Here is a 67,347-nt window from a genome sequence, read left to right on the forward strand (position 1 = left end):
CATCCGCCCATCACCACCATGCCCACTAACCACATCCCTCAGTGCTACACCCACGTGGTTTTTGAGCACCTCCAGGGACAATGACTCCACCACCTCCCTGGGCATCCTGTGCCACTGCCTCTCCACTCTTTCTGAGAACAAATTTTTCCTAATATCCAACCTGAATCTTCTCTGGTGCAACATAAGGCCATTACCTCTCAATGTAAATGCAATCAGCATTTGAAACCACCACTTCCTTCCTTCAGTGGGCAGTGTGGAGAATGTTGACACTTATTGTGATCAAATAGAGTCACAGAAGATGGCTAGTGACAGGGAGGTTTTGCTGTCAGATCCCTCCAACAGCACATGAGATACCCAGAGCCTGTTATGTACCTCAAAAAGAAATTAATGGGAACCCCCAATGGACATAAATGGGAACCCCTGAAGATGCCTGGGTTGGGGTGTCAGCAACATCTGAAATGGAAGGATGCTGCTTTCTTTGAGCTGATGGAAACATAGCAGGACTGATATCTTTTTAATAATTTTTCCCATGTGGGAATTATAGCTCTAATGTGGTACAGCTAACTTGAAGGACAGGGCTTTACTTAAAAGATACAAGACTATAACTCAGAAATTATGTCTTCACTGATGGTTGGTTCTGAATGAATGATTTGGTGGTAAGTAATTAAAAAAAAAAAAAGAAAGAAGGAAAGGAAAAAAGAAGTAAATCTCTAAGGTAACTAAGGTTTAAGAAACATTAAAACACAGAGCACGCTAAACTGAAATATAAAATTTTTTTAACCAAGTGCCATCTGCATGAGAACATGCAGCGGAGGCATTTTGGTGGCTTTCTGCATGACTGGGAACTTAAAACGATGGCTCTGATTTGCAACATTACAGAGCCACAGCTTTTGCTTTGCTGGACCCTGAGAGTTATGGTCCCTGCCAATGTTAACTGAGGGAGGTTTCACCACAGCTGTAAGACCTACATTCTTTTCTTCCACCATAATGTCAGTTACAGGGTTTTGATTTTTCAGATTCCTTACATCTCCTACTTCATAATGTAATCTAGATCCATAACACATCCAATTGTACAGCCAGCAAAAAAGAACACTGACACTTTAGTGCCTGTGACAAAAATAAGGTGATTGAACACCTTGGGATAAATGCCTGTCAGGGACATCCCAAACCACATTTCTCAGGGTATTGCTTTCTTTATTTTGTGCTCTTAGATCTAGCTGAAAGAAAACAGCCTTTGTTTCTTAAGACTTTGTTTCCTTCCACTATTTCTTTCCCCTACTAAGCCACAGATTGTAATCCTGTTTGTCATCACAAGCTGTGTGGGAATTATGATATGATTCTGTTCTCACTGATGGCCAAACTTGTTTTGACGTAGGAACACAGGCAACCACATTGTGTAATCTCTTTCCTCAGTTTATACGATACTGAGTTGACCCTAAGGTATCAAATGGGATAGAGTAAAGCACTCAGTTCTCAAATACAGAGAAGAAAGAAAACACAATGTTCTAGACATAAGAAATATAATCTTAAATCGGTCTTCTTCTGTCAGAGACTTTCAGAAAGTGTCAGCATCCATTACTTACTGAAAAACCCTTTATTCACCAGGTTCATGGTGTTTGAATGTTTTCTGCTCTCCAGACTTGGGGAAAGTTAGAGATTGCAAATCAAAATTTGGTCCCGGGCTTCTTCCTGCATAAAGATGTGTACACTGTCCTGTGGAAGGAGATGGTCCTAGGTGGAATGGGAGATTTCCAGCGTGGATCATTGAGAGGTTTATAGTGAGGAACAGAAAATGAAAGACTTCATGCTAGCAACAGAGATATTGGGGGGAGAGATATAGGCAGCACTTTCTCAGCTTCTTTTCCTTTCTGATCTCTGGAGGTCATCTTGTTATTGGATAAATGCCATCAGTCAGAGCTTGAAATTGGAGATCAGAAATTGGGAAGAAAGAAACAGAACATGTGGAAAGTAAGGGAGCAGGAAAATTAGGTAGAATCAGTGCTGAGAGCTACCTCATGGCAGAGTTGGCAAGGGAAGTTCTCAAGGAGGAAAAAAGAAAGCATTGGAAATACTTCTGTGGAAGGAAGCCTTTGAGGCAAAGAGAAAAGAGGCACATATATGAGCTACAGAGTACATTCCAACCAAATTCGTGGATGAGGACTTTGAGAATAGCATGCCTTTCTTCCTCTCAGGACAGCCACACCAGTCAACATAAATCACACTCACACATTTGACAACAGCCTCCTGACTAGGACAGCAGGCAGAGGTCCTGTGTGGACAGGCAGTGGATGTCTTGTGACTGTGTCCTCTCCTGCCAGCCTTTCACCTCTACACCCCCTCTGGCCACACCTCCCCAGGTTTTTCTGTGTCCCCTTTTCCTTGCACCCTCTCCCCATCATCCTCTTGTCTACCTCTGCAGATTTGGAAGATGGGGAGGTGCTTTTCTCTATCTTACAGACAGTGAGTACTGAAATGCTTTCCTGGACAGCAGAAGGTGTGTTCTTAGTTAGAGACCTTCCTCCTCCTCAGCAGGATAGCCTGATGCTTCCCAATTAGTCTATATTCTGGGGAGACTGAAGGCATAAATTTGAATTCTTCCAGCCCAAGATAACAGTCAGATAGAAACCTCCTGGGCCAGAGTTCAGCTGAGATCTCTCATCTGCTTTCTAAGCAACCCCTTCTACCTGACAAAAAAATGCAGACTGTAGTATAGTTTTGGCTTTTGGGAAGGCTGGTAGGGCATGAAAACATGAAAGGAACTGATCCTGATGATAGTGATAAGGACAACCAAGTAACAAAGGCATGCTTGGTGTTTAGCTCATGTTCCCTGAGACAACAGCCTGACGACGGAAAAGAACAAAAGAAAAGTGATGGATGAGTGTAGGACTCATAAGAGGAAACAAAACATAGCTGGAAACAAAACATAGCTGCAAACAAAGAAATGAAGTAATAGCAAGCCTATAAAGCATGCAGTGCCTTCCTGAAGAACCTACACAGCACACTGTTCACATAGATGAAAAAGGCTTCTTGGTGTATATAGGCGTATTTGTAAACGAGGTGCAGTTTGCAATCAGTGAAAGGGTAAGGACTAAATGAGCTTGACTAAAAGAAACATTAATTGGGCCAACCTATCTTTGAGTACACAAAGAACTTCAAAGATTTATTTAAACAATATCTCTATATTTCAAAGGGTAAATAGTCATAGGTGCAAGCATTTCCCTGTTTTCAGATTTTGCAACACAAAATAAAAGTCTTTTAGCATTAACATTAACATTAACATTTAAGCCTTTAATAAAAGCCTTTTAATGAACAACAAGCATAGAAACTCAATGATTGGAACTATCTTTGTCCTTCTTGCATTCAGTTTGAATGAAATAGAAATAACAAAGAGTATCCAGGCCAGTAACCAGGCTTTGGCTCCATGTTTTTCAGTGCAAATGAATAAAGATGCTTTGGTTTCCTTCTACAGACAACTTAGAAACCCCATCAGATTTCTATACCATAAGAAAAAGCTATTAATAATAAGTAAATATAGTCATAAAACAAATATATTTATATATTTAATAAGATTTTTTTGTTTGTTTCATTATATTCTTTCTCTGCAAAGTTTAACTACGGTTTTATTCAAAAGTGAAATAAGATTAAAATGACAGAACTACTGCTTGCCCCAAACAGAGATAATCACATAGCACTTCTATACTGTCATGGGCACTTCATGACAGTTCTTCTGTGCTCCCACCTGCCAACATCACATAACATTCAGCAATGAAAAACAAATGAAACAAACAATCCAATAACAACAACAAGTAGAAAATGAATTCTGAGTGGTATGTGGCCCTTTGAATAGGTACAAAGGTCTATGGCGAGAGAGTAACGAAGGGATTTGCCTGGTACAGAGATGTGCTCTTACAGCTAGCTGAAACTTCTGGAAAACACCAGAATGCCACTGTCGGCTCTTACTGATCCACATACAAACCCATGTGTAACCATGCACATGCCTCTGCACATGTGCCTTTTAGCTATCTGCATAAAATATAGGTGCAAAGCTGGACAAAAGTAACTCTGGCTCCTCCAGACTGTGTAGGGTGATGCTATTGAAACCACCTGATCTACTCCATGCCACTGAATAATACCCACAGATTTAATTTATAGTTACTTTTAGGGGGGGAAGAATTCTAGCATGATGATTTAGAGGCTTCCCAGCACGTTTCCTTCCCTTCCTCATGCCAAATAAATCACTTCACATGCAAAAGACTCCACTGGTAGGATGCAGAACAGCAGAGCAAAATTATCTTCCCAAGTGAGAAGTGTGATTAACACTTGTTAGAAAACCTTTCAGGACCATTTGCAGAAATAGCTTAGGTTGTGTTGTTTGTGTTAGCGCTCCAAACCATTCCCAGCCTGAGACCAGATCTCTGTGTTTGCTCTAGCGTGAGGGGAAGTGTTAATGTTTACTGAGCCAGAATGCTGTTGCTTAAGGAGCTTAATTAAGTTTATCATTCCTGGCTTACGGTGCCTCAGGACTCAGAATGCACTGAGCCAGCAGAAGAAGGCAGATAAGCACAGTCACGTTTTCTGAGTAATGACTGTGAAAAGAGAAAGTATTTGTCAGACAACTTTTGCTGTTAATGTTTTTCTTACCAAATTCTTACTGTAACAGAAGAACATAAAAGTTCTAATAATTGACTTGTGCACTGAAAGGCATATATTGCATCTGAGTTAAAGACAGGAAACTGCTGTTCTTCATGCAATTAAGAATCACTTGATATTCATGTTGTCTTCCACTTACAAATCAATGCTCCTAGGATATGATAACTTAGCTGGAACTGTTCATCCTGAAATTAACACTTCCACAATCCAGCTTGATAATCAAAGGTTAGTAATCAAAATCACCCCATGGTTTTCCTTTCAGCTCCTTCATGCCTTTGGTCAGAACATGAGGGCACAGCCAAGCAGGCCAAGGCACCAGACCAGTCCTCTGTGGGCTCAGAGAAGGGCTCCTGGCATCAGAGAAAGCACAACTCCTCACTCTGATTTCCCCAGTCAGACAGATACTCATGTGATCCTTTTTAATACTCTCTGATATATCTGCCTTATCTCTGTCTGATCCTTTCAAACATCTCTATGCTTTGGTCTCTACGGCACCCTGTGGCAGTGAATTTCTCAGTTTAATTGTATCTTGTATGGAAAAGAATCTTCTGTTAATTTTAAACCTGTCTTGTGGCAACTTTATATGATGTTCCTAGAGATCAAATCATGAGAAATAGTTGTTTATTCTCTTTATCACTAACAATTTACAGATACCTAGTAGAATTATAGAATTCTGTACTTCACTTTTCCTTCTAAATTGGAGAGTGCTGTAATGTTTACTCCCCTCATCTAGATGCTGTTTCAGTACTCTTAACATAAATGATGCCTTCCTATGACTTTTCTAATTGTGCTGCATCCACTTTCATGACAATGGAACAATCTTACATGCGGTGCTCAACACAGTTTCACCATAAGCTCACAAGGTTGATGGTATAATGATGGCTTTTGTTTAATTTTGGTTTCTGTACTTTAATAAGTGGTTGACACCTTAAACAATGCCCCATCCTTTGGTGAAGTGTCACTTACACCTATACAAGCCATGCATACTTCCTCAAATCTAAATAATTTCCCTCTACTTTATTCTTTTATGATTCCTACAGTTTCATTTTGATTGGCTTCTTCATTTGCAAGCAGCTTCCTTCTTGAACTCAGATGTGCTGTAGTTATTTTCTCCAAGTGGTTGTGTGTTGGTGCCTTTTCCATCTTTGCAGACATGCTGGATGTAACACCATAGGCTCTCCATTGCAGTTTTTCCTTCAGTCATACGTGGTAATAGCTCCTGCAAACTGCTCAGGTCTACACCTGGAGCGGCTTTGTCTCTTGTGGAACATCTGACTGGTTGGGCCAAGAAGACTCGCTTATCCCTGGAGAAGCTCAAGGCTAGGTTGGATGGGTCCCTGGGCAGCCTGAGCTGGTGGAGGCAGCCCTGCCCATGGCAAGGTGTGGACTTGGGTGGGCTTTGAGATCCTTCCAAGCTAAGCCATTCTCTGATTCTATGATTTGAATCCATTCTCATATGCCCAGTTTTATTTGCAATGTAGGCACTGATATTTGTTGACTCCTATCTGGATTTTGTCATTTTCTCTCACATATGCAGAGTGTTTTTGGTGTTATCCTTTAGATCATGAGTCACTCTAGCTTGTGTGCTCTCCAGCACCTGTCATCTTTTCCTCAATTCTTCCTTTAAAATCACTCCTATGCTCTTTTTTTTAACCTCACGTGCTAGGAGATTCATCCTGCTCCACATTTAAAGCGGTGTTTTTCATCCATTCTGTGTTTGCCTTTACTTTGTTTGCAGGAATATTGTATTATGAAAACAAAGACTCTTAAACTCAATACTGGAAACGTTCAGCGAAAAGAAATCTTAAGTGATAAAGTGATGAAGTGGGGGTTGGACTCGATGATCTCTGGAGGTCCCTTCCAACCCCTACAATTCTGTGATTCTGTGATGAATATGAATGTGTGCAATGTCTTCATGGGAAGATCAGTCATAGAAGTCCAACTCAGGAAGAGAACAGAGATGTGCGCTGTCTGTCCACCTCACAGATGCAGTAAGATTTCAGTCAGGAGGAAGTGCAAAAACTGTTTGTGCATAATTTATGAAAAAATAGAGACATGGTTTTAAGCAAACAAACAAAAAAATCAGGTATTTCTCAGGCTGTGGACCTATTGCCAAAATAAGGAAGCATGCACATGCGTGCACAGAACTGAATCTTTTTAAGTAAACAATTTACTGAAATTTCTGTTCCTGGCTCCACTGTTCAGTGAGTTGCACTGTTAAGTAGAGATAATTTCTCATGTTTGTGCAATGAAGCCATCCCTCTCACTGTCAAAGGGTGTGCATATGAAGCACAGAAGCAAAGGATCATGAGGGACACAGGAACAAACCATGCATCTTCCTCCTCCTGGGCCTCTGTGTAGAAAGCTCACGCCACCATTACTTTCAGCTCTGACAGCCATACAGGTTTATATTGCTACTTGTGAGAATCTCATGTCTATACAAAGCCTATGACAGCAACAAGGCTGGTCCTCCTCTGCTCCGTCTCCATCATCAACCACTACTCAAGCCCACCACAAGCACCTAGAGATGCAATGGAGGCTCTAGCCATTTTCAACACCATAGAATCATAGAATCACAGAATGGCTTAGATTGGGAGGGACCTCAAAGACAACTCAATTCCAACCCCTGCCACGAGCAGGGCTGTCCCCCACCAGCTCAGGCTGCCCAAGGCCCCACCCAGTGTGGACTTGAGTGCCTCCAGGGATGGGGCACCCACAGCTCTCTGGGCACCTGTGCCAGCACCTCACTGCCCTCTGAGAAAAGAATTTCCTCCTAATACCTAACCTAAATTTCCCTTCTTTTGATTTAAAACCATTCCCTCCTGTCCTATCACTGTTAGACTGCATAAGAAGTCCATCCTCCTTCTTACTTATAAGCTCCCTTCAAGTAATAAGAACTCAGTGAGGTCTCCCTGGAGCAACCTCTTCTCCATTCTAGTGCTGAGGTAAATCAGAGCAGCTGTTTTGGCAGAATGTTCCTAGAGTTCCCCCTTTCACCGCACTGCACCACAAGCACCTGCTGTGAGAAGGAGGATGAATCCTGGTCAAGCCAATAGTCCCCAGGATTATTGCCTCCCCCAAAATATATTTGGAATTCTCCAGAAGATTAAAGTTGTTAATATTCTGTTAGTATTTATGAATTGATGAATGATAGCAAGGAATCCAAGACTGTGTGGAACTCCCTGTATGTGCATCCAGAACTCCCTAGGTATTTTATATATAAATGTTGATTACAATTATACTGCTAGAACATCTTTATCTGCCAAAAAGTCTGCCTTGCACCTGCTCTCTCTTCCATGGGAAGAGAGCAGTGAGTGAGAACAGAGACAGCAGAAGGAAGGGAAAAAGAAATAACAACTAACGCTTCAGAAAATTCTCTCGATCAGTTTTCTTCAACTAAATTATTTCTTGGCCTCAGTGTGGGGAAAAAAAGGCATGACTCTTCCCTGCTTCTCTACCCATGGATACAAACACTGATGTGAAAGGCATCTCAGCTCCTCAGCTCTCTGAAGAAGTTCAGGAGGAGGATGTGACCTCAGAAGCTGCTATTTTCTCTGTACAGATTGGGAAGCGCCAACCATGAGCTCTTTCCCTCCTGCTCAGAGGAATGCATTTATTGGTGGTGGGGTGGCAGCTGGAAGTTGACATGACTCCTCTGGAGCTCAGAAGTATATCACTGCAGGTTTCAGAGGAAGCCAGGGCAGGCTTAAATACTGCATTTCCTTTTGAGGTCATAAAATCCCTTATAAATGGTCAACATGGTGTCAATCAGCACAAGATTTTTTTTTCCGATAAAAGCAGAAAAAGCACCAGGAAATGAAGCCTCTACCTACACTGCAGTAATTACATAGTCATAGTTGTCAGTCGTGGCTAATATAGGTTAAAAAACCAAAGAAAACAACTGTTTCAATTATGAGCTTGACAACATGTATGTAAGAGTTGCTTTAACCCAGTTCACTTAATATTTGTGTAAATTAGGCCAGCATTTCCTACTCATGTCATCTGAATCCTCTCTTAGGGAATCACTGAATACACAAAACAGATGTCAAATATACGTGCTTAAATGTATTTAAACTATGTCAGACAAACAGCTGTTTAATTGGTAAGCATTTCAAACCATATTTTATTTCAGAGTATTTTCCTGATGTCAATGTCATATACAATATGAGCGATTTCTTGTAGCGCTGACATAACGAATGCCCAAGGTAATCATTTCAATGAGGAGATCCACATTTTGGCTGGAAAATATTCTGACAATCCTTTGCACATTATTTTTTTCTCCTTAATAAGAGCATCATTTAAAATATCTATATATACTAGTCAGAAACTTAGGTACTCAGAGATATCTGACAAGGTTTGTATTTTTAATGCATAGGTTTTTAACTAGGTCATATTTATTCAGGTAGAAGTGCACTTAAAATGTATTATGTATATGTGCATATATGGGTATGTGTGTGTATATATACTCTTCCAGCTTAAGTAAAGTAACTGGTGAGACTTTAGGATGTCTAGTACAGATGCAATGTATTTCAACACGAAAAAAGATGGATACAAGCTGTTATTTGGGGTAAATTACTAGGTTAAGAAGACAGCAAGTAAAAGTAATGGAAAAAATTTAGACTTCTTTTGCTTATGCTGCAGGAAGGGTTGGAGGCCAGAGAGACATTTGGCTGACTAACAGAATGATAATTGTTGGGAGCCTTCTGCTCCACTGATCAAAGCCACCCCAGTAACTTGGCAAGAGGGATCTGCAGAATTCTTACAGAGTACTCATGAAAAAAGTCCAACAGGAGAAAATTTAAAAGGTGAGACAAGAAAATTTACAATAACGTGATATCACACTGATTTGCAATTCTGTATTTTGTATTATGAATGCTGGAATGTACAAGAATGAAATGTGTGATAACAGAACGTGACTGCATTTCAGAGAGGAAAGAAATCAATAAAGCGTTGAGCAGAGGAAGCTGATAAAAACATAGAGCATGCAGCTTTAAAAATTCTTCCAGAATGATTTTCAAATTCTTTAAAGACGACAACTTTATGCCTACCAGACAATATTTGCTATCATCTACTTTGCAGTAATCTGAATGTATGTGTTCCTATCAACAACAAGCATTGCACCTCATAGTTTATCACTGAATATCAAGTATATTGAATATTGTGATGTGTTTTGTCTTGAATACGTTAATATCTTGGATATTAAGTCAGGGCATATAAACACATGCTCAGAAGCTTTCAAGAGAATTTGAAAAGGAGATCTTACAAAAAATCTCCAGATAGGATGAAATACAGACACGTGTTCTCACTCCTAAGCAATTACGTGCCAAAAAAAAATTATTAAGAACGTGACAGGGAGCACCAAAAAGTTAGAAAAAGGTCAGAATCATGGATGCCTGCACAACTTAAATTCAGTTCATATGTGTAGTGTATGTGCACCATGGCAGTTTCAACGGCATCAACATGCTCTGTCCCCTTCCTCTCAGTGCCCAGAGGAGGCACTGACTGAGGCACCCCCAGAGGAGGTGATGACAATTTGTTGAATTACTGTTCAATGTATTGTTTTCTCTCTCTGCAGTCTGCAACTCAGACATTTTTCTTGCACAGCAAAAGCTTACAGGCAGGATTTCAGAGTGCTGCCCTGATGAATTTCCCTATGAGTCTTCTGCATGCTAGTAATTCTAGTGGCTGTATGAACTAATGAACAGGCTTCCCAGAGCTTTTAGGGACTGTGCAGTGTATTCCTAGCATTCCCATTTTATACACAGGCAACTAAGGACACACGCTTCTGTTGGGAAGGCTCTTTAAGCCTCTCTGGCCATTTTGAGATAGCTATGATCTCATTTTTACATAGCTTCGCATAGCACTCTATTTCAGGCATGATTCTTATTCAGTCCAGCAGCAGTCTTGAGCCTCACACCCATTGTGTCCAAGCTATTTAGGACACAAAAATTACAAGAAGAAATTTGCACTTACAAACCCTGAGGGACCTGCACTGAAACATTTCTGCAAATCACATTGCAGACTCACATCTCAGACACAAAAATACATCATTAGGATTTATATTGCCTAGTGTGAGGCTTCTAAAAGATATTTTCAAGCTCATCTAGTCACTTCCAATCTAATCATTTTTTTTAGAATCAGTAGAGAGACAGAGTTTGTGCCAGAGAGCTCATCAGCTTGCCTGCCCTGTACATTTTAAGCACCCTAGACATCTCCTCTCAGGATGAAATACATTTAACACTGAAGGCAGCCTAAATAAATCATCATCTTAGGCTTGGATGACCAGATCTCAAACACTGAACTTAGATGAGACATGATTAACAAGTGAACCGCTAACAACTTTTCCTCATTGAAAGTTCAGGATTTTTGAATAATTGACTTTGCATCAGATAATGCTATACAAGCACCTAGATGGGAGCACACTGGGTACAAAAAGCAGTTGGTAGATAGTAATTGTTAGTGGTATCTGCTTGCAGTCTCCCTAGAAGGTGAGCAGACCTTGCCCACAGGTTTCACAAGCTTTGCCATGGTAGGGATCTCTTCCGTCCCTTCCTTCCTTCTTTTTTTCCTATTTGTACCCATGTGGGACTTGGATCCAGCCTCCTGCTCAAGCATGACCTATCCCCAGGCTACTCTCTTCAACTGGAATTGATTCCTCCAAGATGCCTTCCCAGCACTTCAGCTACTTGGTCAGCCAACTGCAATGTCCCTCATTAACTCAAGTCTATTAAGCCTATTGCTCCAGGGTCTGGTTCTCCATCTGCAAGGTGGGTCTGAGGTTGGTGTGACATCTTTTTTTCTTGCCAACAGGAATGAATTAGTCGTGGTGTCGTCGTGTAGTATTGTGTAGTCATAGTCCTAGCTTCCAGTCTCAGTTCCCTTTATCTTCTTTCCCATCTTTATTCTTCCACTGAGTTAACTAAAACTCTCTGCTGTCTCCTCCTTACATAATTTTTAATGCTAGTTCTCAATAACTGCCAAATCCCAGCCTTGTCCTCACCTCTCAGTTACTGTCTGTCACCAAAGCACTTGCCCAGTTCTCTCCTCTCTCCTCCTCCTCTTCCTGCAACCGTCATCTTTCTGCAGCCCGTGTTTGGGTTATGTAAAGGAAGAGAGCAAAAGAAAAGAAGCTCTGAATCTGGATAACTCATCCCAAAATGTACCCAGTCTTCAGCAACACACAGCTGAGGCTGCAAGGAGAGTCCTGGTTCTGGGTGGGAGGGGACCCATCCAGATGTAATTCCTCATATGAATTTATTAATTAAATTCTTCAAAGTATTCTCAGTGGGCAATTAGAACTATCATTCTGTAGACTTGCAAATTGGCCAAATTTCCATAGATTTTCAGACAAAATTCAGAATGCAATGGCAACCCTCATAGTCAGAAGGAATAATTGTTTACTTACACCTCCAAAAAAGGCACTAAACGTTTTGAATGTTGGAAGATAGCGTTTCTACCATTTCTCCCTCATTCTTGGGAATGCCTCAATGCTTTGAGCTGTCTTATTTTGATTGCAGTTTTCCCTCAGACTAAGCCTGAACAAACCTAGTGTGTAAAAACATGGTCCAAATAGGACTTGAAAAGCTAGAAGGAAAGGAAAATGTGATTTTCAAGGGATCTGACAGACAGTCTTAAAAGTGATACCAGTATTTATTCTTCACTACCTCTGCTGTTTATGCATATCATAACTGGAATGGGCAGGCTACTGCCAGCCCACGCAGAGTGCCCTATGTTCCCTGTGCTCAGTTATGACTGTAAGCAAGCAATTAAAAAATATGGAATTCTGCCGTAATAGGATTTGCAGTCTCCTGAGACCACTTGCCAGAAGCCACCCATCCTGGTGGGAAGAGCCAGGGGTCTAGGTCACGACTCATGTCCAGGCACCTGTGTGAAGACTCTGTCACCCACAGAGCAGCACAGCACACTGCATGTGCTCCTCGGGGCTGGCACTGCTATCTTTGGGACTCATGTTGCCTGTCTCAGTTGCTTGTTTCTCCAAGGCATGGCTGTTTCATTCATTCCTCCCTGCTGGAGGTTAAATGCTGACTTATCTCCATCCAAAATTTAGTGGCATGCATCCTGTTTGAGGGCTGATGCTGTGCTGATGCCTTAGACATACAGAGGAAAGTGAAAAACAACCTCTCTGTTTTCATGAATATCTCTATAGCCAGGGAGGCAACAAATCTGAAGAAATACTGAATTGAACGGTGCACTGTGAGAGGAGAGGTGACACAGCTAGGGACTGTATTACCAGCCAGAGGAGTCAAATCAGGACATGCAATGATTATCTAATTTCTTCTTCTTTTCTGTCAATAGCTGTTGAGCTAGATTGACTGCATTTCATTTGGCTGCCTCTCATTTCTCTTTAGAGGTGATAGGACAATCCTCTTGCTGCCACACTGCAGCACAGAGAGCTCCAACTGCAGCAAGCACTGTGGCATTGTGCTGCATTGTTCTGAGCGTGCCAGACACTTCTGCAGAGCCCCAGCATGTGCGATGTATCAGTGTTTCATTAACTCCCATTATATTAAAAGAGATGGCAAGAGTGGTGCTCAGCATTGAGGCCTTCATTTCTTATCTGCATGGAATGTGAAGTGCTCAGAACTCGACAGCAAATGATATTCATCCTCTAAAAAAGTTCCCTGCACTCACTAGCCGAACTCATTACACATTCTTAGCCCCTTAGTGTGTCACTTTCCCATACGTTATCCTTTGCCATTTGCTAAGGATGGGAGTTGAGTGCTGTGGAGCAGGGAAAGGAGGGAACCAACCTGCTGTGTGGGTCACACCTTGCCACATGTGCATGGGGGGCCTCCAGTAGGTGCACATATGCTACAAACATAAACATGTTCCCTTCTGCCCAGCAGATACCACTGACCACCCCAACATTCTCACATGTGCACACTCCCACAGGCAAACCTTCCAGTCCAGCCACACAGAGGAAGGGGAAGAACCATTTTCTCTATGAAATGCAATAAAGGCACCTAATTCTATTGCATCCCAGTCCAAATCCAGAGAGATGGGAAGAAGAGGGGTGGATGTCTCCGCTTGAAACAGGAGCCTCCAACTAACAATGGTGAGAACAGAGAGACTGGTAAAACCTTCAGTTCTTTATAAACTAATGCTTTACTTTCACGTTACAGTAGAAAAAAATTTATCAGCTAATAGACCAAATGTAAATAAATGGCATATACATGTATGCTATATATCTGCATGCAAACAATAAGTATACATTTCATTTTCAAAATCCAGTTCTGAAGTTTTGTCAGAGTGGGAAATACCAAGAAGCCAGGTTATCAAACACTCAGGATCAAGTGTTGTCTGCTCATCACAGCTTCCTCGACCCAGCCTCAGTAAGCGGGGGTTTGATTTCTCCTTTCTCACTCAACGAATTTCTAAGCAGATTTTCTCTATGTATGAACTCAAGCAATGCATGTCCACAATTTACTAATAAATGAGAGCTCTCTCTGCCTTCAGAAAGGTTGACACAAAGCCAGCTGAGTGTTCTCTGTCCAGATATTCCCATTCCAAGTGTGATTAGCACTGTCTTGTCAAATGTAGCTCTAAGCCATTTGTGAACACCTTCTTTGTTTGTAGTAGCACGCTCAAACCTGCACAGGCCTCTGTGTTTGCTCTTCTATCTATCCCATTAACAGCACATCACATCTCAAGATGTCGTACTGTAGAGAACCACAAAAGCGCTTTTAATCAATTTAAAGCAAACCAAGATAATTACTTTTGCTCTGGATACACAGTCCTTGGTATACCAACCACAAGATACATACTCTGAGAAAGCTAAACTGTATATTTAATTCTTCTCCTGTAAATTCAGAATTACCATGCAAGACTTCTTTATACCATATTTGAAATTGTAATCAGCTGTAATTATACCATGATACCTATAATAATTAAACTGCAGCTAAACACAGTTGAACCCTATGAGTTTTCCTGCTTCAAAAGCACTAATTAAAAAATATCCAGGATCTTGAGAGGTATTTTCAAGCACATGAGAATTTATTAGGTGCCTGGCTATTTTTATTACTGTGTAAGAGAGTAAATAAAATCATACAACATCATTTCTTCCTGTTTGATTCCACTATAATATTTACAGTACAATGTATCATTTCTCGACTCCCAGGTTTGCTTTACTACAGTCAATTTAGTTATGCATGTGCAATCAAGAAAAACCATCCCTTCAGCACTCATACTTCTTTTAAAAGTTTAAATACAATAAAGTAAGAAGTAAGACACAGGAATGAGAACACTGCTTTAATTGGGAGAAGCAAGAATGCATGGGGGAACTTCCTGTAGCAGACTGAATGTTGAATTCACAACTATGCTTTCTGATGCTACACAATATAAATATGTCAAGGCCCATATTTCAAGGTCAGTTGGAATTTGGCAAAACGTTATGTTCTCTTTTTTTGTGGTGTCAGTGATAGCAAGTTATTCTTAGCAAATTCAAACGTTTGAATTTCTGTCAATAAACAGGACTGCATTACTAACCTGTAAGGCCAAGGAGTCACATAGAGTGAAAATATGCAGGGAGAAACAGCTGTTAGCCATTATTTTCTCCTTATCCTCTCAACACCTCTGTGTCAGTTTGTTTTTAATGGGTAAATCACACTTTCTTCATGGGACATTTTCTCATTTGGGACAGATATTTAAGAGAATTCTGCAACAATTAACAGCCATTGGCCAAAGTTATTTTCTCGTAGTTTATCTTTCTGTACACATTGATACTCACTTTTATGCTTTATCAAACAAATAATGCTGATGTGAAATTGCTAGTCCTTTGTTGGTACTAATACGATGATGCTTCTGCACTTTTCTTTAACAGTGGACTCAGCCTCTATTTTTCTCCTCTTATACAGCATGTGTTATATTTCCCAAGAGAGAAATACCAACTACATAAATGACCCTCACATAATTTAGGCAAGAGAAGAATCTGCCATCAGACAGCTTTTAAACATCTGTTCTACACTTTACCACATTTGACAAGGTTTCACAGAAGCTGTTTGGAAACTGAAGAAAAATAGATACAGTGTCGGTTATGATCAAACTCTCCTTCCTGTGCTAGCTGCTTTGTTGTCATCTCAATTTCTGCAAATGGTAAATTGAATATTTACCAGCAATCTGAGCCTTTTGCTCACTTTGGTTTTAATCATTCCAGTTCTAGGCCACAGTGAAAATGAGATCATAGAATGGTTTGGGTTGGAAGGGACCTTTAAGATCATCTAGTTCCAACCCCCTGCTAACCTCCCTCCAGATCAGGTTGTTCACAGCCCCATCCAGTCTGGCCTTAAACGCTTCCAAGGAGAGGGCATCTACAACCTCGCTGGGCAACCTGTTCCAGTGTCTCACCACTCTCACAGTAAAGAATTTCTTCCTAATATCTAGTCTAAATCTACCCTCTTCCAGTTTAAAACCATTCCTCCTCATCTTGTCACCATCTGCCCTTATAAAATGCCCCTTCCCAGCTTTCCTGTAGTCCCCCTTCAAGGACTGGAAGGCCATTATAAGGTCTCCTCAGTGCCTTCTCATATCCAAGCTGAAGAGCCTGAGCTCTCTCAGCCTGTCCTCATAGGGGAGGTGCTCCAGCCCTTTGTTCATCTTCATGGCTCCCCTCTGGACTGGCTCCAACAGCTCCACGTTCTTCTTGTGTTGAGGGCCCGCATGGATAGTCACAAAGTGCAGCAAAATAATCCCATAAATTTTACTCTTTTTAACATTTGGTTTAATCCTAACATCCCACTAAGTTGAACTTTTCACTGTGAATTGCATTTTCCCTTAATTACATCTAAAGTCGAAATCATTACCATGGATCTTCCATGGGCCAGTAAATGAACTGGGTCTGGAGCTCTCCTTCCAAATCTAGTGAAGATTAATCCACCCACTCTGCCCACCTCCTCAGGGCTGTTACTGCTTACTCTTATATACGACCCCTACTGCTGCTCACATGCATCAATGATTGCAGTTTTGTAAAGAAAGGAAAAAAAGAGAAAATAAAAATAGAAAGGAGCTCTCTCTGTGCTGAGGCATGCAGTATGAGTCTGGCATAAAACCGTGCGCACAGAGCAGCTGATGCCGGCAGTTGGATAAAGCACCAGCAGTGTATGAAAAAGAGTAAAACAAGGCACTTTTTCTCGGTAAGAGTACCCTGTCAAAAAGCCGCTGTGCTAGTGAAACCGTATCTCAAGAGGCGGAAAACGTTACAGGAGTGTATCAGCGAGACTCCGTCAGGGATGTATCAGGGAAATAAAGACTCCTGCCAGTGTCACCGTCTCCACCACCTCGGCGCTTTATTCCCCTCTCCGTGCCCGAGCTCCGTACGCAGGCGTCGCCCGGGGACCTGCGGACTCGTCGCGACATCAGAAGTCCGCTCCCGCGGGGTCGGCTGCCGGCCCTGCCCCGTGCCCCCCGCCCCGCCCGGTGCCACCACCCCACTTCCAGCCACTTGTCCGCCGCAGCGCGCTTCGCACCGAGCTGCCGCATCTCCCCCCTAAGGCCATTTGGGCCATACACGCGTCCGCGTCGCCCGTGTCGACACAGCGCGCATTCCCGCGGAGCCTTTTTGTTGACGGCTCTGGCAAATGAGCCGGGGGAGGTGGGCTCCGCCGCCGCCGGCACTGCGGGGTATAAAAGCCGCCGGGCCAGGGGTGCGATGAGATATGGTTGCGGTGTACTATGGAGGTTGGAGCTCTGCGCTGCGGCTGCCCGCTTTCAGTGCCGCTGCCCCCGTGGGGCTGCCCCTGCGTTCCGCACGATTCCGCACCCTTCGCTTCTTCCTCCTCCTCTTCCTCACCCCACCGCTCAGTGCCCTTCTGGAGGCCGTGGGCGCCCGGCCCCGCCGCGGTGAGTGGGGCGGTAGGGCTGCGGGCTGTGCGCCGTCCGCCGTCCGCGGGGTGACCTCTGCTTTCTCGTCCCCAGGCGCGCAGTCCCCGCGGGCTGGCCGAGGCCTCTGGAAAGCCGGCTCAATACGCGCACCCTGTGAGGTAAGTGGGAAAGGGGACTTGGGCAGCTCACCCATGGACTTTTTATTTACTAATTGTGGTGGCAGCAGGATTGGCTGAAGCAGCTCGGGGCTCGCTGCCGTGCCCAGGGTTAAAGCAGGGAGCAGAGGACGGTCCTTGCGGTGTCTTCCTGCAAGTGCAGTACAGCTATGGGAGCAAGAAGCAGGAGCAGGGTCTGAGTGCTGCCAGCTCACGTAACCACTGCTAGAATTAATGGTGAAGGCAGCGATGCTATCTGCGTTGTCAGGTCTGAGAGAGAAATGAAACAGCTCTTACTGAATCTGCAGGAAAATCTGTATTCAGCTACTTCCAAGGTGCTGAATCTTACTGCACAAGGTGTTCTAGGTAAGATGCAGCTTTCTCCCTAACCTAGGCTCTGCTCTGACAAACGCAGGTCAAACAATGTAAGCCATTGCACTGGCTCGGTGCCCTGATGCTGTGCCTGTGCATGAGTGAATGCTGCAGGGAGCACTGGGAATGAGATATTACAGAGCAAGTATGCTTTGTGCTGTAAAGGAGGCAGTGTTCTATTAAACCACTGCCTAGAAAGCATTTTCGTACTTGGTAAAAAAACCCTCATTCTAATTCTGTTCCTTAGTGCAATTCTGTTACGAGCAGTCTGTAGTAAGCACTTAATTTGCATTGTGCTAGTCTCTTAGCTCCTGGGATTTCTATTGTTTCCTGCAGCTTCTTCCAAATGGTAAGCAAGAGGATGTTAGTTGAAAAGGAGCAGAAACAGTTGTGATGTTGTTGCAATATATATAATGTATACTAGCTGATAGCTCTTGCTACACCATATTGTCAGCAATTTTCATCCTGATTCCTACATACAACACTTCTGTAAGAAGTTAGTGGAGATTCTGTTTACAAAGATGAAACTTTGGTGGAGCATCAAAGCGTGATCCTCTGAGGCTGTCATTGTTCCTTTCACCTTGAGACTTGTCTCAGACCATAGCAACATCACCCAAAATGTACCCATCTCTAATAAAACCACTGATTTACACCAGGTACTTTGAGAATGCTATCTCACACCCACTGTATTCTCGAAGAACTGTTTCATTTAGAGCAGTGTTATTTGGGTTAGGTCCAAAAGAATACTGATAATGGGGTACCAGATTGATAAGCTTCAGGCATGGATCCTGGAGTTTAGAGCAGTATTGCTGCAATGGCACAGCATGTGAAGCACTATTTTTTCTCTCTTCTGGTGGAAATAAGAATCCGGAGAATATGTTTCTACTTATATGTGGAGTTTAGTTCAGTCACTGGCCATGTGAGAGGAATGCTGTAGGAAGTTTGTCTAAGCAGAATATCACTGTTCCTTAACTGTCAGCCTTCAAGTAGCATGTATAATAACAATAAGGAAACTTACTCTGTGCTTGTTTCAGACTGTTTTGGCCCAAATCAAGGTGCTATGATTACTTGTATCAGGAAGCTGAGGCACTTCTGAAAAACTTTCCTGTTCAAGCTACGATTTCTTTTTATGAAGACTCAGACAGTGAGGAGGATGAAGGTGAACTGGAGCAACATGCAAGAACAGAATCACATTGCTGATGGCAAGAAAGGCCAATCGAGACTACTTCTATTAAACTTAATATAAAAAAATGTATTACAGTATTTTTAAAGATAATTTATATGTATATAAGTTATTCTTAATAAAATTGGAATGTTTTGTAATTTTATCTGAGCCTTTGTTCTAGTTCTGTCTCACTTCCGGACAGGGAAAGTATTGATGAGTAATGTTTTTATTTATTTAGTCTGAGGTCCTTTATTTTGCAGACTGTAAACACCAGTTCTAGGAGCAGCCCCCTTTCTTGGGCTTACATGGCAAGGCAGCAGGGGGCCGCAGGAGTGCGCTGTGAGCAGAGCCCCGTGTCAGAGCACAGGTGCGCTGCTCTGAAGGGGACCCGCCACAACTCAGCCCTGTGCGACGCTGCGAAAGGGAAGCGGAATGTGCGAGAACAGCCCTGCACCCCGAGGGAAGCCCGCATGGAATCAAGCGGGGAAGGCCGGCACTCCGTGGGAGGCACCCGCCCCTGTGACGGGCCGCGCCCGCCCATCGGGCCGCGCCTGCGCGCTGTGTCGGAGCGCTCCGCCCGCCCGCCGGGTGCAGGCCGGGCCGGCAGGATGCTGAACGTGCCGCCGCAGGCCTTCCCCGCGCCCGGCTCCCAACAGCGGGCGGCCGCGGGCGGCCGCATCAAGGTAGGGCCCGCGCAGCCCCCTCGGGGTCGGGGCTCTCTCTCAGCCGGCCCTGGGGCCGTCACGGCGCGCCACTGCGAGGCTGGCGGCGATCCGCGGCCGGCCGGGTTCGGGGCCGGGCCGAGGCTGCGTAGTTACCTCATTACCGCTCTTCTCTTAGCGGGGCTCATAGCACTTCTTGTGCGGCCTTTCCGTATCGTCTCGATTTTCTTCAGTCTTTTACGATAAATGAATCTTTTGGCTGGCTTGCAAAATAGGAAGCCTCCTTAAACAGCTTTACTGCTGGGTAGGGCTCCCAAAAGATCACGAAGAGTATGGGTTATTTCTTGTTTTGCCCCAGTCTTCCTTGGGAGCTTAGAAAAGCATTTTGAACGGTTCTTTCTCCCTTTAGAGTTGAATAATGTTTATACATCTTGTTATTTTCCAGGTTCCTTTAAAACCAGGAAGGAGTCTTATGGATTGGATTCGATTAACTAAAAGTGGAAAGGACCTGACTGGTTTAAAAGGGAGGCTGATCGAAGTGAGCGAAGATGAGCTTGCTAAGCACAACAAGAAGGAAGATTGCTGGATATGTATAAGAGGTTGGTTACTGCCTTGTTGCTTTTGCATTTGTTGCCTAGTCTGTGTTCCGCACTTGAAACATAACAAAACAACAAACTACCTCCCCCAGAAATCCTCACCCCAGAACAGTGTATTGTGTTGTCTATGTTTAGACCAGGTGTAATGTTGATGTAGTAGGACACAACTTTGTCCAAGTTGGCAGTTTTATGTAACAATGCTATTCTTTGCTTTCAGACTTTTTTCAGGCAGTCTTTAAAGTTGATGTACCTGACACTTATGTGAAAATAGTAAAATTTAAGAGTATGGTTGACTCTTCTGACAACATCTTAGCAAGAATAAGACATTAAAAATGCTGACATGTACTTGAAGTCTTTAGAGTGTGTATCATCCTTAGCAGCTGAAGACTTTCACTGATTGCTTTAAAGCATCTAGAATCATAAAAATATGTAAAGATGTTATTTAGATTCTGTAGGATGGTTTCTGGAAAATGCATGTATGTAAGCCCACGTACCACTTCATACAATTTAGAAAGGTGAATGATAATTGCCATGCAGATAAATCTTTGCCTATATCTACAGTATATCTGAAGATATACTGTAAATATCTTTGGTAACCGACTCATGGTGTTTGTTTATTGTTACTTTTATGAAATTTTAACTCAAAATTATTGTATATTGTTAGATGGCAATGTGCTAAAGGTAGTTTGGAGCAATAGCCTTGTGTAGATGAGTATTCTCAGTGCTGAAGATGAAGTTTCTAGTCTTACAGAAAGAAGAGTACTCACTCTGCTGTTTAATTGTTTAGAGGTTAAAATACATTAATATTGTTTTGAATTTGTTGTGAGATAATCTGTTTTGTGGAAGTGCTGTTAAGAAGGTCAGAGTGGCTTACTTACATGACCTGTATAGGAAAAGTGCTTTGTTTAATGGTAACTTAAGGAATTTGATGTAATGTCATCCATAAATTCCGGCAAAATTAAGAAGTTCTTCACAAGGATGACTGTTTTTATTGGGTCAAAAAGGGGAACGAGAGTGAGCTTTTTGAGCAGAGTAGTAGGATTGTTATTGCTCTGCATACTGCTCTTGCAGATATGAGCAGAATTATAATGAGAGGAGAGCTGAAGAAAATGTATTTTGCAGTGTAGATTTGGTTATATACCTTTCAAAAAAAAAAAAAAAAAAATCACATCTACTGCTGCAGGTAGAATCACTTATAAAGCTTATAAATGCTTTCTAATCTTTTACTTCCCCCAGGCTTCCTTTTTGAGGCATTTGTGTTAGTGTAGTTGGACTATGGCTCTGTAGTAAAAAGCAAAAATTGAGAGCAATGTGAAGGAGAAGGGAATCAGGAGCTAACTTTTCAAAAATCAGTAGGATGATCACCAAACAGAGTTGTCACGTAGGGCACAGATATATAAAATGGGATGGCAGCGGGTTAAAGAACACGTATAAGGTGGAAATCTGAATGTTTTGTTGACATTCAGGAGTTCTGAACTGTTTAATTTTCCCTCGTGCATTTTCTTATGTGCAGTAACCAATCCTGTGCACAAGGTGGCGTAGTGGTTACATCCTTCAGAACATCAAGTCAGTAGAGTGTGCAAAAAAACCTTTCCAGTCCTGGAGAATTGTTCTCACCAATTAAGATTGTCCCAGGAATACGTCTCCCCTCACCTAATGCTGAATGCCTTCATTTCTGGAGTAATGTAAACTTTTTAAAAGCACGCAGTGCATGGTTTTGCTTTAGTAATTTCTTGTTCAGATAATGTTTAATTTTTTGAAATATTTTGCTATGTAGACCTGCAGTAGTCCCATAAGAAGAAACATCTGTGGCTAAATGTTTATTGCTGCATTCTTCAAACTCTGATTACTCTGCATTTCAGTAATTGGTCTTCATGATTCCAGGCCTATAAAGCACTTTTTAAGAAATCTTACTAAAAATACAGAGTAGTGCTTGTGTAAAATGAATGCTGAATCCTTTTATTAAGACAAATTTATCATCCGTATTATCAGCCTCTAATGAGCTTAGAATGCATTCAGGTTTTTTGTACTGCTGAATCTACAGAGGGAACCTTTTGTTGATGATGGTGGTAGCTTTTGTTTTCGGAAGACAGTTTCTTCCCATAGTCATTTTACTCCATAGGTGATGAATGACAGAGAAGCAACTTCAACAGCACTTCAGCAGTGACTTAATTCAAAGAGATAACAAAAACAATTCCCTGCACTAACTAGTTCAATTCTGTGTCTCTATTTAACTGGCCTCTGGCTCTCATACACATTAACTAGACTGTGACACCTTCATCTTCAGGTGTTTATTTTGTTAGTCATAAACCTGCAGCGTTTTTCCAGATGTTAGTCCTGCGGTGCCACAAAACTTATCCTACTGAACAACTCTGTGTGATGTGTTTCATATCAGGTTCCATACAGTTGTGTTACTTCTGTTTCTGATTCTGGAAAATCATATTGCTTGCTATTACACTGTGTAATAGATACTAATCTTTCCACTGTTTCTGGAGATGACTGAATAGTTGCAGTGGTTGTAAAAAATGTTACTCACATGATCTTACATTCCATTTTCTGCAGGACTCGTATACAATGTCACACCGTACATGGAATATCATCCCGGTGGTGAGGATGAACTAATGAAAGCAGCTGGAACTGATGGTACAGATCTTTTTGACCAGGTGAGAACAACTTCCTCACTAAAAGGTATTTTGAAAAAAAAATATATGCGTATTTCCTGATTATTTTAGGTCATCCCAGTGGAAATGATTTGAACCTTTTGAGGTCTAAGCGTAGGCAATAGTTTACTGTTCAGAATTGCACTAATGTGCTGAAAGAGAAACATCATTTAAATATTGCATCAAAAGTCAATAATGAAAGTGTAGTTTTATGTTGAGGTTTTGCTTCAATTTGACCATTTTAACAAATTGATTGGTTCTTAGCAGAAAAAGCTATTGAACTTCAGATTCCTACCTCCTAAATTACCATGTTGACTAATTGCTGTTGGTTGAAAAGCATTTTCTTCCCAGAGAGAGATTCATTATTTTTACAAATACTTGTAGTGTTTTTCCGTCTATTAACTTAGTTACTGCATTATCAGGGAACAAAGTACTGAGGAAAAGGTTCTGGGACTGCTGTTAACTCACTGTGAACAAATCAGAAGATGACAACTGGTCTCTTGTTTGTTCACCATTTCTTTAAGGCTGAAAGGAAGGTCTGCAGTCTTCCAGTAAGACCTGATTTTGTAGGAGGTGATTCACTGAGTTGGTCTTTTTGGCAGCAGACATTTTTCCCATCTCCTTGGCTCACAGGGTTTTCCTGGGAAACTGGGGAAGAGCAGAAAGGGAACTTCCTCTTTTTCTGAAAGAATTGTCATTTCTTTACAGTTCTTACATCATAGTATGTTACGTCTTGACTTGCAAAACATATTTAAGAATGAATGTAAATAAATGAGAGATGTGATGCACTTTGTTTTGTTGGTTTTGGTTAATCTCCTGTCAAATGAAGTGTCTAGCACAGGATTTGGGTATATTTCTCTGTTAGTCACAAATCTGCTCGGGTTTAAAGAAATTTGCATTCTCACACCTGAAAATTTGTGCTGTGTCAAGTTGTGGCCTGAAAGTCTGTAGCTAAATCACTGTCAAGTGTGGTGTGATGTACTCAGAAATGGGAATCCTGGCAGCAAAGATATTTCCAGAAGGCCGACAAAGTGTATCTGAACTTTGTAACATACTTGGTACATTTTTGTTTGTGTTGTGACAGGAGTGGAAAACCACCTCCAGGTTTTAGTTTCTGGCTGATGTCTTTCCAGTGCTGGAGGCATTTCTGTTGCCTGTGCATTCTATATCTGTTAGATATTGATGTATTTAAGAGTTTGGTAGGTTGCTGGTGTTTCTTAAATTTCTAAAAAACATAACTCTCACTCAAAATTTTTTCTTTACCTGTGTAAAATGCAGCTACAACTTATGGATGGGACTTCCTTATCTTGTTTGCTTAGCTCGTCCAGTTGAAAGTTTTTATTTTTAAATCTCTTTGTACCATTCAGATTTGTCACGCTGCACTCCTTTACCTTTTCTCTTCCTGAGGTGTTATTCTGAATGCCCCATCAGAGTTGGCTTTTCTGCCATCTATTTCCTATGGAAGTTCTTCAGTTCTGGTCTGTAAACGACTGCTCTTTCATCACTTTGTTTGGCTTTTTAAAGTAGATTATTTCCCAATAATTCAGTGATTGTCAGACACAACCAAACAAATGCTCCAACTTCACAGGAGATGTCGATGTGTCTATTTTGCTCTGTTTTGTTTCCCTCATCAGTCCCTTTCCCCATATTCGTATCTAAACAAGATTAATTTCCTTTGTGATAAGGACAAATTCTATTATGTTGTAAATGCAATAAAAACACTATTCTGAAACTTTTTCTGTCATTAAAGATTGTGATATTCAGGTACTTCAAAACATAAAATGGGTGAATTAAGCTACTGTCACATAATCAGGGTCTGTGTGTGTGTGTGTGTGTGTGTGTGTTTAAACACTTGTTGTCTGTGAAATAAGTAAAAATACGTACTGAAAAATGTGATCACTTGGTGTCCATGTTAAGAGCAAAACACTAAGAAATGAATTATATTAGCTTTTATGCAGAAATGGTGTTTGTATCTTACAACACAGTAAAATTATAAAAGTTGTGCAAACCAATTTTGTTAATATAGGTTCATCGTTGGGTCAATTATGAATCGATGCTGAAGGAATGTCTTGTTGGGAGAATGGCTTTCAAGCCTATTGCTGCTCCAAAAGGTGAGGGCTTTTAGAATGAAATAATTTCTGATAATGCTTTATTCCGAAGTTGTCTGGAAGTTGCAAGAAATCATCGTATTTACAAGGAGTGTCTGTGTTTTGATACAGAGGTGAAGGCTGTTGCGTATACGTAGTCTTTTGGTAGTATATACCTGAAGGAGAGACTATTTTACCAGTGAAGGCATTTATAAATATCGTGCTGCTATGTTTTTCTTTTGCTGTAATTCATCAGAAAAGGTTTATGCGTTTGTAGAAATAGGTACATATTTTTTTTTTTTCCAAAGATTGCTCTTTTTTCAGGCCCCAGCAGGCAAACTCTCCTGAACAGCCCTCTGATGTGATTTAGAGCATCTTAAAATAAGTCATTTTTTTTTTTTACTTTGATGATTTCAGTCCCAAACATAGGTCTTGAAAGTTGCATTTGAAATGAGATCTGTGAACACAGTTTGTGGACGCAGTTATTGTTTTTAGAAAACTCCTTACTGGGTCTGCTAAAGTTTCAATTTAGTTGGAGAAAATGTTGCTGATTCAGCAGGCTCACAGAGCCAGGACAGCGAGAGAAAGTAGCATATTGTCTTAAAATGCTGGCAGTGGTTTCTAAAGACTTTATCTTCAGTATTTGTTTTGGTTTGCAGGCCACAGTGAAAAATACCAGTATCTTACAACCAGATACTATTACTGAATAGTGACCCTTAGCAAAACTGCTATGAAATCATGACAGAACTCATATTTGCAACTATTTTTCTCACCTTCTGTGGTATCCTGTAGGTCACAACTTCAGGCATCTCTTGCTGCTCTTTTCTGACAAGGGAACGTGGCTATTTGCTTAGCACTTAGGTCACTTCATGATCTAAGTTGATTTTGTTCTGTACACAGAGGGAGATAGGATTTTACATCTCTGTGTTGCTAAGCAGCTAATTTCTTTGTAGAGTTTTTAAGCTGAGTGCTGCAATGCAAGGAGATACCTTGACAGCATAACAGCTTCGTGGAGTTGAGTTGTGGATGTGTTACTGCCACTTTGTCATCTGAATCACAAACATAAAGAAGTAAACCTGACTTTTACCAATTTTGTTAGTCTAACTTTTCTGTAACTGGAGGAATTCTCATGGCAACGAATCAGTAAAAAAATAAACATATCTTTGCTCCTGACTGCTACGATGGTCCATTTTCTGGTGTTTATTTTCTCTCTGCATTCTTCTGTAGTAAGACTGTTGATATCTGTTTTGTGCTGATAAAACTTGCAGGATGAAGGTAACACACTGTGTGAAAGTGGTTTGGCTGCCTGGTGTCTCTTTTGGCCATTTCAGGCTTGAAAGTTATTAATTAAAGAATAAAGTTGATTTGACTATGTTTACTGAAATTCTTTGTATCAAAATTCTCAAGACTTTTTTGTGGTTCATATTGGGTTATATATCTTTTGCTTTTGAATAGTGAATTATCAAGCTCGTGATTAGTCAATAGTCAGGCAGCAACACTTCTTGTCTTTTCTCCTTCCAGAAGACTGCCTTTGACAAAGTTTGGATCTGAAAAAAAAAAAGAAGAAAAAAAAAAAGAATAAAATACAGATTTAGTATGAATGGTATAGAGAAGGGACTTTGAATTACACTATTAATTGCTTTCTTTTCATGGCAGAGGTGAGCTTTTGACAGTGGGGCAAGTATTGGTATGTGCTGTTCGATACTCAGTAGTATGCAGCGTAGGTTTGGTAGGTTTGTGATTTTTAGTTTTGTTTCCTGTGTTCTGGAGCAAAGCTTGTCCTTGCATGTTTCCTAAGAGTCCTTTGAAGTTGCTGGTGATAGTTTTGCTAACTTGTCTTCTGGGAATGCTGTTTGATGGGTAGGGTTGTGACTAGCAAGAGATTCTAAAGTATCCCTTCTTTAGTATTACAGTGCAGTAGCTACAACAGTACTCAGGCATGTAAAAGATTATTTCAGAATCTCCTTTTTCCTGCAGTTTTCTCAACAAACCTCTACAGCATTAAACATTTTTGCCATTATTGATTTGCCTTCAAGGTACTCAGCTGTAACATCTGTGCTGATGTGTACTTTGTTGGCTGTACCTGTTGATATGGATGATGTTTCTCTTAGACACATCAGTGTCTGTTACCACTGAAGTTATGTACAGACATAACCTGGGAGTTGGAATGTGTGCACTTATTTGTGCTCTGTCACTGATATGCTGAAAGAGGTATAGTATCATCCATGGAAAAGAGAGGAAGGGTTGTGTCTTGGAAATACTTTTAAACAAGTGTCCTTGAATCTGCAGTGCCAATTCAGTGCTGTGTGTTAAAGTGAAGTGAGAAGAGAATGTATTTTTGAACTGAGACAATTATTTTTTAATGACAAATGTGACTTTGTGACTTATTTGCCTCTCCTAGCAGATGGCTTGAAGTAGTGTATAGCAGAATATATAGAGGAACACATTTTAAAACAAAAGTTTAGGAGGAACTGTGCTGTTCATCCTGAAGTGTTTTCACCTCAGCGTGAAAGTCTCTAATGAGGGCAATTCTTGTTCAGCTTTGAAGTCCTTTTGCGGTACCTTGTGCTTGGTGGATTGTTCCAGAAGCCTTGCTTTTACTGCTGTCATACTGGCATTCTTCCTCTATTCCTGACTGCTGTGATGGAGAGAACAGAGGGAGGGGTTCAGAAACCCATAGTAAGGGGAGAAACGTTCATCTTTTTGTTTTCATGAAAGGGAGCAGGAAGAATAAGTTAGATTCTCTTGCTTTCCTCTGACCTATCTCTTAACAAAGTTGAATGCAGAATGGGGTCTTTGTAATTTTGTGATATGTGTATCAAGGTGGAAGGGATTTGAGTACTTCCAGGGAACTAGAAGAAAGGTATAAGGCCAAGAGATGCAATGACGTTGTCCTTGAGTCAAGCACTACGTATATGAATTGACATTATGCATTCATCTACTTAGGGTTTTCTTTTTCTGCTTTTTTGTTTTGTTTTATTGTTATTTGGAGTTAGCTACAGCATACTGGAGATTGAATGAAAAGTTCAGATGGTAAATAAAGCTACTTGAGAGAAGGAACTTAAAGGAAGGTTTTCTTTTTCCTGTGTTTCTGCCAGGTGATTTTGGTAGTGGCAGGTCTGATTTGGTGTTTACTGTATGTTGTCTTCAAACAATGCCTTTCCAAGTCTGACAGACTTAGCTTCTTGGCTATGAAGCTTACTGTTGCACAAGGAAATCTGTGCTGTTTGTAAGAGTCAGATAAGTTCTCATTTCCTACCCTTCAGCTGTGCAACTTCTCACATTTTGTATTATAGGTTGTTGGTTTTTTTTTTTTTAATTATTATTACACGTAATCTTTTGGAATAATATCTATGCTACTACATTTAATTGTGACTTCTTGTTACCCAAAGCATCCTGGTCAATCTGTTATTGGTGTGGTTTGTTTGGAGAGCTTTACTTTGGCTCCTTTTTTTTAATATGATGTACGCAAGTACTGTACTGCAAGCTCTCACTGTCATGCTTGTTTTTCTTAATGCTTGTAGACATTTCTTCTACCCTGCCTGAAGAGAAAAAACAGCTTAATGGTAAGTATTTTTCTGGAGGAACATGGGAAGTGAATCTTAAACTTACCTGAATATTTTTTAATGCACAGTACTTATCCAGCTTCTGTCTTTACATTTGAATCTGATTTTGAGACAGTGGTGATCTTGGGGAACTCCAAAAAGCAAAATCCTAATCAGGCATTGCCAATTCAGTGATTTAAAGCATTCAAAGATGGCAGCGCAGTAGTGTGGAAGAAGGAAGTATGAGATGGACAGGCTTTCTGCTAGAGAAGGTAGATCAGAAATAAAAATGTGCTATTGAAATCTGCCTCTACAGAAGTGCCAGGCTTTGCGATTCTTCTCTGTGTCAGAAAAACTAGGTGGCCATGGAAATCGAATTGCAGAGATGTGACAGAAAGTTGGATAATGCATAGAATGAAGTTGATCACTTGGAAAACGAGTTGAAATAGAAATATATTACTCGAGCATGGCGTGACTGAATTACTTGAGGTGTAACCATGTGAATAACTAGGTTGTTAATTGATGTGCTCTAAGAGGAGCAAATATTCTGTTCTGTGATACAGGTGGTTGACATTAGTCCTTGCAGAGATAGGAAAGCAGTAGCCTTTGTTGAGCCCTCCTTGAGTATCAGGTATAGCTGTGATTGAAAGTGTACAAGAACTATGTATTTGATTTTGGTCTTTTTAGGAAAAAAAATTAGTGTGAATAGTAGTGGTTAGTCATCTTAGTATACTAAGAGGCTTCCTAACAGAATGTGATTTATAAAGTCCAATCAATTGAGGTGAGCTGGGGGTTTCCTGGTAAAGGAAGTAAAATGAACACCTGTGAAGGGAAATAAGGCAGTTCGATCTGGAGGCTGACTTTTAAGCATGAAAGGATACAAACTGATATCTTACTTTCTTCTGTTCTTACAGTCCTTCTTGCTGTTTTGTGTTCTATGAACATTGTATCTCATACTTGATTTCCAAAAGGCAGTTTACTTTGCAGTATGCAGTAGCACTGAAGTACACAAAAATACCTTTGAGTTCAACATATATCATATAAAATTAAGAAAAACTGATTTTTTTTCTTTTTTTTCTTTTTTTTTTTTTTTTTTTTTTTGTTCCTGTTCTCCTAAATATCCTTTTACAATGTTTTTTTTTCCAAACTTTGCGACAGAGTCTGCTGCCTGACTTCATCAACAAACATATTGGAACATTTTCATCCCTCCTTGAAAGGCGGGAAGAACTGGAACACAAACTCAACTTTATATTAGAATTGTATCACTAGGCAGCAGTTATTAGTCACTAAATACACCACAAGCATTTTGGTTCAAGAAGTAAGTTAAATATGCCATCTATTTTGGTGTTCATCTCTTCTTGGTTAAGAAGGATCATGAAATAACTTTTCTTGTCTAGAATATGCGACTCCTCAGGAGACAGGAAATAATTCTGATTGTGCTTTCCAGTGAAGCTGCCAAAGTGCTGATGCCTGTATTCAGTTTACCTGTTTGATATGGCTTCAGGAAAAAATTTTTGCACTGACTTTTAACTGTTGTGGACATACTTTTACCTTGTAAGACTTCTTTCTTATTCTGTTGTTGTTTCGCTTTGTAGCTCTTGTAAATTTAAGTCAAAATTAGTCTGGAAATAAGCAGCACTGTCTGAAAGTTAGAAAGAGAAACCTGTGTGGGCTCTGATTTATTTATTTTTTTCTTTTCTAGGAAGTTGTTGGTATGGTGAAGACACTTTGTTGCATTATTGATCCAAAAAGTATAAATAATAATTGTATTGTGTAGTGTGCTCATGTCTATTAACTTGAATGCATCCTTGATTTTTTGTGACAATCAACAACCTGTAGTGTAAGAGAAAATGAAAGCTGAAGTTTCCAGGATATGTTGCTCGTTTTAAGTCTTAAAGGCAGATATGTTCTTGGATATCTCTTCATATTTGAGTTTCAAACAAAATTTCAACACACTGTTATTTCCAAAGCATACGTGAAAACTTCACATTCGTTTAAAAGCAAGTAAGCATCAAAGACATACTTTAATAATCAGCTTTCCAACCTTGTACATTCAAGCTAAACCAAATTTCATATGTGCTCAAACTATTAAGATGCATATTTCTGTAGTATTAGAAGTAAAATAAATGACTTGGGCAATTCCACCATCTGAGAACAAGTTGGTGTTTGAGTATAAGCTCAGATGGCATGGGAAAGAATGATGGGAGGAGAGCTTGAGTTAGGACTTCAAGTACAGAAAACTAAATCTTGTGGTTCAACCAGCTGAGATTCTTTAGTGTAAGTAATGTATGCATTTCTATTTTTCTTAGTAATACTTAAAGTTTATAAATATGGATTAAGCTTATTCTGGACCTTCAGAGAACAAAGAAAATAACAGATACAGAAAGTTTTCACAGAATCTTAAAATAGTTCAGGTCGGAACAAACATCTGGAGCTTAGTCCTTTCCATAGTCCTTCCTTCTGCAGATGGAGCAGGGCCAGTTCCCTCAGCCTCCTTTCAAGCATTCTTTGCTTCAGCTGCTGACCAGCTTGGTAGCCCTTCACTGGACTTGCTCATGTCAACGTTTGCCCTGCACTGGAGGGCTAAAACGGAGCCAGTACTGCAGATGTAGACTTACAAATCCTAAATAGAGGGGAAGAACTGCTTTCCTCAAGCTGATAAGCTGTGTTTTTGCTCAGATTGCATTTGGCTTCTGTCATCACAGTGTTGTAACGTAGTACGTGCCCTAGCTTGCTCAGGTTTTCTTACTGTGTCCCAAGGAAGTTTTCTGCAAAACTGCTTTTTATCCAGACAGGCTCCTCGGCCCGTTCTATTATGAAATCATGCATTTACTTTTGAGTTTCATGCAGTTTTTGTCAGCCTATTTCTTTAGCCTGAAAAAAGTTATGGATACCATTTGAAGGGACTTAATGTTTCAGCTGCTTCCCTTCATTTGTTACTGTCTGCAGCAGGAACGCCAGCTGTAATTAATTAGCCAGCAGTTGTACTTTGCAGTGTTGATCACACCTTTTGCACCTGGTAGTCCTGCTAATTTCCTATTCAGATTTGAACTTGTCAAACTCATCTCTCTGGTGTGGCTATGAGGGTTACCCAAGAGGCTATCAATCAGCAGTCTTGCTATCTGATCTCCCATGAGATTTTGCCAAACAGTTCCCTGAACAAGCTGAAGTTGTAGTTCTGCTCACTACCTTGCTTGTTTCTCTCAGTAACTGAAACTCCTTCATTTCATAGCTGCCGTCAGCCTTTGGATTCACTACCAGTCCTTCTTCATGACCATATGACTGTCATGCACAGCAGAGCACTAACCTTAATTGATTAATTCATCACCTGAATAATTTTCTTTTTTTATTGCAGTGTGACTTCTTATTTTCAAATAATATTTTACAGTACTTCAGAGCAATTAACAAATAACTTAGTTTGCTAGAATGTTCTTATTCTGGCAGCTGTATATTTCTGTTGCCTCACAAAAGCAAATAGTGTGTATGGTCACAAATTTCTCTTATCCACAGAGGGCAGCCCAAGCATACATTATATGTCTTTGTTATGACTTAACACCAGTAAGCCCCATTCCTCATATGAATGATCTGTAGTCTTGGCAGATTGGTTTAGACCAAAACAGTGCTCTTTGTTTTATTTACTTTTTACATAGTGAAGTCATGTAATTCGCACATTTAAACTTCTATTCAGACTCCCAAACTGAATTGGCACGTTGAAGATAATTAGCTTGTGAATTCTCACCTACCTAAATCATTATATGCTTATCCTTTTCTAGTTTGCAAGGCTTGTCTTTGAATGGGCTTGGAATCCTTTTCACTTGTCCAGCATTTACCAGCTTCGACCTCTGCCTAACCATTGTCTGGTGAAATTGCTCTATTCATGCAGTGTTGCAAATTATATCTCAGTCAGTGCAGCTTCTTCCATTGTGTTTCTACACAGCTTCCTTCTATTGAAATGGAGAAAGGATTGCAATTGCTTTAATGTTATCTCTGTTTTATATTTTCCAAATTCCTAGCAAAGCACAAAGTAGAGAGATATCAGCTGAAAACAAAGCTGAACAAATAGTTCCATTGAATTGATTAAGATGTTTTATCCCTGCTTCACTGTCACAAAGTATGAAAGGACAAGTTAATACCTGATGAAACAGAGCAGCTTACACATACCAGGAAACTTGCATGCAGGGGTTCTGTGGAATGTAGAACTCTTAATTTCTGCAACAGAGCTTCATGTTCTAGGAGCCTGCTCTCCTGGACTGAATGCTGAATAAAAGCAAAATAAAGACCATGAATACTTTCCTGTGGAAAGAAAACCACCATATATTGAGAAAGGATATTTAGCATATAACATTGAAAAAAGTCTTACTATGATTTTTATTAAGTGAGCATCATAGCACGTGTTTTAACAACTCTCTGCCCTTCATAGGTATGCTCTCTGAGAGGGAAGTACTGGGTGCTTCTGCTAGAGATACAACTCCAAGGTAAACTTTTGGTTTTCATTTTGTTGAACATTCTATTTAATAACGCTGTGCAGTACTTTGTAAATAGAGACGATTTTTTCCATATTTAGATCTTGATGTTTCAGCTGAATGAGTATCTCATTACCAACACAAGTAGGAAAGCTGGGGTTTAATCTGAGGTTTCAGATTTAAATAGCTTGCCAAAGGTCTTATTGACCTTACAGGCAAAAGATGAAGCATATTTCTTGGCTTGGTCTGTTGGCTTCTAACACTTTTACTGCCGTGCATTGCATACAACTGTATGGTTTATTTTCACTGGCTCCTCAGCCTTTTGCTTCTTGAGGAAAGTCCTGGGAAGTGATTCCAAGTGGGCTGATTTTTTTTTTTTTTTTTTTTTTTTTTTTTACTTGAGTTATTTGTCAGTAATAATTGGCATGCGTTGGAGAGGTACCTCTTTTCAGACTGGAATGTTTTAAGATGTGATAGAGCTATTCAGGTTTCTGCAGTTTGAAAACGTAAAACAAAGCAAACTTTAAAAACACAATGAAGTAACTGAGGTGTCTTTCTTCTCATGATTCCTCGAATCTCTCAGGTTTATTTTCTGATTTTTGCATAATGCAACTTCAGAAACTTTGAGCTAGTTATGTGCGACCATGTTCATTCCTCATTTTGCAACTGGAACATGGCTTATCTTCTGGAGTTGTTCCTCAGTCCTTGCTTCTTTTCTCCTCATGTGTGTCTGGTATGTCCTGGTGTCAAATGGGAAGGTGCTGGCTAACAGGAATGTGTCTTGGAGGGGGCATCCCTTCTTTCTTCTCCAAGAGTTCAAACACTAAACAGAAGTGGTTAGGACTTGGGAAAGAGAGAAGACAGTAGTAATGTATACACAAGGAGTGTGTAGAGTTGTGCGGGTAGAGTTGACTTTTACTTACTGGGATTGCAGCCTTCATGATGCTGGTCAGAACTACAGATGTACACTTGAGAGCCAAGCATAAGATGTAGTCAGATGTATAGCTTTTCTGCCTTGGATAGGTAGGCTGCTGTGCCAAAGAGGTCTTGAAAACCCTGGCAAGTGTATGGTAATGGAAAGCAATAAGAAATATACAGTATGCCCTTCAAATGCTTACTCTATTCTGTAGTTATTACAAGATTTGGGTAGCTTGGGAATTGTGAGAATGTAAAACCTAAATCTGGGCAAATGAAGGAAACTGTGGTTTTGTGGTATAAAGGTAGAACCTGTAACTCTTGGAAACTGCTCTGACAATGTAATAACTTTGCTTGGAGCCAAGGACTTCAACCATCTTTCTTGGAAGGTTCATATACTGCAAAGAGGATGCATATGCTTTGTAACTAAAACCACTGCATATAACTTTAACTGCTATGCACTATTAGGATGAATAATTAGACTGCTTTTATTTTGATCTTCTTTTCAAAATTTATAATCGCTGGGCTTACCTCTTGAAAACATAGTAAATAATGTGTTTGGCTGGTATCTTTGTGAAAGAAGTTCTGCTTGAAAACTGCTCATTAAATATATTTTGGCATGCTGAACAAAATTGTATATGTATACATTTCTTTTTTTCTTTCTGTACTTCTGTTTTACAGTTATGACTGGTTTCAAACAGATGATTTGATCACTGTTGTCATATATACTAAGCAGAAGGTAAATGTATTTTATGAAAGAGATAATTACAGGATCTTGTGATCCAGCTTGAATTCTTGGAGAACTTCCTTAAAATGCTCTTCTTCCTTGTCTGTGAAAGGGTATGAATGCAGAGTTGGTGATAGTGGACTGTCAACACAAAAGACTAAGGGGAGAGATCATCCTGGATGATCATTCATATCTTGTAGAAGTTGGTAGGTACTGTGATTTTACAGTTGAAAATACTTAATTTTTGTTTTCCGATATTAAAACCTTCACATCAGGCCATATATATTTTGCATATACCACTTAAATTTTATTCCTCTTTATTGAAAATGATTACATTATCAACTCCTATCTTCATCTAGTCAGTATGTATATATTTTTTTTTAATTCTGTTTCTTATTTGATGTTCTAACCAATATGGAATAAAGTGTAATAAGAGACTGATGTGAAAGTTATGCAAGTTTCTCTATTTCAGGTGTGTGTTATAGATCACTTACTAAAAAGCCCTTATTCAAAAAGGGCAGATGGAATGATTTAGATGAATACAAGTTGATAATTATATCATGAGTCACTATTTAAAAAAAAAAAAAAAAAAGAAAATGATGCCTTTCTTAACATGTTATGCATTAGCTTGCAGAAAACACTGAGACTGATATGAAGCAAGAGTGAAATTTCAGGACCAAGTAAAGACACATAGGGTTGTAGGCATGTTAGTTTACACAGTATTTCTTGCTCTAAGCTGTACAAATATATAAAGACATGTATTACATATATAGAATGTAATTCAGTTTTTGCTTAAACTAATTTGTTTCTCTTTATTTCAGACTTGGATCATGAAGTTCAAGATGACTTTGCTGGTAAGTTGTCTCTTGTAACTTTTCTACATTCCCATGTTAGAAGAAATATAGAACTTTCATTTAATTTTCTGATCCATCAGGTACTTCACAGCTTTTCATACCATCAGGTTCTGACACAGTCAACCAAATCAAACCATACAATTAAATTCTTTTTTTTCATTTTGCCACTTGAGCTTGTAAAAAAAAAAAAAAAATAATAATGTTGATGATGCTCTGATCCTTTGGAGTATCACTAAAATAATTAGAAGGGAGCTGTGTTGTGTGTATATATAAGCCATTCTATGTTTTGAATAGGATTTTCATAAACTTATTTATTCATTCAAATAGCCATTTGGCAAAAAGGGAAGTATGTGGTAGTAATTAACTATTTCCAGTAAATAAGGACTCGAACTTCGTGTTATTTCTGACCAGATGGACTGTGAATCTTTTCACAACATATTTATTAGATGTATTAAATATCATACATTAATTATACGTATTCTAAAGGCCCCATAAAGCATAAGGGATAACAGAAAATATAAGATAATGCATTAATCCTGTGCTTCTTGAAAAATGACTAATCCTTCTTGAGTTTGATAGGGGAGTAAAATTATATTGTTGGGCAAAGTGTAACTAAAAGTAACAGTAGGAAACAATTTTCTCTTGTAGTAAATATTGCTGAAAAAGTTGGGAAGGTAGAGATTATTTTGAAGAAAAAGGATCATATTCAATGGAAAGTGCTGGGATTGCCTTTGGAGAGTCACAATACACTTCTCAGGCGCACGGAAAGAGGTAAATATGGCCTCATTAGCAGTTCTAAGTATTTTAGGGCATGTTCAACATGTTTTCACCCAGGATTTTTCTTTTCTGTGACCATACTTCATTTTTTTTTTAAGAATGTTTTCTGGAGTTGTTGAAAACTGTTCAGATACTCTCCTTGAACAGATTCACAGTAGAAGTTTTTTTGTTGTTTATTTCCTCCTGATTTCATTTTCCTGTTTTGTCTTCCAGTAGAATTGGAGGCCTTTGAGTCTTGCAGAAAGGGTGGGAGAATGTAATAGGGGAAGTTGAAAACTGCTTGAGAGTTGTTGCATCTCATGGGTGCCTGTGTGCTTGATATCCCTTCTATCTGTATGAAAACTTCAGTAGACCTTTACCTTGTGACAAGGGATGTGGGAGTAACTAGTGAAGAAACAAAAACCTCCACGTCCTGCTATTACTACAGATGCATCCCTATTCAATGCTGTAACATTGTTCCAGCACTCTGTACCTTTGTAACTTGAGCTATGCCTAAACGAGGCACTCAAAGCCACCTCTAAATAAGCTGCTGCATCTGTAGGGGGTGGTAGAGGTTACATGTGAATTCATTTTGTGGTGAGGGAATGGTATGAACTCGTGGCAGCACTCAAGTGCATTACCTTGATCACTGTGATTGTTTTTTTTCCAGCTAAACTAGAAATTTCCATGCAATAACATAATGTATTATAAAGATGTTTCTGATGTTATTGCTACTGTCCCAGTTCTCTGAAGCACTCTTGACCCTCTGCCTATTTATGTTCAAAAGCTGACTAAATTTAGACTGCCTTGTGTGTGAGAGCAAAGTTAAGAACTGATTAAACATTGTTCACTCTTGCTGGCTTGTAGTTATGGTAATTAGACCATGAAAATTGAGAGATTATTGTGCTCCAAAAAGGAAGATTATGTGTATAAAAGCACATTTCTTAGCTACGTTTAGGTTATTTTAGAATGTAGTTTTGCTTACGCAAGTTTCAGAACCTGTTGAGTCAGAGCTTGCTGAGCTGAGTTCCTTCAGTTCCTCAATTACTAATGTGAGGAAATATAGTAAGTATATTGATATCTGTGGCTTTTTAAACCATGGTCCAGAATTTTTTATTCAGCGATTTATTAATTAAGAAATAAAATTGAAATACTCCAAGGGTTACAAAAGAGGAATGTTCAGCTAACTGTCTTTCCTTTATTCCAGCTCTCTGCTTTCAGTGTGGAAATAATATCTACACACTGGAGGCTTCTGTTTGCATAGTGTAGACTTAATTAGCCTCACTCAGTTTTGCTTAGAATTGTGCCTCCTGCCTCTAAATTGCCTAGGTTTCAATTTTGCTCCCATAGAGCAAATGCTGTTAACTGTGAGAAAGCCCCATCTCTTGTACTAAGAGCACAGAAATAGTAATTAACAACTCAGTTGTTTTTCCTGTCTGCTGGATGCGAAATTGGTTTGGTGTGCAAACAACTTTTTGTGAAGTACAACAAATATATTCTGGAAGTAAAATGATCATGACTTCCAGCCTGGTAAAGTAATACTGACCTCGTAAAGTGAACTGATGCATTTTTATATAAGAGATTAAGGAAGTCTTTAAAGAAAATATTATATTTCCTCCAATAAACTGCAGAAACCAATAATACAAAGTGTGTTGCAAACACAGCAGCTCTCCTTAATACTACTTACAGTTTAGTATAATGTATTTTGCATTATTGAATAGTAATAATATTAAGATTGGATAGTTGCAGTTTGTTTACCTGTGACAGTGCTGGAAGCACTTTTAACACAGGCAGAACATACTGTCAAGTAGGAGAGTAATCCCTTCAGAAAGATGCGTGGACGCGTATGTTGCTGGCCAGAGTGGTTTCCTGTAGATAAATGGCTGCTCATGCTACTCCAGTGTGTAGCTGTGAGACAACTGAGAAAGATCCGTGAGAACTTTTAAAAGAGTGGAGGAAGGACATACTGGTTGTGCAAGTAGCTGTGCTTACATGATGTATCAGTTGTAATAAGATGGGGAAAAAAGCATTTTTGCTGCAGATGGAGTAACTTTAGCCCTGTTTTGTTGAGGAGCAAAGTTACTGAATTTTTACCATGGCTGATAAGAGTAGGTAGAACAACTGATACAAGGTGTATTGTAACTTGTGTACCTGCACCTAGCTCTATGGACCAGCACCTCTTCTAGGCAGGCAGGTAGGCAACAGCAGGAGCAGTATGGGTAATCAATGAATATTAATATGTTATAATTACAAAATAAACAAGAGAGTTAGGCAAAGCAGACTATAATAACAAAAAGAGGATAGAAAGCTTTCCCATATCCTGGGCTCACTTACAAAACTGCAATAGAGTGGATCTCCAGAAGAGATCCTTCCCCACTGGCAGTCAGCTCTTAAGTAGGTCTAGGAGAGGTGCAGCCAGGCTCCACCCCTTCCAGCAGCACAGGTGAATTGCCTTCGCCTGTGCTCCTGTGGCTGACTCATTGCTTGCTTCAGGTTATCAATCAGAGGTTCAGGCCAGGACTCAGCAGTTCCCTTACACAGTACCAGTACTAAAGGAGAGCCTTGAGAGCTGAGCTGTTTAGTTAAAGCTATTTTATAGCTTTACATCTGGCATTTTTATTCTGCGCTATCTGTGCAGCTATCACGGGTGCATTGCCTTGAGTTCTGTTTGTTTTTCACTTGTTAGTTTTATTTTATGTCAGGTGTAAGCATTTAAATGTTGATATTTGGCCCCCCCCCCAAAAATGTGCAAAGCTCTTTGCAGTTGCGTGTTGATAGGCCATTGTGCTTGTCTATCTAAGATGAAAAAAACTCACCATGAACGTGGGCATTTTCATTTTAAGCTGTCATCTATGTAAGCTCCTCCTGCTGTAACTTGTTTGATGTTTTAAACAATGGGATAGAAATTCCTGTGAGCATACACAAGGTGTTCTGGTATAGTGTACTAGTATCAGTGCTGCAAGTATAAGTGCTAGGATAGTAGTTGATGAAAGGGTGCCAGACCATATATTTTAGCCAATATATGCCATCTTTCTGCAAGAGCTGTAAGTATTATTCCCTGTGGACAGCCCTATCAGAAATATTTGCTGTGTCAGTAGCAGTAAAACAGCAACAATGCAGGGTGGTCAGCTGAATAAATACCCAGAGTGCTGGGTGGGTTTAGGCAGTGTGGTGCTCTGCCTCCTTACTTTTCATTTCCATTACCCAAGCTGTTTTGATCTACAGATTTTTATTCATGCTGAAGTTCTGTGGTGACTTTAGTACAGGTACAATGTGGTACAGAGATGGTTCTGCTTTCTGAAAGAAAAATTGTGTTGATTTGCTGCTTCTTCATAGTCATTGCTATCTAATAACACAGATTCAGTCTGGTAAGAGCCTAAAGTAAGGCTAAAAAATTAGCTCCAAACTAGAAAAATAATTTTAATGGTACAAAAGCATCTATCTGTAATATTTTTGTAAAGTATTCTTATTGTTTTTTGTTGGTTTTATTGTTTTTTTTTTCTTTCTCATTAAAAGATACGTAAGTAACAGGCAATTGATGCTTTTAGGATTGTTCTACAGGAAATGCAAGTTGGTTTCTAAGACAGAAGTTACCCATGACACCAAGCTCTTCTGCTTTATGCTGCCTAAGAGCACTCATCTCCAGGTTCCCATTGGACAACACGTTTACCTCAAACAAATCATTGCAGGTAAGAAAAACTGAGAACATGACCATCGATATCTTAACACGTCTCTATTTTGAGCCTCTGCTGTTTGCAGATAATTTACTGTATACAGTTTTTCTATTCTATCAGCTATCTTTTGTCTTTTCTTTAGGGACAGAAGTAGTAAAACCATATACACCTTTATTGCCTTTTTTGCCACTGGATTTCAAAGAACCATTTAGCCAGGATGGTGCGCATATATATTTAATGATCAAAATTTATTCCTGTGGATTGTTTACGCAGGCACTTGACCACCTACAAATAGGTAAGTATGTGGCTTAGGATGTTTTGTGTTTAGTTTTGCAGAGGTTGGCCTTGTCTTTGCACATATGTCAGCTGTATCAAGCAGTTAATTACTTGTACTTGATTGTGTATATAAATATATTAGTTGCTTGTTTTGTATTTGAGTATATATATCTTAAATAAAAATGACTGTATTTTTTTAATAAAGGCAAGCAAATCTGTTTGACTCAAGATATACTTCCTTTTATGTTTCAGATATAAGGTAGATTTTTAATAGTAACTTCACAAATCATTTTGATTGAACACTTGTTCTTTTAGCATAAATGATCCATGTGTGATTTATATTGTACCCTTCTGAAATGAATCTTAACACTACAAAGATGAAGGGAGTATAAAAGGATCTTTTAAAAATCAGATTACTAGTTTGTTTTCATCTCATTAAGGATTACTGTTCTGTTTTGATTTTAAAGGTGATGATATTTCTGTCAGCAGTCCTGAAGGTAACTTCAAGAAGTCACAAGTTGAAGCTCTAGAAGACCTCTTTTTATTGGCAGCGGGCACAGGCTTCACACCAATGGTTAAACTGCTGAATTTTGCTCTGGCTAAAGTTGATTGTCTCCGGTACGTACACTAATTGTGGTTTAAGCTCAAGCTAAAGTGATCCATATGAAGAATGAGATGAAGTGTGATGGGCTGTCCTCAATAAAATGATTTCAAAACCAAAGGGCAAGAAAGCATTTTTCTTCAGTTTATTTTAGAGATACTGATGCAGAGCACCTTTTCTTTTTGTTGTATCTCTGCACAAGTTTTCTCACTCTTGTACCATTTAGTTTTCTGCATGCCGCTTGATTACGTTTTGCTAATGTAACTCTACATGTTATAACCTTCTATTTTCAGCAGGCAACTAATTTCATTTGCCTTGAACAGTGTCACTGCAGACATATAAATAACATCAATTTTTTTTTTTTACTGTTTGTAATTTTGAGCTTCCCTTAGCTTTTCAAGTTCCTGGGCATAGTTATCTCAATCCACTTCACAGTGAAGAGTAAACTGTGGTTTGATGTGAGACGTAAGTGCTTTTCATTGGAGTTCAACTGTTTCTTCAGTATCTCGTAGAAAAATCTTTTCTTCTTGAGAGGAGAAGAATGTGACTAGGAGCTCAAATTAAATTTACTCCAGATATGGTCCATTGTTCTTATTGTTTTGTTGTTGTTTTGTTTTTGAGTTTGACCATGCTGCTGTCTTCAAATACGGATTTCAGTTGCATTCAGGCAGAGCATGTGATTCTTGCTTGTCTTGGGTCTGTTCTCTTGTAAAAGGCGACGTGGATCCCTAAAATAATGTTTTGTCATGTGTATCTTTTATTTAATCTGTAATGTAAACTAGAAGTGTAAAAAGTCTCAGGAGAGTTCAGGAAACTCAATAACATAGTAGCTCAACTTCAAAAGGAAATGCAAAGGGTGACTGGGGCTCATCTTCTGAAAGAGGTCTAGAGGTAGGTGTCTCTGCCTATGGCAGGGAGGTTGCAACTACATGATCTTAAAGGTCCCTTTCAACCCAAACCATTCTATGATTCTATAAAGAGATACAAGGTGTTTTTGTATTGCTTTTAGCCACGGTTTGCTTCCAGCATCATGCTTAATGGAATTTCTTAATAGATTGTTTTTGTCAGTGTGGACTGTTGTGATTTGTGTGAGCACATAAATAGAAAGCATGCCTGACCTTCATTTTCCTAAGAGCTGTTGCAGAGGATGGTTTTATGGATTTGACACTCCTTTCCTGTATCTTTAAATTCAGACTTTTGTAAGAGTTATTAATTTGTATTACTGGGTTTTATTGAATATAAGCACAGGATGTTTTGGCTCATTATGTCTTCATAAAGCACATTTTGAAAGAGGATAAAGGATTTAAATTGAAGACTAGTCTTCATAATAAAGATGAAAAGGATTACATGTGTACTTCAGTGATCTGTTTCTAGAAAAGAATCTAAAAGCGTACATTATTCTTATACTGCATGTTGTCTGGCATAAAAGATGCTGTTTTGTGAGGACACAGCGTATGTACTGTTTGAGGGTAAGGCTTTTCCAAAGGATCTTGTATTGTCACATGCAAATGGGCACTGTGAAATAAATTTATCACCTGGCAAAAGACTTGGGAAACACTATTAAGTGAATTTGACTTTCTTTTTCTTCTTGAGTGGAAAACTTTGTATGTGTAAGGTAAATATAATATGAAAGTAAAACCAATAGTAAAAGGTGCAAGTCTTAATATGTTGTTCATAAGCAGAATAAACACAATAGGTAATGTGTTTGGAACACTACTGCTGCACAGCTGGTGCTTGTGTCTACTGTGTCCTTGAAAGATGACCAGAAGTGTTCATTTTAATTCTCTTTGGCATGGTTTCTTATGGGAACTCAGTAGCAGCAGTTAGTTCAAGCTACAGCAGCATACATTTTCTTATTAATTAAAATAAATGATTTTTTTTTTCTAGTTGCCATGGAGACTCATGAGGTAGAATAGTTAGAATATGTTGATTCAGTACAGGTACTAAGCCTTGTGTTTCTGACTGCTCTAGGTTTGATGAACTGACTGCTCTGTTTGATGGCCTTATTTTTGCTGTTTACCCTCAACTTTTTTTTTCCAACTTTTATTTTAAAGCAAATGTCACAGAATTCTTTCACATGTGCACACATGTATTTATGTCATATTTGTATACTTTGTGTATATAATATATATAAATATATGAGTGTTACTTTCTTTATGTGACCGTGCAAAGTAACAGTTGCCATAGATGTGGTTCACATACACTAGAACACGAATTGCAGAGATAATGCTGAATGACTTTATGATCACATCACCTACTGAAGCAGCTTCTGTCTAGTTCTAGTCAGGTGCTGACTGAGCCTCTGAGGTAGTACTGCTAATGCTAGAGAACCTGCAGCTTCCCTGCATGGTGTTTTCCTTGATGTTATTATCTTGGATCGTTGGATTTCCATTCATTCTGTCTAGCTTGTCTCCTCATTTTATTTTTTTTAGGTCTGTCATTTCCTATCTACATTGAACGTGGAATGCAATCGATTCTCTTCCTGTCTGCAATATCCTTTTGTATATGAAGCCATAACAATTTTATTTCAGCCTTATTTCGTCTCTTACTGGCCAGATTGTATTAGGACACAGTATTCCTTTCAGAAGAATATTTGCACAATTTTTTTCCTATTTGAGATTTTTGTTCCTTTTTACTCGTGCTGTATTGCTACAATCAGCTGGATGCATTTCATAAAGAAGGTTGAGGCACAGAGGCACTAAGCACTCAGCAGAGGGCTAACACTTCTCTAGAACAGTCTGTTCTTCATTCTCTTTGATGGCTGTCTTGTTTTGTTTTTAGGTTTCATTCCTAAATTACCACATCAATTTTATATTCATTCTTAATACAGTGTTCCACTTTTGTCAGCATTCTTTTCTGTTTTAGAAGCTGGTTTTACAACATTCTGTACTTCTTCTTCCTCTGTGTTCATGTAAGGATCATTTTTGTTCCTCTGTCTGTGCACCCTTCTTTAAGACCTTTCATAGCAATTTTCAGAGTTCATTGTTATCATCCCCGGATGATGCGGTATGTTTGACTCCCATCAACTTTCAAAAAACTGACAGTTCCTCATTCTTTTTCTGATCTGAAGCTCCATCATTGTTCTCTCAAATATGTCTTCTCTAGCAATAAGGATCATATCTAAATCTCTACATCTTCCATTTAGCTGCCTTCTCCCTCTTTTATAGCAGTACTCTTAGCAGTTAATTCCAAGTTTTGGGGGTATTTATTTTCTTTATAACATGTTCTGAGCAGCACTGCACCAGATAAATGTGTATGCAATGAGTACAGAATATCAGTAAGAGTGTGCAGAATTATTTCTTGCACATCCCAGTTCCTACCTTTTTGCCCAAGGGATAAATTCTATGGCTTTCCCATGTGTGTTTCTGTTGACTCTTTTCCTCACCTGAGCAGTGCTTGATGCGGTGGAGCATCACCCCAGCTCTGGCAGCATTGCATTCTTGAAGTAAGCTTTACTTTCCATGTTTCCAGGGAAGCAGGCACTGGGAACCTGGGTAAAGAACCCTGTGGTCTTTGGGTTAATTTTAGGATTTAAAGATTCATCATGACTGATTTGGGAAGGCTTTCCAGAGCTTGTATACTGCAAGTTATTTTGGTTTGTACTGCATTTGAAACCTCTTGGTAATGCTGTTGATGATTGGTATTATACATAACTATCATACCTCAGTGCTGAAGTTTTGACAGCTGAAAATGAATGTGTTCTCTTAAGTAGATGATCTCTTACCTTTGCCATCTGCTATAGCTTTTAGGAGATTTGCTGGTATCTTGAATTGTGACCAAACTGCAAAAGAGGAAAAAGGTTAAAAGACAGAAAAACGTGATGTCTTCAGGGAGAACATAGGCTTTTAAATTGCAGTTAAGAAGCAGCTGGAGACCATGTACTCCTCTCCACAGAAATCCAGAAATCCTAGCATATGTGACATGAATGAAAGATGGCTCTGCAAGCTAACAAGTGGAGGAGAAGGGAAATAATAGCTTCAGTGCAGCTTCATGTAAAAATAATGCTGTTGTTGGTCTCTTGGAAGCAAAGTTTTTTCCATATAGGAGAGTGTTGGGCACTGAACTAAAGTGGAGCTCAGGTTCACAGCTGTAGTTTTGCATGAATTAGGTTTCTTTGCTCCTATATGTTAGGGTTCTATCTTCAGGAATTTAGTATTGACTTGAGCTTCTTGAAATTCCACTTACATATACCAGCTTGCAGAGATGTAACACGGAAAAGATTGATAGAGTTCATTAATGATGTATTAACTGCAGCATTAGTGCTCAAACAGTATTGAGAAACCACTAGATAGATCCTGAAAAGCAACTAGACTGTATTCTCACTCGGGCCTTAGCAACTATAAAAGACTTTATTTTTCTAAAAACAGTGATTCCTGAAGGATAAGTTGCAACCATAGGCAAGGTTAGGGGCATTTAGAAGAGGGGGTCACAGTTCCAACAGATTTAAAGTACATCCAGAAAGATTTAGTGGATTAGTAGCAAAAAATGATTTAAGAAGAGAATGGAAGAGTATGGGTTTTTGTTTGTTTTAATGTAAGAAGCTTCTTTATAATCCACTAAGTTCTGATTCATTAACAGGAACAACCTGCAGTTATACTGTTTGTTTATTTTTAAGGACAGTGAAGCTGATCTTCTTCAACAAAAAAGATGATGACATACTTTGGAGAAACCAGCTAGAGCAATTAGCTCTTAAAGATGAAAGGTATTTACAACTCTTGTGAAGATCAATTTTATCATCCCAGTGTATAGCAGAACACATCTGGAGACATACAGTAACTGAACAGCTATGGCAGATCCTGCTTCTGGAAACTCTTACCTAGAATGTAGTGAGACAGGAGGTTGAAGGTGATTTGGTTATACAGGTCACAGATGCTTAGCAGCAGGGTATATCATTATGTTCTGGGAGGCTAAGAATTTGGTGTGGCACTGATTGAGATGTTTGTTGGAGATGGAATGTTAGGTGTAATAATAGCTAAGAGTGTCAGAGAAGCTTTTTGAAGATGAAGAAAATTAGCCTAAGTGATAGGATATATAGATATGCAAAGAGAGGGAAATAATAGACTAGGGTAGTGTATCCATTGAACAACACTGAATTTACTGAGGAGTCATGAAAAGTCTCTTTAGTGTCACTTTGTGGCCAAAATTCTTAGCTTGAAATTCAGAGTTCAAATTAGGCCCTACTTAAATTTTTACTTACTGTTTATTCACTGTTATTTTTCTCAGTTACAATCTAATTGTGGCTTAAAACACAGTAGTGCACGTGTAATATTACCTTCATTTAGCATATCATATTTATGTCAGGAGACATAGGAATGTCAGGCTGCCTTTTAATTTCAATACCCTTTTAGCACTAGTTAAATCACTAATGCCTGAATTTTTGGTGAAACAAACATGTTTCGTTTATGCTTATGTAATTCTTAGTTGAAATTGTGTGAACAAATTAATTTCATCTGTTCCTTCATGGCACTGATGTGAAGAATCAATATTATTTCATAACATAGTGATGTCTGGCACCTTTGAAGCTTTGTAGTCTAGACATTGTGCAAATTTACAGCAAAATCCCCTTTTCCCTTTCAGTAGCAGCCTCAGATACACAAGTGCTTGTTTTTCACTCAATAACTACTGTTAGTGGGTTTTAGAAACAAGTTGGAACACTTTCTCATTAATTAAATTGTGCTGATATTTTCAAAGGTTTGGCTAAACATTCTTATTTCCCTGCTTGTGAATTGAGCAATGCCAACATTTGGATAAGTCAGTCATGGAAAAATAAAATCTATGCTTCAGTATCTTGATTGGTACCTGCTGTTTTTTATTTCTTTATTGTAAGATGAAATACACAGCTCCTGTTCTTAACATTTAAAGATTGCATTAAATAATTGAACACCCAACTGTGGAGGCTGTTTGATTGACTTGGTGCTGGGAACAGCTAAATGTCTGTAAGAATTAACATTGTAGAGTAGCAATAGAGCAGAGCAAAAAAACAATCACAGCAGATGGCAGTGTCTCAGTAGTATTTTATATTGCTGTTTTCTAATAAGATACAATATTTCTGGAATATTCTTCTGCTTTCCAGGTTTGAGGTTCAGTTCATTCTTTCAGAGCCAGCAGAAGACTGGATGGGTAAACGGGGGAAGATTTCTTCAGCTCTTCTCTCTGAGTGTATGAAAAGAAGTAAAAAAGACTCCAAGGTGCTTATCTGCATCTGCGGTCCAACGCCTTTTACACAGCAGGGACTACAGTGAGTACTTTAAGTAATGAGTTTGGGAATGAGGAACCTGTGAAGTTTGATCAGCCGTGCCAGCTATATTGTTTCTGACTTGAAAGTCTTTCAAAAATGGCTTTATTTTGAGCTTTTCAACAAAGCTTTTAATTAAAGAGTATAAGAGCAGTATGCAAGTTTCATGAGCTCTAGTAACTTATCAAAACTTTCTAAGAGCATCTCTTTTTATTTTTATTTTTTTTCTAAAGTACTGCTTTAAATTCACTACTCGGAGAAACAAATGATATAATTGGAAAGAAGCTTACTGTGTAGGTGTTAGCTGGATAAATTAAGTTAGTGGAAGTAAAAATCAAAGCTGCTGTTCTATTGCAAGCAGTTCTCTGGATTATTATTAATGTATTTATTTACATCTGTACCAAATACTTTCATTATGTGGCTTATATTTAAAGATAAAGGGTTGTCTTTCCTGTGGCATTGTTGAGGACAGCTGCACAGATCTAATGGAGGGTGGAATTGCCCAATACAATAACTGTTGTCTTTTAATAAAGCAGAGATGCATCAAATGATAGCTCTACTTATTTTTAGGAATTATGTTAGTATCCTAACATGTCATACATGGTCATGAAGTGTTTTCTAAATGCATTTATTAAGGTAAATGAAGGAAAACTTCGCTGTGTGTGTTTTAATAAAAACAAGGCAGAGGTGCTGAAGTTGTCTGTGCTGAATTTTGGATTCCAGATATTGATGTTACAAATTTGTTTTCTGACTTCCAGATGTCTGGAGGATCTTGGATACTCTCAAGAAGAGATGCACGCTTTTACTGCATAAAGCTGTGGAAGATATCAGTCTGTTTGTTCAATACAATCTTATTTATTTACCTTCATGAATTTAAATAAATGAGAAGTGATTTTTGTAAGACTTGAAATTTCACACTTGGTACCAAACTGTTTATTGAAAGAAATACATCTTTGGAAGAAGAAATTTTATACTGTGTTTTATCTTGTAAATCTTATCTTGTAAATATTTTTTTCTAATACTTAAGACATTGTGTGTATTAAGTTATTGTAGAGGGAAGCAGAAGAGTATGATATGTGTTATGTAAGGTATCTCTTGTTTTGGTTCATGAAAGTTATTTTTGTTGCAAGCACTGATTTAGGTTTTGAGCTGAAAGTCTTATTTCTTACTGTAATATCTCTGAAGAGCAATACTGTCTGAATTTAAACCTTGTACTGTAACTCAGGTAACCAGTCACTGAAAAATGTTCTTTTTCATCTGAAGTCTCTGTTTGACCTGCAAGCAATCCAATTATGTCTGTCGGCTTTGTAAAGAAAGAATAAAATTATCTTTGGTAAAATATAAAAAATTACCTTGGATAATAATAATAAAAGATTTTATATTACTTAATGTCTTTTTGTAGGGTTTTTTTTTCTGTATTCTCAGTTTATAATGTGTTACAGAAGAGCTTCCAGAAGCTTAGGATGCCAACTGAGAATTCATAACAAAGGCAGTGTCTTGGTCTGCCGCAAAAATGTCTGTATGAAATCACTGACTTGTACAGCCCTTCTCATTAGCTGCCCTGAGTGTAAAAGCATGACAGCTTATGGCCTGCAGATACTATGGTAAGGACCATGTAAGTACCTACAAATATTTGACAAATTGTAGTATTATAAATGTATTAGAATCTGTAGTCTTTTTTTCTATTATTAAAAATACATCGTTATGAGGCTGCACTCTGCCCCCACCTCCCTCCCACCCGGCGGGGCGGGGGAAACACACAAAAAATAAAATAGCTGCCACTGTTCTAGATGTACCAGTAATATCTATTTTCAGATTGAATATCAGGAAGAATTTCTTCTCAGAAAGAGTGGTGAGGCAGCAGCACAAGCTGCCCAGGGAGGTGGTGGAGTCACCGCTCCTGGAGATGTCCAAGAACTTGTGTGGATGTGGCACTGAGGAACACAGCTAGTGGCATGGTGGGGGTGAGCTGATTGTTGGACTTGGTGATCGTATAAGGTCTTTCCCAACTTTAATGATCCTGTGATTCTGAAAAAATTGTTAAATATTTTAATACTAGCCATTATAAAGGTTAAGTTGCCATCTGACCATGACTGGCTATCCTAAAATGAGCTGCCATGTTTTCAGTGCCCTCTCATCTATTCGACTTGAAATTAGAAGAGGATTGGCAGTCGTTGCCCATAACTTATTTAAGTGGTACTGTCACTATTTTGTTATCAAGAAGGACTGAAATGCTTTCAGTTTTAATTCTGCAGTGTTGCTTATGGAGAGATGCTCTGCAACGTGTCAGTTATTAGTAACTGATACTCCCTAGATGGATGGTCAGCTTTGGCATAGTTTTATATGCTAATATTTTGTGCACATCTCTGGGAAAGCAGCATGTGAATTACCTGAAAGGTGGGTTTTTATTATTTTTTTCAATACTTAACACTATATTGATGATATGGTTTTGCCTTTGACCTTCCCATGATCATGCAGTTGGTTAAATTGACTTTTACTCCTTTGGTGCTCCAAAAAATAACAGTACCCAGCTGCAGTTGAAGCTGGCTTGCAGATTCATAATTATTGGCTAGGAAGAGGAGAGAAGGAGTAGGCTCTCATATCCTCTGCAGAAATCGACTGTAAGAGCTCCATTTTCTTAAGAAACAAGACTTCAAAGGGAAGATGACATCAGAAAGAATATTCTCCTCTCCTCCTTCTCCTTCTACTCTAATATATTCTCTAGAATATAACTCCTCTTAAGCAGTTACCTGCTTAATGTCTGATAGACAGACTCTGAAATTGATGCTGCTCTGCCATCTCTGAATGGTAGTTTGCCAAGAAACAAACCTGCTCTTGTTTACCAAAGGGAACTTTGAAACATATGGACTTAATTACTGTGTTGTCAGTCTCAGATGGGGAAAATTCTGTGGGAAATCTTTTATGGGGAGAAAAGGCCATCTGCAAATTCTCCTTCTTGGGCATTTGTTCTTGGATAGACCCATCATGCAATTCTTGTTATGTTTACAGCTGTATGTATATGTGGTGTGATTAGAAAAGGAGCTCAAATAGACAAATGCTTCAGTGCCATGTATTAATAATGAGTCTGACAAGAGGCTATTCATAAAATTCCTTCTCGTCCACACCAGTAATGAGAAATGCAGTAGTTAATATTATACAGTATTTTATATCATACTTTATTGTCAAAGATACTCAGATTGAAATCTTAATTATACACTGTAATCCATTGGTGTTTTATAGTTAGCTGCTGTGTACTGCCGACTGCGAAAAGGAATGACAAACTGTAGAAGTAATTTGTCAGTTGTATTTTAAAAACTCAGCTGCTTGGCTTTTATTGCCCTGCTACATGTGAAGAAAAACATTGCTTAGTTTTATAGGAAAACCCGGCTTGCAAAGGAATCAGATCTAGTTCTGGCATACTTGTATTATTCAGAGTTTGATTAAAACAGGTTCTGAGGAACCAGCGTGAAGAGTTGATTGTTGTGCTGCTCAATGAGATGTTTGTATGTTCATTAGGAGATAATGGTTTATTAAACAACAACAACAGAAAAAAAACCACCTTAATGAAACCAAACAGTAAATAGAAGGAATTTGAAGAATTTGGGCATTCAGTAGGTCTTCATTAACAACAATAAAATTAAATAATAATAATGCTGTTTTGCTTATACTGCATCGGTAATTCCAAATGTTCTGGAGGAGGTTTGGTAAGGCAGAAAAACTTGCTCTGTTATTTCCTCCCATGCATTTTTTCTGAGCAAAATTGAGTTTCAGGGAGAGCCCCAGAAAGCTGCCGTGTGGATGGATCTTTTGTCATACTGAACTTTAGGCATTCTTCTAGAAAATTCCTTTTTTTAAAAGATAATCATACATTTTATAGTTGCATCGGTGACCTCAACATCACAGGCTCACCCTACATGCTCTTGAAATAAACAGTTTGTTACCCTCCTCCACAAGGAGGCATATTACCCGTATCCTGGAAGTACATCTGCCTTTTACCTCAGATTACTACATCCTGGTTTTGCAGTTTTAGACACCAACCAAACACTGCACAGTTTTGTGGACGTTACAGCTGTGAAGTCTACACACTAAAGCAGCATTTGAATGCAGAGTTGGAATGGAAATTTTCAGGAACTTTTCTTTATGAGAGTGGTGAGATGCTGGCACAGGCTGCCCAGAGAGGTTGTGGATGCTCCATCCCTGGAGGTGTTCATGACCTGGTTGGATGGAGCCCTGGGCAGCCTGGTCTAGTACCAGAGCTGGAGGTTGGTGGCCCTGCCTGTGGCAGGGGGATTGGAACTTTTGATGATTCTTGGGGTCTTTTCCAACCCAAGCCATTCTATGATTCTAGGAGCCCACTACTTCACAAAATAGTGTTGAAGAATAAGATTTTTTTTTCCACTTTTATGCTTCTCTTGCACGTAGTTCTGTAATGCGGTCCTCTGAGCTGGGTAGTTTGGAAAAAGAGGAACAATTAACACATTTCAGTTCCATCTACAGTCTTCCTGTATCTTATGAAGGATAACACATTAACGTCCCAACAGTGATGGTAGCCCTTCTAGACTACATCAGGGGAGCCTCTTTAAGCATGGCAAGCTGCATTTCCAATTTGGGAAACATCTGTTCAAGTATCTTTTTTTGACCATTGAAATCCAGATCGCAGCCAACTACGTGGCTGCAAGTAGTCATAATTCAACATCTTCATTGATACAAAGGGATGTTGGATTCCAAGTGAGCTTAGATGAGCGGAGTTGTTCCTGTCCCCTAGGATGGGCACTCGAAACTAAGGGCGCTTTGAGGACTTCTGCAATGTAATTTAGCATGAATTGTCATAGTTCTGAAAGCCTCTGATTTCCTTTGTAGTTTTGAGTAGGGCTGATACTACTCATAACTTGCTTTGCACAGAGTAGCCTAGCAACAAATGGCAACTTGACGTTATTCCAGATTTCTAATGTAGATATGCTGCAGTGTTGAAAGTGGCTGAAGTTTAATTTTGAGTTTTACTTCTATTGTTTGAATACTTGAAAGACTTGCTGCAGATTTCAAACTTCATAATAAATTCCTTAGGGGATGAACATTGGTGTGAATGTCTAAAACTGAGATTGATTTTTATCAACAATTGAAGGCAGCGGTGCTCATGATTTCCCTGTTTATACCTAAATGGTGGTGCAGGGTTTTTTTTGTCTGTTCAATTGGTGCTGCTGACAGGCTGGTTTGCCTCTATTTTTTTCTTCTTTATTGCTGATGATGTGGTCAAACAGCCACATTCCTGCAATCATTCTGCTTTATTGTGTTCAGAAATATTTAGGATTTTTTTTTAATTGTTCCCAATTCTCAGGTCATTTTCTCTGTGTTGAAAGTAATAGAATGTAGGTGCTGGTCATGTATGCATGAAAACTACAAAATGCTGCTGAAAGGATTTTACAAAAGGAAATCCTAATAGAGCAGAACTGAATGATGAGAGATTATAGAGAAAAGCTGCAGAGACAGTAGTAAACAAACAGGATGGCTGGAAAGAAATACATTGCTTTGTTTGAAATCATACTCTTAAACAAGGGGAGAAAGCCTTATTTGCAAAGTCTCTGGCTTCAACTGAATGATTTTCCTTTACAAAGCAGTAGAGGGAAAATGGTGCATGCATTTAATGAACGATTAAAATCAAGGTGGTCGTTAGTAGGAACCCATGGCAATTCGCTGCAGCAGCTGAGTGCCTCTGTTTGATGCAGGGGCTGAGCTGGGAGCTGAGGGGGTGCTGCTGTCCATCTGACTGCTGGCCAGTTGCTGGCTGGGTGCTCTCAAAAGTCTTTGTGCTGATGGGCCCTGGAATGTGGTTCTGCTCATCTCTTGTAGTGCTGCTGGCCCATGGTCCCATGTGAATGCTTTACAACATGGTACATTGCCACTGAATATTTTCAGTATGTACAGAACATCTCTTGCATACAAACATGCAGAGAATATCTTTCCTTGGTCTGACGTTGCTATTTCTTTAGGAACAATTTCTATTAGCTGTTGACAAATGTCTCACCTATGTACAATTTGATTGATTCTGCAGCAGGGACCACCCTGGATGTTAATCAATGCCTTTCAGAGCAAAAAAAACAGCTCTCATACCCTGCTCTGCTGCAGGTGAGCAAAATGTAAATTGGATACTCATGCTTATAACACAGAACTGAAGTGCTATAGCTCTTGCCACCCTTTGCTCACATTGAACCTTCCCTCTTGCCAGCAGCTGATGTATAGGCAAGATGCCCTCCTCATCTGAGGCTTTATCAGCCACGGGGCTCTGTGGCTGAATTCTGTCTGATCCGTCATGAGTTTGGGCAGTGTTTAATTCCTGAGGCAGCACAAAAAATGGTGGGGACACAAATGCAATGCATCTTGTGCTCTCTTTTAGGATGAGAAGTGGTGGCCTCAGGTTGTGCTGGGGGGAGGGTGTCAGGTTGGATATTAGGAACAATTTCTTGTGTCTGCAGCTGAGTTTCAGAACTCCATCTGCAGTCAGACCTCCAATCCGTGCAGTCTGTGCAGCCCTGCATTGTGTCTCAGCTGAGCATCTTCTGGCTGCAGAATTTAGTGTGAACGAGACCTATATATAGGATGGGCAGGAAAGCATTTTAGGTTCCCACAAAGGCACTGAGCCGCTGTGCCTGTTGCTGTGCATACGGAATGAACTGGGTTGCCCTGTGGGTGACAGTGGGAGTTCAGACACCTGAACTTTTGTGCTGGAGCTGACTCAGTGTGCCGCCAGGCACAGAGTTAATCCAATACAGGATACTATTGCCGGAAATGTGGAAGCTTTGTGATCTTTTTTTTTTTTCTTCATCACATGCCTGCCAGGCAATGTTTTCTACGCATCTGAAGCACAGTTGGCTACCTTGGAGATTTTTATTTTCCTCTGAATGTACATAAAAGCCCTTCTGTGTGGGGAATGCAGTTTTTACAGATTGACCATTAGAGCAATGCAGTGATGCAGAACTTGTGAATAACTGTGATTGCTGATCTGTGCTACTCATATTTGAGACCTAACCAACCGACACAATTCCACAGATTTTTAGGCTAAAATGAGCAGTCCTGGACTGTGGGTTTACTTCAATTTGATTTGTGTTTTGTCTTTATTAGAATCGAGCACAGATGAGGGAGGGATGTGTTTGAGATGGAGTGAGCTATCACTCTAAAGCAGGCATAGGGCCATCCCCCATGTGTGCATGTGAAAGTTCCAGTGTATGTCTCTAAAAACCCTGTTTCCTTATTTAGATCTTTCTGAAGCAGAGATTTTTGCAATTGTAGCTGTGGTCTGGATTCATCTCCTTGGAGATTTTCTTTGACAATAGTTACAATTACTGTCTTTGAGGCATTTTTTTTTTCTGTGTATTTTTTATATGAAAAAACACGCTACTAAAAGATGGATACTTTTGTAATGTTCTTGATCTTATGGGATGATCTTATTAACATAACTTTTCACAAATTCAAAAGCAAGAATAACCTTGCTTCGTTTTATTCCTTTCTAAGCTATTAGAATCTGCTTTGGGGCTATGTGACTTTCCTTTGTTGGTTGGAAAAATTCAGATTTAAAATCTCTCCTTAACCCAGTCTTACATCTCAGCTATTCAATCAGATATTGCAACTATTTAATTTGTTGATAACTGGGAGGGGGAAAAAAATCTCAGTTCAGGTTTTAATAGAGGTGCCTTCATGCTGTGATAAATGACTTATTCTCATTAGTCCAAATTCACTTAGTCCTGGGCCAGAGTAAATGTTCCTAGGTTGTCAATACAACAGTGGCATCATAAACATTTGCAATACAGATTCTCTTCTCTGTTAACAATCTGCCTTTCAAATTTTCCTTTTTTTTTTTTTTTTTTTTTTTTGGCAAATTTTCATGTTTTAACAAGCAGAAGTTTCGAGGCAGACCTAGCTGCTTTGTTCCTATGGAAACAGAAGACTGTCTTCAAACAAACCGAGTTGCTGTGGCAACAACAGGTGGGCACAGAGGTGTGCTGAGGCAGTGTGGGGCCACCCTCTTGCATCTGGTGGGAGGCAGTGGTGGATACTCCAGGAGGGAGAAAAGGGTTCCCCAGGAGCAGATAATGGCACTGAACCCTTAGAAGGCCAAACGCACCTCCAAGCCACAGCTTGCATCTCCTTTTGTTTTTAACCATGAAGCACTCTATTCTGTCATGTTTTGTCACTTCTCAGTAGATTTACTGAATCTGGTACTGATGAGTGGCTTTGAAGAAGTTAAAGAGGAGTTGTTATTATTTTTAAGTCAGATTGCACATATTTCTAATCAAAACACATGTGATGGCAGTTTTAGGAGGAGATGCTGAAGAGCAGCTCTGTTGAAAGAGATCTGTGGGTTCTGGTTGACTGCAAGTTGAACGTGACCCAGCAGTGTGCCCTGGCAGCCCAAAAGGCCAACCATGCCCCGGGGTGCACCAGGTGAGGGGAAGGATTGTCTTGTTGTCCTCTATGCTGTATGGCCTCACCTCCAGCACTGGGTGCAAATTGGGTGCCACAGTGAAGAAGGACATAAAACCATTAGAGACCATCCAAAGGAGAGCTACTGTGATGGGTCTGAGAGCAAGGTGTATGAGAAGCATCAGGTTTTGGATTAGAAAAAGGTTCTTCACCAAGACAGTGGTCAAGCAGTGGGCACAGCCATAAGCTGATGGAATTCAAGAAGCATCTGGACAATGCTCTCAGACATAGGGTTTGAATGTTGGGTGATCCTGAATGGAGCCCGGAGTTGGAATCAAGCAGCCGGTCACGAGTAGTGTTCCCCAGGGGTCGGTGCGGGGGCCAGTCCTCTTCTGTATCTTTATTGATGACCTGGATGGAAGCACTGAGTGCACCCTCAGTAAGTTTGCAGATGACACCAAGTTGGCTGGAAGTTGGCTGCCTGGGGGTAGCGAGGCCCTACAGAGGGATCTGGACAGGCTGGAGAGCTGGGCTGAAGACAATGGGATGAGGTTCAACAAGGCCAAATGCCAGGTCCTGCACTTCGGCCACAACAACCCCAGGCAACGTTACAGGCTTGGGGCGGTGTGGCTGGAAGACTGTGTAGAGGAAATGGACCTGGGGGTATTGATTGATGCTCGGCTGAACATGAGCCAGCAGAGTGCCCAGGTGGCCAAGAAGGCCAATGGCATCCTGGCTTGCACCAGAAATGGTGTTGCCAGCAGGAACATGGAAGGGATTGTCCCCCTGTACTCAGCTCTGGTGAGGCCACACCTCGAGTGCTGTGTCCAGTTTTGGGCCCCTCACTGCAAGAAAGATATTGAGGCCCTGGAGCAGGTTCAAAGAAGGCAACAAAGCTGGTGAGGGGTCTGGAACACAGGCCATATGAGGAGCAGCTGAAGGAGCTGGGAATGTTCAGCCTGGAGAAGAGGAGGCTCAGGGGAGACCTCATTGCTCTCTATAACTTCCTGAAAGGAGGTTGTAGGGAGCTGGGGGTCGACCTCTTCTCTCATGTAACTGGTGGTAGAACTAGAGGGAATGGCTTCAAGCTGTGCCAGGGGAGATTTAGGCTGGACGTCAGGAAATACTACTTTTCTGAAAGAGTGGTCAGGCACTGGAATGGGCTGCTTAGGGAGGCGGTGGAGTCACTGACCCTGGTGGTGTGCAAGGAACGGTTGGACATTGCATTGAGGGATACAGTTTAGTGAGAACTATTGGTGATGGGTGGATGGTTGGACTGAATGATCTTGTCAGCCTTCCAACCTTGGTGATTCTGTAATTCTGTGACCTGATCCTTCTGTTCCCCTTCCAACTTGGGATGATCCGTGATTCTGTGACAGTCCTGTGTGTACTTGCAGGCATAAAACAAATCCTGTTTGAAGTATTTTCTCCTCTTTAATGTAAAAATCCATGTAAAATATGTAGAGATGATGTGGGGAAGATGTAATCATAGCACAGAATAGCAAGTAAAAGGGGAAGTCTGATTCAATTGTGGGAATGTGAAGAGAGATATGTATACTCACTAGGAAGGAAATTCCAGGAAGGGTTGTAGCAGAGCAGCAACAGCATGATGTGCAACCTGAGTGGGCTGTTAGTCATGCAGGAGGAGCTTTTTGTCATGCATATTTAAAACCAGGTACATTTGATGAAGCACTGTATGATGAAAACGTTCTCCTCGTGAAGTCAGAAGAAATCTTCCTTCTGAAGATGCAAAAGATGGTAAGTGACTGAGCAGCTCTGGGCTGACAGAGGGAGGGAGCATCCTGCTGCCCCTTTCCACCTCGCCGACCTCTACTTTTAGTCCTGTTCTTCTTGGCCAAGCCTTGAGTGGCACAGACAATCAAAATTTGGGGTATCAGCTCCAATAAGGATAAAGCAGCACAAAACCACTTTAGAAAGGAGTAATCTGCTTCAGTTGAAGTTGTGGTAAGTGCACCCTGAATGGTGAACTCTGCAAGCAAATGTGGGCAAGAAAAGCAACAACAGCGCTGCTCAGGTGTGTGCTCTGAGGCGCCATAAGGGATGTAGGAGTTACAGCTCTAAATGTGAGGCATTTGGCAGATGAAAGGAAACAAATCATGACTAGGAAGGTTGTAATTTAGGGATTTAGGTGAATTTCAAAATGGGAAATGCCTTTCTATATTGAATGGTTTATGCTATAAGTGATTAAAGTCACAGATACCCTTAGACCACTGGGAGAAGAGAGTAAGAACAGTATATCAAATATAACTGTGCTTTAAACTTTTGCAACAAGACTTCTGAAAAATAGGAACCTTCAAGTAGTGTCCTGAGTGTGGAGGGTGGGAAAGCCAACTCTAAGAGGTATGAGAGGCTGAATGCCACAGTGCCCATTAGATGAGTAATTGCAATTTGTGTCTGAAGGAACAGCCATGTCCTATATCTGTTAGGGAGTGATACAGAAGTATATCTGGTGACTCTGGTAGCTCAGACTGGAGGTTTTATGCAAGGCAATCTTTCCCTACTCACCAGTGTGGGTCTTTCAGCAAGACAGAATAAAAACAGAGTAGGTTCTATACGGTAGCATGCTTGAGTAACTAGTTTCAATCCATTTATAATCCTGTCAAGATTCCATGCCATTCCTCATGGGACAAACAAATCTATTAAAGGGACTTCTCTCATACACTTGCTAAATGGACAGTATTCTTCTTTGGTTCAGGCTATCCTGTGAAATTGTTATCCTGTAGAGAATATAAAAAATGAAAGTACTGAATAATAGATTTCCTGAGTGGAAGGGCTTCCATGCAGACATTGTACTACATGCTCTTAAAGCAGAGAAACAAGCTTAATAATTTAATGTCTTCCCTATTTTTCCCCTCACAAACCGTACAAAACATGTCATCAATGCTCCAGTCTACAAGACAAGCTACTGCAGGGTCCTCCTTTTGCAGGACACCAGTGCTTCTTTGGAAGGAAGATTTTCTCTGAGTTTTAGCTTGGATTGAAATGATTTCTTATATTTGATACATCTCTCTAAATACTCTCCTTAGCAAGGTGTTTGATCAGGCAATCATAACTGTGTCCTGCAGAACCACCAATGATCAATGAACAAGGAAATGCTGTATCAAATAACATACCCAACATATCCAAGCAGTAGGTTTTGGTGAATTATTTTTCAGCTTACTGCTTACACACCACTTTGTCCAGTGAGACTGATTGCTGGTTTAGCTTTCCTCATCAGTGCTATTGTCCCTAGATACATTTCTCCACCCACTCCCGCCAGTTTAAAGACTCCGGCCACCTACTGTACACAGGCATAGCTTAATGCTCCATGGCACTATGTACTTGTGTGTGCGTCCATCTGTGCCTTGTGCTGCTCTCACCACTCCCTTGGCAGTGCCCTCTCTGTGCCACTGAGTTTTCCTTCTTTCTCTCAACCAGAGCGACTGACGGATGTAATCAGCTAAGATTAATCCCGTTTCTATTTCAGTTGTAAAGTTGGTGTGCCCTCAGTGTTTCCTATATCTGTTTGTCCAATAGGAAAAATAGCATCTCCCAGCAAACCATGTCTTAAGTAAGAATTAAAAAATAAGCCAACACTTTATCACATGTTGAGAACATGGTGTCTTGTCTGTGTAAGGAAGAGATTTGCCAATCTCTCTTGATGATGCATTGTAATGAAAGTGTAACTTGTCTTGGTAAGCACCTCAATTGTTCCCCTGCATTCTGACAGAGAAATAAGAGTAAGAATTGTAATAAATGTCAGTATGTACCTATGGCTACAGAAGAGCTTTTCCCAGCACTACGCTGTTGCTTTAGAAAATGATTTCTTAAACTTTTGTGACTAATGAAGATCTGACAGGAAAGCTAATGGTAGAGGTCAAATTTTTACATAGTCTATTTCTGATGATCATTATGACTGCTTCAAAGTAACAGTAAAGAAGAATTGAGCGCATCTCCTTTCTCTTTTCATTTTCAGAAGTGAAGCGAGTCCACGAATACTGCATGAAACTGCTGCTTTTTCAATTAAAAAAGTCTTTTACTGTGAAGGTGTCTTGGGGAACCTTAGGAGAAAATACAGCTCTCAGTTCATACAGTTCATACAGGAACATGCCACAGGTGACCTGCTCATCACCTAGAATGACACTTGTTTTAAATGCTCCTTGCTGGGAATAAAGTTAACAGAAAAATGTTATGCTGGGTGAAACAGGATGCTGACAAGTCTGGAGTATGTCTCAGGTGGGTGAACTCCTACAGAATGAGCACATAATGCAATTTTTGTCTGTATTCTGTGCACAGTTGCACTGCTAATGACACGCGGTCTTCTTGGCATTCCAGGCAACTTCTTAAGTATGAGTGTGTTTGCTTCTATTTCCTCTTCCACTGACGGCTGTTGTGGCAGAGTTTGCAAATAAGTTTTGTTTACTTGAGGGAGTACGAGGGTGAGGTAAGTTCAGAATTTGTATTCCTCTAATCTAAGCTGTGTGCAGTGAAACCTGCAGAGTGAAATTTTAATCAATAAATAATGATTGGATACTTCTTTTTAAAAGCCAATAATAGCTAATCTAATTCGAAGCACAGTGACACTAGTTAGGAATTGTGCAGAGGGATATGCACACAACCTGAATGCTAGAACAGGAGCTGACGGAGCTAGATCCAGAAAATAAAGATTACCTGGGGGTTTTGCTTAGTGTGTGCTTCTTGATAGGTGAGCATGTGCCTCATGGAGGATGAATCCATCACTCAGGACAGGATTGTCTCTACAGCTACACATTGGAGGTGCTTGATATGCAGTTATAGAAAGTCCCCTCCTGATTCAGGCTGAGCTCTGTGCACACTTAGCTCAATGCACTTTGGGGCAGGAGAGCAGCTTACCTTGCTCTGCTGGGGCTGTCCAACCCCACTGTTCTGAGAGGGCACAAATGACACTGCTGCCAGGATGTTACCCTGTCACCCTCAAGCCTGATCTCCTATGTGCATCTCAGATGTTAAACCTAGATTTAGAGCTCTGTTTAATGAAGCTGCCCCAGTATCTACATGCTTGCTTGGTCAATTGAGCTACTGCTTCCTCACATAGCAGGACATTAGGTCCTGGTGCACCTTGCTGGGATGCTAACAATAAATTATCCCTTTGACAGAATAGGATCTTGTCAGTGAACTTGCACCAATACCTTTAGGAATGGGCACCAGGCAAAGACAGTAGGAAGACGGTAGGAAGGCGACAAGTTGGTCTCTTGGGAAAAGGGCCCTCAAAAACAGTCCTAGGGCTTTCCCTGAGGCTTCCTAAGATTAGTTCTGTTGGCCCAAAGAAGACTCTGGACGTTGTTGCTCAGCAAAGTTGGCAGTTCATTTCGTGCTTGAAATGAGTGCTAAATGAGACTTCTCTAGGGCAGCTGTGTAACTCATTGCTCAATATGAAGGAAGATGAGGCTGGCCCACGCCTGTTTCATGGTGTTTTTTCAGTGTTTTCAGATCCTGGGCACACATGGTTTCAGCCTATGTTTCTTGTACCTCAGCAGAAGCTTTGTTCTTGTGCTCTTGGAAAAGCAAATTGAGAATAATTGGCTTAGTTCTGTGTCCACTAGTCATCCATCTCTTTGGAACTAAAAATGGTGCTTCTGACTGTAAGGTTCAGTAAGCATACTAATTTTGGTAATTTTTTTCAGAGACACACTGTTGACTCTGTATATGTTTGTGCTGGCACTGAATGTACTTGCCAGCCTGTCTGATAGATAGCCTGATACAACAAGGATTGCTGCAGTGCACTTATCTAAGGTTGACATAGGTTCTTCTGTATCAGTCACTTAGAAAAATACTGCCCGTTGTCGTATTACTGGTTTGGGGTAATTTCATGTGTTGGACAGGGTTAAAAAATGCTGCATTTCTTCTCTTCCTTCTCCATCTCAACCTTCACTGAAGTGCATGAGTGACAGCATAACAAGGAACAAAGACACTGAGGAAAACATGAACTTGACACAAATGGCAATTTCAGAGTGCCTCAGAGCATTTCTTGAAAAAAATGCCAAGCTCAAAAACCAGAGAAAAGAGCTGAGATAAATGTAAATGCTTTGACCCATGGGTGTTAGTACACAAGGGTGTTTGAAGACAGGAATATGACACCCTAAGAACTGTTTTTAAAATAAAATGAAATTGGCTTGTAATTCTGTAATGTGCCTGCATGGATCAAGGGGTGGTGTCAAATGTTAGCTTCTTTGCTCCTTCAGTTTCCATAAGCCTGAGTTCAGCCTCAAAGGCGTAATCTCTTGTTGTCATCTGGGCCTGCAAAGGACTGATTTGATGAACATATAAACATATGTCATTTTCCTCACCTCTTCTCACTGGGGAAAGTCATTTTTGGCATGGCAGAATTTACTCAAATATCAAATTTGTTCGAAATCTTACTTGTTTCTTTGCTAAGACTGGCATTTTTCTTGTTTAGGTTGTTCTTGAAAACAAATATTAAAGTGGATTGTTGTAAAATATTACCTTGTCTGTTCTGTGTAATTACTGCAGGTGCTGTCAGAATGGTATAATTTAAGTCCTGTTGTTTTTTTTTTTTCAGTGGAAGAAAAGGAGCCAATCATTATAAAAACTCCCATTATTTAGGAAGTATACTACTCAAAATGAATTCAGCTTTTTGATGACAAGTGATTTCTCTCACCCCAAGGAGCATTCCAGAGCGTCCACACAACCACCTGCATGAACTCCAGGAGGTGAAGGTATGGGACCCTCCTTTCAGCTGTGGTGCAGGTGGGTACAAGGATCTGAGTCCTATGTGCAGTATTTACAGAAAACAGTCCTTATAGAATGGTTTAGGTTGGAAGAGATCTAAAAAGTCATCTATCATCTTCTAAAACTGAGTCTGTGAGTGAGCTGAGATCATAGTAAACTCTGTTCAGCTGGAGAAGAGGCAGGCAACAGTCTAAAGCCACAGCCCCTGCCTGGTAAGGTGCAGCTGGGGAGAGAGATGGAAGATTTCTTCGTCTAGAATGTTCTACTTTACCTTTAAATCAGTTGCTTCTGCTAAGAAAAAGCTATCTGTTAAAAATTCTGGAAGTCAAGGTAAGTACTTTGTATGTCCTTTCTGCCTACACTGCTTTCTGTCTCGCTTAATTGCATCTGTGTTTCTGCAGGAGGCGAGATTCCAACTGTCTGTACTCTGCAGTGCAGTTACAGCTTCCAGAAAGCTGTCTTATGTTTATTCCCACTACTCTGCATGACTGAGTGATTCTACTACATTCCTCTCTCTCAATAAGATACTGCAGTCTTAACAGATTTGAGCTGTTACATAATGTTCTTCGCTTTTGTAGCCTACTGCCACATCTTTATCACTGGTACCATGCACCTCCCACTGCCTAATAACAGTAGGAGGTATGCAAGAGACTTTATGAAGCATCTGGTAAATAAAAGTATTTGGCTGGTATTGGCATGTTTCCTGTTGAAAGACCAGCTTGATATTTCTATTTAAATTGCTGTATTCAACAAGCAGATGCAGGGACAACCGCTAGTTGTTGTTAAAATTAACGGAAGATCTTTGTGTATGGAGCTAGTAGCTCAAAAGCCAAAAGATGTAAAATTGAAGTATCTGGGTTAAACTTGTCTCTTGTGGGGCAGGTGAATAGGATAGGTTACTCTTATGAAAGCAAAAGTTTAACAGAACTGCAGCTTCTTTTTGTTTATGTCTCAACTTAAGAAAAATTTTCCCTCACACTGGAAGGAGGAAATTGTAAACTCTGCAACATTTCCTGTTCTATAATAAGTATGATATCTCTAACTGCACTACTTTTTCCCTTCTGGCAAGGAAGACTGTAAGAATCATAGAATGGCTTGGGTTGGAAGGCACTTTAAGGATCATGAAGCTCCAAACCCCTGACACAGGCAGGGCTGCCAACCTCCACATTTAGTACTAGACCAGGCTGCCCAGGGCCCCATCCAACCTGGCCTTGAACACCTTGAACACCAGGGACAGAGCATTGAAACCCCTCAGTTAAGCATGTTGTAGGAAAGGATATTTTCCCAGCTCTATGTATATGCTTTTTTTTTTTTTTTTTTTTTTCCTCTCCAGTAGATGGTATTATTGCCCTGCCACAACAGTTGTTATTTTGCCTTCAAACAAAGCACCAATGAACGGAAGGGTATTCAGTCTGTATGTGTAACTGGGGCTGATGGAAAGGTGAGAGGAATTATTTACCTTCCTTAACTATTTAGATGCCAATTCCAGGTGTTCAGCTAAACTCTGCTTACAGTTAAGGGACAAGAGACAGGAAGTGGCTCCCGCAGAGCATGTTAAACCCAATTGCAGAAGCATTTCCTCTAGGCATGGAGCCCCCTGTTTCCCTCCACTTCCCCTGGAGAGAAAACCTGGACAGACCATGCAACTGTTTACCTAACCATAGGTCTAGATGAACTCAATCAAGAATGGAGAAGTATTACTGCTTGCTAAGCTCCCATCAGTTTTTGAGAAACTTAATCTTAGAGACATATACTCTTCAAAGTTAATTTTGCATTTGCATTTAATTCAGTGTTTCATTCTTCTCTTTGACCTTTTTTATGATGAGACAGTAAAACAGAAGTCAGAGGCACCCAGTATGGAGCACAGTGCACTGGCCAGGACTACATGTGAGATCTTTTGGTAGACTAATGTTAAAAAGCATCCTTCTAGTAGACTCTCCATAAAGTAACAGTCACCTCCCAAGGGGAGAAAACTAGGCCATTTAGACACACATTCACACACTTTTTGTATGCAAGCCTTCCCCTGTCCCGGATACTCTCCCTGCACACTACGTTGACCAGAAGTCATTTGGCTGTGATAATGTAAGATAGCAGCTTCAAAAGTAATGCCTCCTATTTTATTACTTTGGCCCACAGTGTCAGAGGACTAGATGAGCTCTGAGGATCCCTTTAGCTGAAATGATTCTATGATTCTAACATTGTTAGCTTACAGCTGTGGCTGGAATCCAGGGCTAGGCATATGTGTCCATGTCCTCTGTTTTCTGGAGCACTGTGACTTTTATCAGTGGCAGATATTTTTTACCATCTTTGAAATGGTGAGACCCAATCCTATAGAAATTGATTGTCTTAACTGGTGAATTTTTTGGTTTGTTTTATTATTTATACGTGCTCAGGATTAGTATGCCATCAGATGCTGCAGAGATCACTGTCTGTTAGGTGTGAAATTAGTTACTTCTGGGACAGGAAAGTCTTGCAACCATGTTGGTATGGCTCTGTGTCAGGAATAATGAGCCTTGTACGAGATGTGGCTAATGAATCAGCTCAATGCCACTCATACACAACTTCTGGGGAAATAAACTAGCACTACATGTAATTACCATCATAAGAGGTGCTAGCTGAAATATGCTCACAATAGGCATTGCAAACAATGATTGAGGGCTCATAGACCAGGATCGACATTGTTAGCTTCCCTATCCTTTCTAGTTATTTTACTCATTGTTTGTCTACAACCAGAGCTTAAAACACACAGCTTGACTTCAAGAGGAAGATGCCATTTCAATACAGCCATGTTGATGGTGAAAGTTCAGGTGAGGATTTGACAGGATAGCCAAAGTTTTCATCGTCCAAAAAGATGCTTAAGGGAGTTTGAGGCAACATTTCACTTTACTGTGGAGAATGAATGTCTGTGACCTCAAACCTAAGGACCTAATTTTCCTGAAACATCAGGCTTGCCCAGCAGCAAAGGTAGATATGTATGCCAGCATTTGGATTAGAGAGAATGAAAGTATAGTTTATCTGCCTCCAAAGTCTGCAAGGTGTTGTTGATCATAAGACAGTGTTGGTATCTTCAGCTTTATGTCAAATTTTTGTGCCCTTGTGTCAAGTCTTGTTTTGTTAAAAGCAAAACAAAGCAACCAAGGAAACAAAGAACAGAATCTCATCAACTTAATTTGGAGTTGCTTAGCTTTCTGTTCTTGGATGTCAGGGTTTTTACTTGATGTTGTACTCTACATGCTCAGAGAACACAGTCAGTTTTCATTATCACTGTAGCAGACTTATTAAAAGATAATTACTTATTCACTGGGAACTTGAATTGTAAGAACAATTCAAGGATTTTTTCAGTTTCATTTTGAGTCCCTCTCATGCGATCCAAAGACTGCTCTTTCTCAAAGATGCATGAAAGGTGGGAGAAGTTAATAATAAGTTCTTGCTGGAGAGAAGCACTTCAACAATAATTGTGTCTTTCAGGAGGAGACTTCAGGCATATAGTTTCCACCCACTCTGATCATTAAACCAGCACAGAATTGTTTCGTAGTTGCATCCCCATTGGATTGATGCCTATTTATGACCATTATGTTCTTTTAAGTACTAACATCTGATTTTCTTTTCATGAATACAGATAAAGTCTTTTAGTTTTATTATGAGATGTGTAGAATGATTCCATAAATCTTTCTATTATTTATATTATTTGAACTGTTTGAACCTCGATCCATTCTCACAAACCAGCTCAGCATGACAATTAGCCTATCACGTGTTTCATTGAAGGATTTTTCATATCTGACAGCTTAAATGTACTTGCATTCTATTTGTAGCTTAGTCTTCCAAACCTCACTCTTGGCTATAGGGTGTTCTCGCGGTCCTGGATGTTGTTTTGCTCCTCCTTGGGAATAGCTGTGGAAGTGTTTGTCTGTAATACAGAGGGCTGAATTGGTCTTGAACCTTGTGGCATCTCCTTCTATCCACTCTTTTCCACTCTGTTAAGTTCCAGCTTAGAACAAGTTGCCATTAAGCAGTACCTCAGAAACAGTATTGACTTAGAAACACAGACATGGTGCTTTTATTAGATCTGGCAGAATCAGCAAACTATGTTTCTGACCTAAATGAGCTGAACAGAAGCGGCTTAAGTGGCTTTTCCCTATCAAAGAAAGATATTGGATGGATACAAAATCTTATCGGACTTATAGATTTCATACTCGCATAGTCTCTGACCAAAAAAAAAAAAAAAAAAAAAAAGATTCTTTAACTGAAATAAGGCTGCTGGCTGCCTATTGCATAGGAAAGTTTTCAATTCTTTAGGGCAAACTTTTCTAAATTGTGAAATAATATTTGTACAGTCAGATGATTGCAGTGCCAAATCCTCAGAGGAGAAAGGCTGCAGGTTAGCAAGTTAGGTCCATGATGTGAGCTGCCTTTTTCAAAGGAGCAGGAATGAATACTCCTCACTTAGTTACAGGTCAAAAGTTCTGACTTTCTGCCCTTGTACTGACCAGCAGGATCCTTACATCGTTCATCCCTGTTCTCCATGCTCTCCTCTTGACAAAATTGCTTGGCCCTTGGTGCACTCTGGTTTCCATCACGCAGAAGATAAAACACTGTAGGCTTCTCTCTGGCACAGTAGGCAGGTTAAAAAAACTCTGGAGAACTCAAGAGTCAGATCTGAACCCATCCAAAAATCCAAAGCCTTCAGACTTCAGCATGTACTTAAATATTAAAAGCTGTTTCTGAGAACTATCCTAGTCCAAGCTGAAAGATTATTTCTTTGAAGAAATATGACTCACAAGGATTAGAGGCTAAAACCCCCATCGTTGTGGAAGAATATCAGAAGTTTTACCAAAGAAAACTTCCAGAAGCTGACAGTGGCTAGAAGTCAAAACGTTACATTCAGAATGTGGTGAGCTGTGGTATTGTATCAGATGAGGATTTATTTTATTTTATTTTATTTTATTTTATTTTATTTTATTTTATTTTATTTT

The 67,347-nt window shown here is 39.8% G+C and overlaps 2 protein-coding genes across 4 annotated transcripts; both read left to right on the top strand.

Annotated features, from left to right (window-relative positions):
- The first annotated feature begins 17,337 nt into the window (after positions 1 to 17,337).
- Positions 17,338 to 19,221, top strand: RIPPLY2 (ripply transcriptional repressor 2). The gene is made up of 3 exons (XM_042829456.1): positions 17,338 to 17,505; positions 17,581 to 17,645; positions 19,049 to 19,221. Exons 1-3 carry the CDS (start codon positions 17,338 to 17,340, stop codon positions 19,212 to 19,214), a joined length of 399 nt encoding a protein of 132 aa, XP_042685390.1. The 3' UTR covers positions 19,215 to 19,221.
- Positions 19,222 to 19,781: 560 nt separating this feature from the next.
- On the top strand, positions 19,782 to 48,570 carry LOC122158413 (cytochrome b5 reductase 4). Of its 3 annotated transcripts, XM_042815111.1 has the most exons (16): positions 19,782 to 19,862; positions 20,287 to 20,440; positions 23,000 to 23,100; positions 25,124 to 25,208; positions 28,709 to 28,750; positions 33,150 to 33,204; positions 34,789 to 34,846; positions 34,947 to 35,040; positions 35,656 to 35,688; positions 36,337 to 36,459; positions 39,993 to 40,133; positions 40,261 to 40,413; positions 40,862 to 41,012; positions 45,611 to 45,697; positions 47,069 to 47,233; positions 47,989 to 48,570. In XM_042815111.1, exons 1-16 carry the CDS (start codon positions 19,788 to 19,790, stop codon positions 48,041 to 48,043), a joined length of 1,572 nt encoding a protein of 523 aa, XP_042671045.1. In that variant the 5' UTR covers positions 19,782 to 19,787; the 3' UTR covers positions 48,044 to 48,570. The 3 variants fall into 3 exon arrangements, with proteins under 3 accessions (XP_042671045.1, XP_042671051.1, XP_042671058.1); XM_042815117.1 differs by lacking the exon at positions 28,709 to 28,750; XM_042815124.1 differs by lacking the exons at positions 45,611 to 45,697; positions 47,069 to 47,233; positions 47,989 to 48,570 and adding an exon at positions 43,428 to 45,604.
- The last annotated feature ends 18,777 nt before the right edge of the window (positions 48,571 to 67,347 follow it).

This window comes from Centrocercus urophasianus, unplaced genomic scaffold, assembly GCF_019232065.1.
Source record: "Centrocercus urophasianus isolate 14NV4802_14NV808 unplaced genomic scaffold, USGS_Curo_1.0 seq_10, whole genome shotgun sequence".
In the NCBI taxonomy this organism is placed as follows: Eukaryota; Metazoa; Chordata; class Aves; order Galliformes; family Phasianidae; genus Centrocercus; species Centrocercus urophasianus.

Bases quoted from the DNA above. Each gene is read 5' to 3' on its own strand.
- RIPPLY2 (XM_042829456.1), top strand. From the start codon at position 17,338: ATGGAGGTTGGAGCTCTGCGCTGCGGCTGCCCGCTTTCAGTGCCGCTG. The intron at 17,506-17,580 runs GTGAGTGGGGCG...TCTCGTCCCCAG, and splicing joins GGGCGCCCGGCCCCGCCGCG to GCGCGCAGTCCCCGCGGGCT. The intron at 17,646-19,048 runs GTAAGTGGGAAA...TGCTTGTTTCAG, and splicing joins CAATACGCGCACCCTGTGAG to ACTGTTTTGGCCCAAATCAA.
- LOC122158413 (XM_042815111.1), top strand. From the start codon at position 19,788: ATGCTGAACGTGCCGCCGCAGGCCTTCCCCGCGCCCGGCTCCCAACAG. The intron at 20,441-22,999 runs GTTGGTTACTGC...CATTTTCTGCAG, and splicing joins TTGCTGGATATGTATAAGAG to GACTCGTATACAATGTCACA. The intron at 25,209-28,708 runs GTGAGGGCTTTT...TAATGCTTGTAG, and splicing joins GCCTATTGCTGCTCCAAAAG to ACATTTCTTCTACCCTGCCT.